At 34.8% G+C, this 50682-nt stretch overlaps 1 protein-coding gene across 1 annotated transcript; it reads left to right on the top strand.

Annotated features, from left to right (window-relative positions):
• The first annotated feature begins 22305 nt into the window (after window positions 1-22305).
• On the top strand, window positions 22306-48570 carry CCDC102B (coiled-coil domain containing 102B). Its single transcript, XM_066546178.1, has 4 exons — window positions 22306-22911; window positions 24745-24953; window positions 29520-29628; window positions 48451-48570. The coding sequence occupies exons 1-4, from the start codon at window positions 22306-22308 to the stop codon at window positions 48568-48570; spliced, it is 1044 nt and encodes a 347-aa protein (XP_066402275.1).
• Window positions 48571-50682: the final 2112 nt, after the last annotated feature.

Raw genomic sequence — 50682 nt, 5'->3', positions numbered from 1 at the left:
TAGAAATTACTTGATTTCTTTCATAGGAATGTGTTGATAAGTATGATTTATTCAAAGTCATATTTTGAGGTTTGAAAGTGGTGAACTGAAAAATCATGCAATGCAAATTGCTGTCAGTCGTCTTTTCCTTCTTTGTACTCACCTGTGCAAGTCTTTCTAATCAGTGCATTTGTGGGCAAATCTAGAACCACAGTGGCATCACACCACTGTGCAGTTAATAAAAGCATGACCTCTCCTTACACTCAGGTTACGCTGAAGAGCAGGATAATCATATCTTTTTAATTTCTTTTAGTTTTTCATATTAAAATATCAACCTAGAAGCAATTTTTTTCTTTCATTAAAAAAGAAAAATTCTTAATTTATTTTTAATTTAATTTCTTTTTAAATTCTTCTAAATTATGTTGCTGCTATTTCAACATTACATTACGTCAACATTAAATTGTAGCCATAAATATGAATTATGAACTTCTTCCATCAGATGTACCAGAAATTTGTAATGATATTTTTTATTGAGACTTTATTTGGAAACTATTTTGCTGAGTTATTTATAAAGTATGGAAAGGGTAAACATTATATAGGCATTCAGTAGAAAATAATATGTACATCACAAAAGGAGATCAATTGTTCTTGCCTTTTTACTTCTATTGCTCATCTTGAAACTGCTAGTGTAGTATTCTTGCATGTTCCATAACTTCTTTTAAAAGACTTAGAGTAGGTTGGGTTGGAAGGGACATTTAAAGGCCATCTTGTCTAACCTGCCCCTCACAATGAGAAGAGTTTTCTTCAATTAGATCAGTTGACTCAGAGCCCCACCCAAGCTGACCTTCAACGTTTCCGATGAGAAGTCATCCACTACTTCTCCAGGCACTCTATTCCAGTGTCTCATCACTCTCAATGTAAAAAAAAACCAACCAAAAACCAAAAAACCAACAACAAAAAAAACCCCACCTCTTTCTTATATCCCATCTAAATTGATTTTCCTTCAGTTTCAAACCATGACCCCTTGCCCTATCCCTACAAGCCCTTGTAACAACAACCATCAGTTGGTCAGGAGACACCCAGAATAAAATCAGGAACAGACAAAATAACTGAAGTGACTAGTCTTGATTTTTTTTTTCTTAACCAGAAAATACTGAAATTCTGGTATCATGTGGAAATAAATTCCAGTGAAGAAGAATCTTCAAATTTAGAGCCTATTTTGATAACCTGCTTTACTAATATTTCTTAGAGAAATCAGTAGTTGAGAATCAGTAGTAGTTCTGCCAAGTTGAGGCTTTTTGAAGTATACTTATGTATGATAAGCAATCCATTTTCAGGTGCTATATATTAATTTTCACTAAAGAGTGTAATGAGCAACAGAAAGTGAAGCTTATGAGAATCTTTAAGCGTGTAAGTAATTTTACCACAACTTTGCTTACCACATATTTGCTACCACAAAATGTGCTGAAAAGTATTAATAGGCCAACACATCAAGTGTAATACATAGTTGTTTCCTGTTTCACTTCCTATAAGCAAAGAAGTTCAATCAGCAGCATAGATCTTTACAAGATAAATCATCCACATTTATCTGCTATCACTGTTTGCACTTGTGGATCAAATTAACTTACACAGGCAAAGTCAGAACTGTAAACTAACAAGCTGAGTAAAGTTTTAGCCCTAAATAAGCTTCTTCCTGTTATGCTTTATCACTGTGCTGGAATAAAACTAAGACTTATTTTTTTTAAGTTGTTGCTGTTCGATGTCGCTTATAAGTTTTATGATCTGTTTTAAAGTTACTTAGGAGTGAGGTATTACATACGTAGATAGTTTTATTAATGAAATCTAGCCTGCATGTTGCCTATTCAGGTGGATTGACTCTGGCAGGACACTAGGTGCCAACCCAAGCCAATGTATCACGTCCTTTTCAACTGGACTGAGGACAGAAGATACAATGAAAGGCTCATGAGTTGAGGATGGGAAGAGATCACTCAGCAACTGCCCTCAGGGTAGAAGAGTCTCAGGGAAATTATTTTAGTTCCTTACCAACCAAATCAGAATAGGGTAATAAGAAGTGAAACTAAATTTTAAAAACACCTTCTCCCCCACCCCTCCCTTCTTCTCAGGATTAACTTTATTCTTGAATTCTTCCCCCAGGCAGCGCAGGGAGACATGAAATGGGGGCTGTGTCAGTTCGTCATGAGTTGTCTCCGCTGCTCCTTCCTTCTCAGAAGGAGGACTCTTCTCTATCTCCAATATGGGCTCCCTCCCATGGGAGACAGACCTCCATTAAGTTCTCCAAGATGAGTCCTTCTCCTGACCTGCAGTTCTTGGCAAATTGCTCCAGTGTCAGTCCTTTCTACAGGGTGCAGTCCTTCAGGAACAGGCTGCTCAAGTGTGGCTCCCCTAGGGGGTGGTCTCAAGTCCTACCAGCAACCGGTCCAGCATGGGCCCATCTCTCCACAGGGCTACAGGTCCTGCCAGAAATCTGCTCCAGTTCAGGCTTTCCACAGTGTCCCAACCGCCCTTTGCACAACCACCCACTCCAGCTCTGGGCCCCCACAGTCTAGAGATGGATCTCTGGTCTGCCATGGACCTTGGTGAGCTGCTGGGGCACAGCTTGCTCACCATGGTCTGCACCACAGGCTTCATGGGAGACTAATTTAGTGATTGGATCACCTCCCCTCCCTTCTTCTACTGACCTTGGTGTCTGCAGGGCTGTTTCTGTCACATATTCTCACTCCTCTCTTCAGGTGCAATTGCTGTTGTGCAGGGTGGGGTTTTTTCCCTTTAACCACATTATCCCAAAAGAACTACCACCATCACAGATGGTGTGATGGCTAAGGCTCAGATGTCTAAGGCTGAGCCTTAGCCAACATTGAGTCCATCTTGGCTATGGGTGAAGTTTCTGGCACCTTCTAACAGAAGCCATCCCTATAGGGCTCCCCTCCGTGCATACACTACCTAAACCTTGTGAAAGCAAAGCTTTGCTAAGATCACATGTTTAGGATATGTTAGAACTTAAAAGAAAATAGGAGGAGAATGTTATCCCTTTCTTGCATTTCTAATTTTAGAGAGATATTCTAGAAAATAATTAGCCGATGCCTTTTTCCTAGACTGTTTATCAAATGGAACCACAGTGTGTTTTTCCACACTGAGTACCCTGTGCATGAGATTTGATGGAGTCTCAGTTTTGGTCATTTTATTTAATTGATTCATCTCTCTCTGTAACAGGTTTGCTTTTTTTTTGTTATTTAAGTTTGGGATTTGCTAATGCTGCTGTAGAAATGGGATTCAAAATTATATGACTTTTTTTGCCTCTATTTTCTCCTTCTTCATGCCCTGAAGGTACCTTCTATATCAAGTTGTCTTCTATGTGTCTCCATCACCTAAGGGAGCATGTCTGAGTTGAGGCACAGTAAATGATGATCTCCTATTCTCATATATTCAAATGAAATGTGATATTTTTTGTTTCAGTTGTACGATATTGTGCGGAATAGTATGAAATAGTAAGATTAAAAAATATTTCTGTCAATAAAAAGAAACTAGCATATGTTTGTGGTTTTTTAGAATACTTGAGGAAGCCCAATTTCAAAAGGTTGCAATTTTAGTGCTTCATACCCCTCTCTATTTTCCAATTTCAATAGAAGGAATGTTCTGTTTTATTGCAATTTGTATTTGATGTGCTTTATTGTTTTTGGCTTGAATGATAATTTCTTATATCTGCTAAGGAAATTACATCAATACAGTAAATTGTAAACTTCCATGTTTTGAGAAAGACTTGCTCTAACTTTCCTCTGAGACAAATTATTTAATCCTCTTCATTGGCTCAGTGATCCTGAAAAGGATCACATCTCTTCCTTTGTGACCCCCCAAAGGGATGAGTCTTGGCATTTAAAAATTCAAAATTTGGCTTTCATGTTCTTTTAATGTTTCTCTATGGATCTTGGAAAAAGCAGGTCAGGCATGCTGCCAAAGCTTAAATGTACTCAAAGTGAAGAGAGTCTATTCCACCCTAATCAAGCACAATTGACAACTAAGGCTATACATTAATACATATGTTCTAGATTATTGATGCAGTCTACAGGCTTTTGTCATATTTTCTCAGTACAATTTTCTTACAAAAATAACAACCAGCGTTGCTTATCTTTCTCTTGATGAGCATATATGAGTGTTCTTAGTATGAACTACGAATTGTTTACATACATGGAGAGTTCTAGGAAGACAATTCAACTTCATATGTAAAGGTCATGTGTTAGCAAACTTGCATGTTGGCAAGATCTGTTCTGCAGTGACAGCATCAAGGTAAATGGTCAAATAAGACTAAAAATCAAGAACATATTTGCAAATAAAGACATAAAAATAGCACTGTAACGTCCCAATTTTACAGTAATTTTTTAATTTAAATTTGGATACATTTTTGACAATGGTATAAAATTGAGATTCCTCCAAGAATTGCTGATTACAACAGAATGCAACAGAATAGAAGCTTTACTATTTACTATGGGGTTTTTTAATAGCTTTACTATTTACTATGGGTCTATTATACATATTTCTTTTTTGTGCCTTTTTTCTTGAAGAATACAGTTTTTCCTTCCCAAAAGGTTCTTAAATGACACCACCAGGATTGCTAGTTCCTTCACATGCTGTAATGACACTTTTTCCTTTGTGCTTATTTCTTATTGAATGATGAATTCTCTGTTACATATCTTCACTTGGGAATACATTTTCAGTTGTGATCAAAGTTACTTCCCTTCCTTTCAGACAAAATAAATGTGCATCAATTTCTTTAGAAAAAACAAATTTGTTTAAATATTAGCCATGGAACAGGCTTCTTGGATGTACTCAGAGATTGTAGCAAGTGAAGAATGGTGGAAAATGAATGGGAAATCTCATGAATGGGTTGAAATGTGAGCAGTTAGAAGCTTAAATTATGATGTGTATATAACTTGATTTTTTTTTAATGTGAAGCTATTTCCCTCAGTACCGGTAATGGAATGTAGCCAGAGACTATTCTAGTGGGAGATGGGATCTATTTAGTTGCTAAAGAAGCCATGCAAGATGCATAAAGTAGCTGTTGCCTTATTTTATTGTTTGGATTTGGGTTTTGTTGGGTTGGGGGTTTTTGTGTGTGTGTGTTTGTTTCTAATTTGATGCAGACTTGTGGTTTTGTTTTGTTGTGGTGTTAGGTTTGGTTTCAGATTTTTTGCTTCAGTTTGGGGTTGTTTTGTGTAGAGTCATAGTTTTTGCCTTGGATGTTGCCGTTTTTGTCCTTTGGTTTGCTTCTTTTGTTTGTTGGGGTTGGTTTGGGTTTTTAACAGAAATATAGAGAGAAACTTTTTTCACCTATTTTACTTATGTCTTTTGGAAGACAATACCTTTTTTCTCCTGGAGGTGGAATAGATTTTTTGAGACATGGGAGAGTTGGGAGCATTTGCTAGTTCATTTCCCTAAAAAAAAAAAATTAAAAATTTGAAAGTCCTAGTGTCAGACAAGAGAAGAGTCATGCAGCTATAACTGCTAATCATGATGGAAAGACTACTGCTATAGAGCTGCTAAAAGTTTTGGGATATTAGTAGGGAAGTAGAGATATGTCCCCTAAAGCTAAAGGAAATCTGGCTTTTCTGTCTGAGATTATGACACAGGAATTGTCAGTATTCTGTACATTATGAGGGATTTTTTTAAATGGGAAATATTTGGATATTTGGCTTTTCAAAGCTATGGCAAATCACCCCATCTGTGTCTAACTGTATCAGTTTTATGCCTTGAGGACCTGCCAATTGCGTAGCCTGTTATATCAGGCTTGAGACAGTGGTGTCATGCTTTGTCATGTTGGTTACAAAAATATTGGAGTTTGTATGCCAGAAAGAAATAATTCTTACCTTAAATTGTAATATGTAACTGTAAAAAAGAGCTTTTCAAAGTTTTTGGGTGTTTTTTCCTAACTTTCTTTGCCTTGGTCTTTTCACCTCTCTGATAATCTAGAATACTGCAGTTTTTCATAATAACCTCCAAGAGCCCCTGACTAATTGCAGAGCTAATTATGAAAGTACGCGTATTTTCAAGGTTATATCATCCAGCTGAGTGAAAAACTAGTCTTATTCTAGGCTATTTAAAACTCAGGAGGGCTAGCAGGAGCAAGTAGTGGCATAAAAATCCAACCAATTTGTTTGAATACTAGGACCTGTGCTTAGTACTGTGATTCAAATAACTAATAAAAAATCCAACCAATTTGTTTGAATACTAGGACCTGTGCTTAGTACTGTGATTCAAATAACAAATAACCTCCAAGAGCCCCTGACTAATTGCAGAGCTAATTATGAAAGTACGCGTATTTTCAAGGTTATATCATCCAGCTGAGTGAAAAACTAGTCTTATTCTAGGCTATTTAAAACTCAGGAGGGCTAGCAGGAGCAAGTAGTGGCATAAAAATCCAACCAATTTGTTTGAATACTAGGACCTGTGCTTAGTACTGTGATTCAAATAACTAATTTAATATTACACAAAATATTTGGGGGACTAGGGTCAGAGTCTTCAGTTTAGAAACGGAAGGAGAAATAACATAATTTGCTCAGTGTTGTTCACTGAACAAATAATGCTTAGTGAACAACAATATGGCAAAAAGTTATGGTTTGTATAAATGACTTGTACTTAAATGAAAAATGTGGTTTTAGTTTTGATAATGCCTGACCAATGAGAATCTTCTTCAAGTTACTGTGGAGTGGCCTTAATGCTGTAAATAATCCAATTGGCCAAGTCCCAGTACAGTGCAGATGAGAAAAGGATGCAGGAAATTCTGTTGTTTACACATGTGTCTGTTACACTGAGAAGCAAGAGGAGCCCAGCAAACTCAGAAGGTAAGGGGTCTTAAGCTTGTGGGTTTAATGTTTAATTTCTATAAATCTCTCCAGAGACAAAGTATGAGTTACCATTATGCTGATGGTAAGGAGTAAAACAGTCTGAACTGCCCAGAAAAAGTACTGAAGATTAGAAAAAAGTATTTGAAATATGTGCCTAAGTTATATCTAGCTGGATTCTTCTATGTTTTTTGCTACTATCATGTAGCATTACTCCTAACATTCTATTGAACATAACTTGTTTTTCAAGTGTAGCAGAATGCTTGCTTACTATAACCAGGTAAGTTTTTAAAATTGTCTAAGTGACAGTTTGTTGAAGTTATTTCTTAGTTTTGATTAGAAATTAATATAAATGCAGAAGTTTCACAGATTATACAGTTTTACTACTGAAAACCTTTTTAAAATTACTTTGTGAAATGCATATGCAATGGCATAAACTAATGAAACTTTGGTACCTTTTTATGGGGGTGGTATTATGTACATAAGGGTCATGATAATATTATTATGAGTTTGCAGAAGCTTGTACTGCTTTTTTTTGTTGGAAAGCAATGTTTTCGTGGTGTTTCTGTTTTCATAAGTTATGCAACTCAATAATGAGTTGTATAATCCTAACTTCCTTCAGGAAATATCTGAAGATGGGATAAGAAAAAATGCATTCTTAGCTGTGTGCTCTTATTCTAATGCAATGAAATATATTTTTTGATACTATGATTTGTTGATGCTGGACAAATATATTCAGTCTGTCATCATTTTAAAGGCAAACATCAGATATAGTGTGATACACTGTGGATGATCCTTCAGCAATGAAAACCAAGGGTCAAATTCCAAAAGCAATGTTCTTAAGTTTAATAAGCAGATATAGAAAATAGTACTAATGGACTTCCTACTGACTATCCAGATAGCTGCATTTTGTTTGTATAAGTTCTCACTGATTCTTTCAAACATTTTATCAAGCAGACTCTGCTATAAATAATCCTCTAGCTAGAGTCCTAGTTTTTAGTTTAGAATTCTTGTGTTGTTAGAAAAGTTACTTTTGTGGTTTTGAATGCAGTTCTTTGCATAAAATAATGAAGATAAATAAATTTCAAAAATATATTAGGTATCATTAATAGAACTAGTCATATCTCTTCCAGAGACATCTACAAAAAATTGAAATTGAAAAATGTGAAATTATATGTCTGAGGGTGTTTTTTTGTGTATTTGCATGTAGCCAGCTTTGAACTGAGGCTGCTCTTTCACCTTAAGTATAAAATACTAATGGTAACCTCAGGTAAACCTGAAAAATAAATCACTTGAAAATGAATGCACGAAAGGAGCTGTTAATGAACAGGCTTTAATTACTGTTGTTTACTTCAACGCAGATAGATAGATATTGGACAGACAGGTAGATATTGGAATCATTTGAAGTGTACAAATTTGATATCCATGTAATCATAGATTCCTAGAAAGGTTTGGGTTGGAAGGGATCTTAAAGATCATCTAGTCCCAGTCTCACCCCCCAGTATAGAAGGTTGCTTAAGGCTCCCTCTAACCTGGCCTTGAACACTTCTGGAGATGGGACAACCACAACTTGGGGAAGCCTGTTCCAATGACTCAGCTAATCTGTTCCCTCCTATTTTCTTTTTATCCATACAATGATCTTTAATTTACGGATTAATTATAAAAATGATCCTTCCTGAAAAGCTTGATTCTCTGCTCATGCTACTTAAGTCATCCAGGTTTGATTTACACTGAGTTAAATAAGACTGGGTTTTTTACCAAGCCCATTCATATTTAATGTCAATCACATTACTGGAGGAATACCAGGGAGGAATTTTTGTGAAAGCTCCTATTGTTTTGAATATTTTTTTATATGTATTTTCAGTTGACTTAGATGTTTCTCCATAAGTTTTGTAGGTGTCCATTTTTGCAAAAGTGTGCCAGCTTCCCTTCTACCATGCTGAGTAGTCACCAATTATTCAAATAACTTATTCTCTTCTAGTGGGACTACATATTGGCCTAGAGCAAGTGGGCACTGAGACTATACATGCTTCTCTATGTGTTTAAGTGACATCTAGGATACAACAGATGATACTTAGTGATTTATTTTATTTGACCACTCTAGTACCTGTGGAATCCAGGTAAAAGTCACAATGTGGATTACTCCTTTGTTCATTTCCCTCAAGGATGATTTAGTGGAACTGGGATCATTGTGGGATAATATCTTACAGCATTAAATCACACAAAATCAAAGTCCTTGAGCTATTGAAAGACATGAGATGGTGTTAAAATACTAGACTGGTTAGGGAAAAACAAGAATAATTACATATAAATGTCCAAGTAGCAATCTTTTTGTAAGGAACATTCTAAAAAGCATTAATTATACAAGATATGGCTTCTAAAACTGTTCTGATGAAACCAAAAACATCTCTGCACAAGAGAATTGTCAATTCTGATACAATTATATCAGAGTAGTTGAACCAGCCAAAGGGATATGCTCTGACCCAGAGAAAACAAAATATTCATGAGTGTTCTTACTTGTCTGCTTATGTGGCTGGGAAAATCACTTGTTTCTAGACTCTGAGTAGTGTTTTGAAGAAAAATTGTTTTGTGTCCTAATAAGCATTGGAATGTTTTATGTCTTGGTCTGAAACAAATCATCAGATATTTGTGATAAATTTTCCCTACTCCCAGTGTTATGAAATTTCCTTTAAAAGTAGGTCATGTTTTGAATAGGAAAGCATCATAAATGACTTAAACTCTAACAAGACAATTCTTGATCTCTCATATCATAAAGCATATGGTTTTAAGATACTGTTAAGGGTTTTAAAACTCTGAAGAATTTCTCAAGAGTATAGGAAAGGATTAGAAACTTAACTTTTTCAGGGATATGCCATTACATCTTCACGCTTCATTGAAAATAAAATAAAAGAAAGAAAAGAAAATACAAAAAAAGCCACACCAGAAAAACGTCCAAAACAAAACATGACCCCCTCAACTCAGTGGGATAAAAAAGCCTGTAAATGAAAGTGAAGCTATCCAGTTCAAGGTCACTTTCCAAATGAGTAACTCAGAAGAAAATAGAATTGAAGTACAGACTCTAGAAAATAAATTTGTGATGATTTTGTCTAAATAATGAAGCTTCTCTATACATTTAAATGATCTCTTCTGTTTGGATGAACATGTTTTAGCATTGCATCTGACCTAATTCTTGTTCAGTAAAGTGCTTTTCATTATGGTTAGTCTGTCTTCAGTTTCCTTTTTTCACTTTTGAGGCTGAAAGAAACCCAGCTGACCTGACCTGTAGCCTAATCTAAAAATGTGCTAAAAATCCCACAGATCTATGAAATCCTCAGTTATGTTTGGGAGTAGTTGGGCCTCCTCAACTATATTCAATAAGAAGCTACAGTGACTCTCACAAGGAGGTGGATTTGGCTTTTGAACATAAGTAAATGAAACATGAAATCGTGGAATGCTAATACCATCAATAGCTGGGAAAGGAATTTAACCTTTGAGAATTCAACATGATACAATGGTCTTTTGTTTTAATTGTGTGCTATAAGCTTATTTGTAGCTTATTTGCAGTTATTAATATTTCATATAGTTTAAATTGTTTAACTAATACCCTGAATGAAAATTACCAGCTGAATGAGATGTTTTTAGTTTTCTTGTCGTCTTTGACTTTTAACTTACAGCTGGCTTTAATGCTTGTAAAGACTTCTAAGACCAGTTATGACTTACATACTCAAAGGCAGATCTAAGCTTGTGGATGATATATACCTTGGGTATTATTTCCCTACATATTTCCCTACAGAAGAGTCTTCCCTCTTTCTGAAAAAGTTCAGAGGAAATCCATGCAAGATACTCTTCTCTGCCACGTTAGAGGGCTGCCTGTCAGTATAAGCAAGACAGTGCATGTGTGCACTGGCTGAGCTCATAACCAGTGTGTAATAACACCCTGGCAACTCGGAGCGAGCTGAGTCTTTTGAGATTTTCTATTGTGAATGACTACTGGCTCTTTTGTAACTAAGCTGAGTGGGGTAAGAAGTTAGCTGCTTATCCTACTTGTTCCCAGTAAAGGGAATGACCCTGTTAGCACTGCAACTCATTTCAATGTAGGTTAAAAATATTTGTCGTGCTAAACACTCCCTGAAACTAATTTACTCTGCTTTCTGTGTAAACAGAGGAGGAAGACTCATGCACTCAGTTAATTTTAGTCTTAGCTGTGGAATTGCTGAAAAACAAACCAAGCAAATAAAAATACCCATACCATTTTAATATGATTAGAGTAAATTTCATTGGGCCTGCAGAACAAGATGTCTGTAGGTATTTCTGTAAATCACAGGAGGAGTTCTCTTGTATCTTTAGCTATAAGCATTAAGATAGTGCTTCAGTATAGTGAACTAGTAGTAAACAGTGTGAACCCTATTCTTCTGAAGCAATTACTTGTTTCAAGTTTGAACAGATACTATTGTTCTAAAGAAATCTCTCTATGCTATTTAGAAGATATCTATTAGACCAGAAGTTTAACTGATATGAATTATTTTGTATGAATTAACCGTTGCCTCGTTTTAAATACACTCCAAATCTGTTCTCAATTGAAGTTATTGTTAATATGCTGATTCATAATCTGTTTTTCCTAATAATAATTCAGGCAATATATTCCATGGAGATTACCCATCTTCACACAGAATCACTGAGATTAAATTAGAATTTAGGGGACATGGCTACTTGTTTAACTCAGCAGTTTACATTAGGTTTTGTAAACCTGTTTGTAAGTCATTTACTCTGAAAGGATCTAAAACTTTGAGAGTTCATACTTATCCTAACTACCTAGAAGGTTTATTTTGCCTCTTTTTTCATTAATCATATCCTCGTAAAATGTTATAATCAAATCTCAAAGGGGAGCTAGACAAGCAAACTGTCTCAAATGCCACAGCTACCAAGTTTAGTTGGGTTATGATTGGTTATGATTGAGCTTCTACTTAGCTCTTTTTGAGACCGTCTGGGAAAGTTGTTGGTGTCACACACACTCCCTTCCCTCCCTGCATAATCTGATTATACAATATGTTTTTTCAACTGTAGTGGCTGAGAATCAATACTACAGACTTGAATGTACAAAAGATATGGGTGAAATGTTATGAAAGTGTGTAACCAAACAAAACATTCTTGGGGAAATGAAGTTACTGTAAATTATATTTAAAGCAGTACTTCAGAGCTTCTTTTGGCCTTATGGGTAGTAAATGACAACATCTCTATGTACAAATATTTATGTTACCCATATTTAACCCTAAGGATTTGAATACAACTTCAAAGATGTGAAGAAAGATCAGCTTGTTGCTGTAAAAGACTTTGAAAGATATTGCAATGATATGTAATCACTTGTATTACCCAGTAGACCTAGATCAGAGTACATAATTTTGGTTCTCATCTGAAGAAATAGTATCCAAACTGTTTAAAGTTTATTAAAATTGGCAGCCAAACAAAAAAAAGAGTAATATTTGTTTAGTCTTTACATTTATTGTAATCTGTGACTACCTTCCAAACTGTCTTTTTTATGAATAATATGTTTTTAGTATGTATATATAGTATGTACACTATGTATATAATCTGTATAATATTAAACAAGATATATTGTATGCATGTGTTTAAAAAAACAATTGAAACGCTGAATAGGATTTTATTTTAAAATGGATATTTAGACATGGAGAGAAAACCGTAAAAAGAAAAAAGGAAAAAATGTACATAGGACCACAGTGAAGTGGACCACGTCCTTTTTTTGGTGCATCCTTTTTCAGAGAGAATTACAGCATTTCATTTTGAGCAAGCTTTAAGACAGCCCTGACCCCCACCAGCAACAATAATGTAAAATATGCTGTGAAAAAAATCTTGTCCTAAATTACTGCTTTTAATTGTTGACACCTTTTGTATTAGTGTAACTTAATAGAACAAATTCCCTTTACCTAGGGGTGTTTTATTCTGTGGAAAGAAGTAACCACTCAGTTTTAAAGCCTCAAGCCACATCAGCTATACTAATCCTGTGGTCAAATTCTCCTATTGGCATGGAAATTTTCACTATGTTTTACAGGAGCAATTCTCGCATTATAATACCTCATGGTTAGATGAAACATGGTATAGGCAATCACTGCAATAAAAGCATCAGTCCAAATATAAAATTTTGTGAAACTTTATGAAGAAGTAAATGTTTCCTGCAAGACACTAATTGTTGCTGTTACTGGCATGTTTATTCTGGATTGTTTCCCCCCGTGCTTAGAACTGACCTTCAGCCTGGGAAGTATCTGGGAGCGCCTGATTGTCTTGTTCACCCCTTTCCTTCATACATATGTTCTCATATTTTCAGTTTCTGTTGGCAGAATAGATATGGGAGGAAAAGCCTTTTTTCTTCTTTTCTATGTCCCTTACAGCTGGTTCCTGACAAGAGCACAGAATTGCTGCTTTTAAGGCAGATCAGTGTTGTCACAAAAGGAGCTTATTTCCTATGGCTCTTCCCTACTTACATGGTGTTTTGTGACCCATTTGGCTAATACTTACATATTCTGAGATTCACAATTTGTGATCTTAATTTTTCATTATTTACTGGATGTCATGGCAACATTGCTAAAACTGGGAGGAACAGGCTTCTAGAGCTCTTCAGAAATCACACTGCTCAGAGAATCATGTTGGGGGGACTTTAGAGATCATCCCCCTTGCTCAGAGTATCATATTTAGGAATTCTACATGGCATGCCTTTGTTTTACAAAAATTTCTGTCACACTAGAGATTTATTTTTTTCTAAAATGAGTGAGACAACTTACACCTGGAATTTTAAATCTTATTTCAAATGATTAAAATAGATTGTGAAAAAGCATAGCAAATGAGGACAAACTGGCAACGTGACTGGCATGGCCAGCCTGAGGGCCAGTTAGGGCTACTTCATGTTTTGGGTTTTTTTGAAGATATAAATTATATATATGCAATTTTACCTCACATGCCTTCAAGTGAATTATTAAAACCTTCAGGAGAAGCAAACTACTATTAATAATAGAAAGGATTCCTCCTCTGGAGTCAGAGAATTTTGGTTATCACAATGGATACTGGAATATCAAGAAGCAGTATGCTTACTCCTGTTGCATAGTGTAAAATGCTTATTTCAGCATTATGCTGATTGCTATATTTTCCTTTGGTTTCTGGATAGGCTACTAAAATAGAAAAAAGTTTAACCATTTCTGAGTCCTCCTTTCACTTACTGCTTCATCTTAAGGTTTAAGTGGTTTATTGTCTTTCAGTCACTATCTTTGCTGCCCATCCTTTACCTCTTCTCCCAGGAATTTAGCTATACATGGACAACAAATATAATGACGCACTTTCTGGGGGTACTTCAGAAACGCCTGTCTGTCACAATGTTTTGTATCATAGTAAAATGCATTCTTCCCTGAAGAACTACTATTTTCCTAAAGTTACTTTCTAGTTTTTACTTTTTTAGGCGTGATAGAGTAGCTGGCAAACTTTGTTTATGGCTTTTTTAATAGAATGCAAAGTTGAAACTTGAGTCTCTGTTTTGCCCTCCCTGTCTGTCATATTATTCCATCTCATCATCTGATGTTGATCAACTCAGAAGTGGAATCAGACTCCAGTTTTACATAGATTCTACTATGAAGGGCTTACTTATATTTGGTCCTATACCTTTCTGCTCTGGAGTTTTTTAGTGTCTCCTGATATTAAATTTATTAATTTGTTTTCAAGGCAAAGATGTCTATACTATAAAGAAACAATGAGAAAAATAGTGATATTCTGGGCTCCCAAGATTATAAATTTCATCAGACCTATAAGAAGTGCGGAACTTAGCACTTTTCTCTTTACTGTTTCTTCTAAAACCTCTCAAATACTTTTGGTTTATGTTCTTCCGTTCTATTTGCTTTTTTTTTTTTTTTGGCAAAGCATTTGAGTCTTTATCCTGTCCTTTAGGAACTTTGACAATTAAAGAACTTGGAAACTAAGATTTAGGCCTGACATTGTCTCTTGCTCTTAAAATGTTCAGGCAGATGCTATGTTATAGAAGGAAAATGAGGTTGCATAATTTCAGTCTTGCATATCAGGACATTAATGAATTGCCACTATGATTTCATTTTATCTCAAAGAGATACTTAACACATCATACTATCCAAATTGATGTCTTAAGACCATTTTTTTCAGGTATTTTTAAGATTTCCTAATTGCACAAAAAAGTGCAAAACAACAACAACAACCCCTCACTGAAACAAAACCTGACAAACCACACAACACTTCTCTTTGTGAAGTTAAAAGCAAAACTTTATATTTTGTCATTTTCATAGCATAACTGGTTTTAGTTACTGGACATGAGAAGGATATAAATCAGGTTTTAGATATAAATTAGATCTTTATTGATATTTCTATGTTAACAGGAAACTAGAGAAGTATGAGGAGGAGGGAAAAATTATCACGTAACTCCTAATAGGAAGTAAACAATTAGCATTATTTGTCTCTTCCGGCCATTTTTTGGCTGATTTTTAGTTATGACACATGTAAGGAATACAATGTTTGGAAACAACATAGCTTAAAGATTTACCATATGGTTTAATATTGCTAATATATATTTTTTATAGCCGTGGGAAAAAAATTAACAGAATCATCTTTGGATGTGCATTAAAAAGTCCTGAATGCACTATCTTTTAATTTTCATGAAGTAGGACAATCTGAGTATTATGTCATGGTCTGTTTGGATCTTTCAAATTTACAGCACAGTGTAGTTTGTAAATTAAACTTTATTTTATGAGCTTATGAGCTCATTAAAAAAAAATAAACCATTTTAAAAAAGTCCTCTGTCCCAAAGAACACCACCAAAACATAAAGACATCAAACAATGGTGGAATCATCTTTGTACAGAGTAGTCCAACACATGAACTCACTAATTCATTATTTTCCTAATTAACAAGCTCTCCTATTTATAAGTTCTCTAAATTGTATTTTTTCCATGAACAAACTAGTTACCAAGCTGTCAAAGCCAGTGCTCATTCTTTCTCCTCTCTTGAGGAGCTAATGTCTCCATACCACACTGGAAAGCACAAAGGCCCCATCAGTCAGCCTGCTGTTAGCTCTGCTACAAAAATATTGGGGATAAGCTCAGGCATTTACACTTTCCAGCTCAGAAGTGTGGTCTGTAGCACTCCCATTTGAAGATGCAGAAGTTGTTGGCTGCAGATAATATCCACCCTTAGCTCTTCCTATCCCTTGAGTTCTATGTACAGGCTGCTCATCCGTTGACCACTCACATTGGCAGTGCTCTCAGCATGTGTCAGACTTTAGGATCAGCTGTATGTTCATTATTGTCATATTTTTACTTTTTGTTTCTCTAAGGGTTTTCCAAGTCATTTTGGTTATCCTAGCTTCAGTGTCTTGCAATATCAAGAAATTTATTTGGTAGGATTTTAGTATCAATTTAATTCAGTTCATATAGCAATTTCACCCAATAGATTTTTAATATCTCTTTAACCTCCATGTCCTTTTGGCCAATGACTTTGTAGCCACCATCATAGAGATGGTCACTGTAATCAGTACAGGTTTCATTCCTTGCAGGAGTGTATACATTGTTTATGTTCAATGTATGTTCATTGTAATTAATTTTTCAGCCATAATCACAGGTTCTTGTACATAATGGAACTGCATTAAGTGAAGGGCACTTAGGTAAGAAGTAGGCTGGATTGGTTTTTAAGATACACAGCCATGAGCCATGGTAGCTTTATTTTGTCCATTTACATTTATTTGCACAGTGATTATTAGGAATGTTTATGAAATCATTGCTGTGTATTTTTTCATTGTGTACACATGCTGTAAGTATTCTGGGCCACTAGTACATGATTAGTTTCCTTACATGCCTGCAGTACCCCTTTCACCCTGTGGTCACAACCATGTAGAGCTTCATATCCAGTGTTAACTACATGTAGGTAATGTCAGGTTAACTTTGGATCTTAGTGGTTATGTAACATTATCACCCACTGTCAATATGCCCTTGTGATGCTGCAGATGGAATTCCTTCTGTATCTAGTTTAAAGGTTGGTTTATAATGGATCTGCAATACCTGAGTTGTTCCAAAATGCAGGATCTGTTATACAGAAGTTCTGGGTATATGTTCCAATTATCAGTGTTGCCATGGTGATGCAGGAGGGTCACACTTTCTGCAAGAGAAGACACTCGGGTCTTGGACATAATCCAAACCTCAGTTGTTTTCAACTTGTTCCCTTTTTCATTGTAAAAGGAGAGGCACATGGATAACCCCTGAGTTGTATGTTTAACTGCAACCTCATTATATGGACTTCAGAAGGGTTTCATTTCTATTTTAACAGGATTTTGGGCAGCTACTGATATGAATTCCTTATCTGTGGTTCTTCTTCTGGGAGTTTGTCACTTGTTTAGCCAACTTACAACTTCTCACAGACATGATTCCCATGCAGTATTAATAGATCCATTCTTGTGTATTTGCTGGTTTAGTAGTTTATTCCATTGATCTACTCTCCCACTATTTTAAGGCTGATGCAGTGGCTGGAAAATCCATTGTACAAGATTTGACCTAAACCCAGCTTGTTCTACTTTATTCTTAAAATGTTATTGATGCTAAGATTATATTTCTCTGAATAAGGGAGAAGTACCAAACCACTGGCTTAAGGCAGTTGTGAGACCAGCGATGGCTTAGGCAGGGAATATATTCTGAGCACCATTATTTCTCCTCCTGTAAGGATTTCTTTCCACCTTCCAGGTGTTTGTTGTAACACACATGAGAAGTTTCCCAGATTAGCTTACCTTCCATGAAGTTGGTAGAATGTTGGTGATGTGCTGTACCATTGTTTAAAAAAAATGACACAAACATTCAACTTGTTTCGCCAGAACTTTCACCAGTCCTTTTTTTTGACATCCTCTCTTATTGTCTGTTAAAATGAATCCTATGTCCCTGTGTGCCTAAGCCACTCCTGTAAACAGGTACTGCCTCAGAGTTTTGTGCTATATTTTTTCTAACCAAATTATCAACCTCCTACCTGCATATTGCCAGGATGTTTAGAGTTGGGAAACTAGATGCAATTTTCATGGGTATGTTTTTAGACTGAGCAATATCATTGATTGCTTTCCAGTGTGATGTTTTTTTCACCATACATTTCAATCATTTACTTGGCAATATTTTTTTATCTACCCACTGGGTGGGACCCCTAAGGGTTATTAATTAAAACCAACTTTACAACAGGAAAACAGGAACAGACACACAAAATTTGATCTCCTTTTCTTGAGTTGATCGCTTGGTAGTTAGCAGCCCTTAGTAAACAGCCAAGTTTTCAGGGAGTGAGTTAAATCACTTCCTATATTCTTCCCATAATGACCACATCACCCCCACCCATTTTCTCAAAGCCTTCTCCCTATGTCAGGGTCTGTTGATGGGTGAACTACAGCAATACCATAGAAAGTTCTGGCTTTCCAGTAGCACTTACAAAAGAACATGTTGAGTTCTATGATTCATTTTTTCCTATTCAATTTATAGATTAGACAAAAGAAAATTAACTAGTTTAATCTAAAGCAGACATTTTCTCTAAAGACGGAATACCTTAAAAATTTGGCTGACATCTTAATAATTAAGAGACATGTAAATAAAGATTAAGTCATGCAGTTAGAAAAAGGATGTTGAAATTGTATCCTCAAGCACTGCTCTAGCTACTGAACTGACTGAAAAAGCTGAGTTCAGTGAGCAGGTATTAACATGAAAAAAGTGCAATAATTCTTTTCTCTCCTGGTGATTTTGTTTAACGGTGCCACCAAGGGTGAATATACTGCTGTTTACCTAAAACAATTGGCGGCAAAAATAAATCAAGAGCTCTTCTCTTTCTTACTGGTGTTCAGGATCATTAGGTAAATAGAAAAGGTTGCAGTATAATTAAATATCTTTCAGACCCATGTTCTTTGCTGTGTTCACCAAATGTCTTTTTTTCCTCTGAGAACTATCATCACTCTGTTCTCACTCTATCATCACACCTCACTCAAATGACACAATGAATGTTGCTTCATATATTTTGTTCATGCTTATTTTAAATTATTCCATTAAGGAAAACAACTTTAAAGGGATGTTGTGTTCCTTCTTATCACTCAGCTGTTAAAAGTGGAATGATCAGAAGGCTTCACTGATCAGAAAACCTCCATTTTCACCAATTCTCTAAGTTTATTTTATCTTTCCATCCAATTATCTTTCATCTAGTAATTAGGTACACTGAGCTCCATATGCTGTGCTAGCATGTCTGTTGCTGCAAACTCAAGTAGTGACTTTAAAACTAACTCTACACAGTATTGTTTTGTCCATTTTAGACTTGTGATATTTCTGATGTTAAGAGATTTGTGTCTAACATTAGCATGGACCTTTCTTCTTTGAATTATCTTTAACGTACAAGTTAAAAATTATTCTTGATCCCCCTGGAACATATATAATATGTATAATTATATAATATTTTATAGATAAGAGTTTTCAGAGATCAATGTACATATATGATGTTTTCTATGAGGTGGTCATAAACCAGAGAAAATGATTATAATTTTTAAATACCATTATAACTACAGAGATGATTAAAGATTCAATATCAACAGATTCAATATTAAAACAGTCTTCAGTTGGACTGTTGGACTTGTTTTGATTATAGTTTCATCAGTGCAGTATTTTTGAGAACATGAAAGACTTTGATATGAACTATATATAAGATAAAATAAGTCCATCCTAATCGTCCCTCTGGAATTGTGAGATTTTTGACAGTTTCAGAACTTTTAAAATAATCAACACATTTTTTTAATTTTTAAAACTTTGCTTCCTTTCAAGCTAATGTTTTAGTCCATGTCTTTAAAAATAGAGACAAGCACAAATCTTCATAATTCATACTTTTAATAAAATTCCTGTTACCTATTTCACTTATTTCTATTGTTTTTTGGTTTTATCCTGAGTCAGCCATCCACTGAAATGGGTTGTGTTGAGATCTGTCTCTTTTAATGAAAAAATGATATTTTATTCCATCTCTTGCAATCTTAAAGAGGGTATCTAAAAAACCTGTTTTGATTAGAATTTCTGAAAAGGAGATAGGGAAATCAATACAAAGAAAAGCACCGTTTCTTTACCACTTTGGAGTGAGAGAGCACTTCTGTCTTCTGGAGGAGGAATGACTACTTTTAATTCTTAATTTTTCTGAATTTTAGGTACAGAGTTGGCATCATCTATCCATGCTGAAAAGTGCAGGCAAAGTTCAGCCTATCATAAAATGATTAGAAGCCTAAAAGACAACCAGCTTACTGTACAAGCCTACTTCAATTGTTACAGCTGTAAGTTTGGTCTGACTGGCAGTGTCCCAGCCTCAAGAACACTTGAGCCATCACAATGGAGGGAAGCAAGAATTCATGAACAATGTTTCCTTTTCAGTATCCTGTGATCTGTGATTTAAACATTTCTCCAGCTTTGGAAACCTTACTGAATGTCACATGACAACATCACCTCAAACCTGTAATGAAACATCAGCAACAGGCTATTCTGATTCATAAATAATTCTCAGGTCTTTCAAATTTTCAGTCCAAGAAAAATATTAACGTTCTTATTTCTCCATCTTTTAAGATTTGTAAACTGTGCATTCCCCATGTTCCTCTTCTTTTAATGAATATGCAAAGAAGCTAGCAAAATCCACTGAAAAAACCTACTGATCATGAAAGATGCAATAAATGTTTCTGTAGATATATACTAGTTTGGGGCAGGCACAAAAAAAGTAAGAAAATTTATTGTATTTTTTTAAAATCCAAAAGTTTCAACTATTTCATTATGTATTTATTACATTATGTAACATGTTTTTTATATATTATTATGTATTTAAATTTTACTGTGGTTTTGTTTGATTGGGGGTTTTTTTGATTAAAGCTTTAGGAAACAAAAGAATTACTACGACCCAGAAATTAAATTAACAACTGACTGCAAGAGTTTAATATTTAGTTACTTTGGCTCGACTGGGCCTCATACAAGTTTCTAGGTGGCAATATATTTGTATTTTGGATTAGGCTTATTCAAATTAAATTGCTGGAAATAGGTCAAGAAACAAGAAAGGCTCAACCTTGATGAAGCTTTGGCAGCAGCTCTGCTGCATCTGTGTAGTGTTGTTGTGGGGCTCAATGGTACTACACCAGACAGTGATAATGAAGGGAACTGGGAGTCCTTCATTGTCCTTTTCCTCCTCTCATATCTGTACTCCACTACAACAGCTCTCCATAAGCTTCTAACAAATGGCAAATAAATGACCTGATAATCATGGAAAAGTTGAAAACAGCTGGAAAACTGGAACAAAACAGGCAAAAGCTTCTATTCAGTTGAAATGAGACATAACTGAATCATACTGCCAAAACTATCTACTCTTCAGTGGTTTGTTAGCAACATGGGCCTTCTGCATTTCAAATGCAGGTGTTAGCACTAGTTGCTGTAACATATAAACATTTTTTTTACAAATGGATATCACAATACAAAAGCAATTTCTTTTTAACTTCTAACAACTTAGTCTTCTATTGAAGTAGTAAGATTCTTAAGTTCATTTATTTGTCTGAATTTTTTGTTTGCTTGCTGTGATTTACATAACCAAGATGAAAAAAACCAAGGAGATATAAGTGGCTAGTCTCTACAGACTGTCCACATCAGCATTTTCTCAGCACTGGGGTAGGGAAGCAATTTCTGAGAAACTGTTTTTCTTCTAGGCCAAATAAGTAATAAATAATCAAAAGATAAATAATGAAAAAGAATGCAGCAGGATTTACTAGCTGAGTCATACCACTGCCAGGTAGGCGGTACAGTACAGTAATAAGGATAGTGCTACACTTTCAAGAATAATATAAGAATATACTATGTGTAAATCTTCTGGAATGCAGACAGCAAAATAAAGCCCCCTATAAAAACTTGATTTTTATCTTGAAAAAAGGAAATCCAAAGGTCACAGGGGTTTTGATAATATTTTTTTTTCTTAGGTATGCAAATTATAAGGCAAGTTTTGCCTAATATGAAGTTCCACAGTTTGGGAAAGAAGGCAAGTAATTTGTGATTGTAGTTCTAGACAAATAACTTCCTCTTACTAGATATTTAAAATATATATTGATTCAATTCAGTCTTTTCTTGAAGGAAGAAAGCTTTTGTCTGTTTTCTTTTGGCTCAAACATTTTTGAGAGCACTATGATTATTTAATGACTCTTCCTTTGCAAACAAATCCTAGCCAAATAATAGATATGTCTGTTTATGCTGTACTCAAAAAGTATTAAAGAAAATATACTTGAATAGATATTTCTTGTTGATAAAGCACATTTCCAAAACATGAGCAGCATCATTAACTCTCTATTAGAACAGTAAAAACCCCAACTGTTGAAGGTTATTCATACATTATAATTAATTAAAAGCTAAATTATTGTCTGTCTTTGTCTTTTTTAGGAGTGAAATTAGATGATGAATCAAAGCATTAATTTAGACTCCATTCAGAAACAAATGGAAGAGATAGAGGTTTTTGGGACCCAACCAACACAACCTGATAAATTAGATAGATGTTGGCAACCAGGTGACCATCTGTTTCATTCAAATCTTCCATCCCAAAGTTTCTACCCAAATTCACCTCATTATGCACATATGCATACAAGTTACAGCAGTGATTGGGAAATTTTTGAAGCAGTAAAAATTCAGGAACTGGAGGAAGTCAAAGCCAGAGCTGCCCAAATGGAGAAGACCATGCGCTGGTGGTCAGATTGCACTGCTAATTGGAGGGAGAAATGGAGCAAAGTTAGAGGAGAAAGAAATAAGGCACGAGAGGAAGCAAGACAATTGAGAATCAAACTAGACAGTGTCATAAAAGAGCTAAGTGTGCTTAAAAAAATAAATCAGGATTTAGTAAGTGAGAAGGAAAACTTAGAAAATGGAACTGCTTGGAAAACGGAATGCTATTGCTCAGAAATATCCTGTATTAAAAAAGACCAAAGCCTATTAATGTTTCTGGAACCAGAACCTCCGAAAGACCTAACCAAAATCATCAAAATTACTGGGGCAGAAGACACAAAGAAGGTAAAGAATGGGAAATATTTTTTGTGGTTCATGAAGACGTGATAAAGTATGGATTTTTATGTAGAAATGGGATTTTTCAAGATTTTTGACCAAAATACTGCCTGATCCATTCACTAGCAAAACCCTTCAGCCCCCAGACCCACCCATCTAAATATTTCTAATCCAGAAAAATAAAGAAAACAATTCATACCCTTCCACACTAGATTAGACACTTAAGGAACAGAGGCAGACTGTTATATCCAATAATTTACCATATTGTTTTGATTCTCTCTCATGTTTTACGGTAACAGGTTACCTCTCTTGTCTGAATTAATCATGTTTTGTATACTTACATTCTTTCTCCCCTCCAAAAAAGCATATTAGGTTCTTGACTTCTAAAGAACCTAAAATCTAAAATCATTTAATTCTCTCTGAACTTCAGAAGTGTGGGAAGAGGTAGGCAATTCTTTTGCAAATGTTCAAGACTTTTTATTTGATAATGAAAACAATTAAATCATTATATAGAATTTAAAAATCAAGTATCAGCATTGTTTTGACAGCTCCTAGCTTTACACAAAAGATCCAGGTACATTCATCAAAAATTGAAGTATTTGTTCATGTTTAACTACCTTTAATTCTGTGCCTTGGAATGCACTATATAGTCTTCATAGACAGCACCATGTAAAAATCTTTACTTGTTTTCTGATAGATGGCAGTATTTGTAGATATAGGTAATTTTTTTTCACACATTGAAGGAAAATGTTTTTCCCTGCATTGTTGAAAGCAGGAAAGTTTTTACTTTGATTCAAGGGAAATTGCCAAGATCTTAGATCTGTATGTATTCTGTTTTGGAAATTTTACTCTCTAATGCATATTAACAGTATTATATTCCTGTGAAATCTGGGGAAAAAATAAAACAAAAAAGGTAATGTTAGTAGCAAGAATAAATTTTGCCAAAAAAGAACACCTTTCATATTTTCAGTCAGACAAATGTGCCATTAGAAGGAAATACCACAAAATATACTTTAACTATTTTTCCTTAGTATAAAATTTTTTCTACTTAAAAAATGAAAGTTTATATGTGAATGGGAAACATTTTTATTTTTCAGTGGTCTCTAGTATTTTCTGATGTAAATTTTGGGTATTATTCTAAAAACTCAAAACAACATAGTGATGTGAAAGAGGATTGTCAGTAAACTGCTAAAATGAGATTAAATTTTAAACAAATTTCCTCAGCTATGGTAAAGCAAATATATTTCTAAGGGAAACTTGTTTATAAGAGACATTCAGTCTTCCTCAAAAATGTGTATTTTACTTTTAATTTTTTTCCAATTTTGATATTAGTTTTTCTAGTGTTTTGTATGCAAAACATGTATCTTCAAAATAGATATCTATATACCTTGTTACTTATGAAAAACTTGTGTAAGCCTGCTTCAACATACTTTACATAAAAAGTTTGAGTTCCTAATGTAAAGTTTCTCAGTAAATTATTTGTATGGATAAATTGCATTGCTGGTTTTATTAGTCCCAAGATTCTGTCTTCACCAGAGTTATAGCCAAAAAAAGAGAAATTGAATATATTTCCTTTGTAAAGACATGTTTGAAGTATTTTGGATATGAAGCTTTTCATAACAGAAGCTGTGAGATATTACAAAGTTACAGTTATTTAAATATACTGACATTTTTGCACCTTCTACCCATATACAGTCCAATTGTCTAAGATGTTACCTATTTACTTTTTTTCTCCTATATTCCTTAAATGTCTAGAAGAGCCTTGGTAGGCCCTGCTAGAGCTATGTTAGGCTTTTTCCTTCACTTATGTTTTTCTCAGGTGTCATATTTTTGTTTTCTCAGGATGTAAACAAAGACCAAAGCAATGACAACAAAAAAATCACCCCAAAGCCTCCCAATTTCTTCTCCAATGGACTTCCCAGCATCTTTTTGGAGGAACCTGAAATAAGTTTGGGTACTACAGCTAAGACAAAAGAGAATGATTTAATACATGTATCAATCTTAAATTTGCATTTGGCTGAGATGAGGAAAATCCTACAGAAGGAAAGAGAGTAAGTGCAAAATATATCCTACTTTTGGAATTCTCATAGAGGGGTTGAAGACAGTTTTTAAAATAGATATGGTGATGTTGGCATTTAGAGCTCATATCTTCTAAACTTTATTCATTGCTATTTGCAAGGCTTTAATAAGAATTTAGAGAAACATTTCAGCAAAGTGTGAACCATTGTTTTCTTTGGCTTGTCTGTCATTTAAATAAAAGGTGTCCCATACAAATATGCAATTTGGTATTGATGCAGTGATATTTAATGTATGTTATAACCAGTTATTGGAGTGCTTTGTGCACAATAACAAATTTTCATATACTCTACCAGCAGACTTTGAAAGAGTCCAACTGTAGAATGGCAAAGGCTGTTTTTGAATTCAAAATATATGAATCAGCTGCAAAATTCTGTTAACCTCTTCACTTGTAGCAAAGTCTGTGTTAAAAACCAGTAACAAAGAGGGAGTTACAGATTTATTGTACACTTATGTAGCATATCAAATTTGCCTGACATAAATACTAAATGTATATTTTGGTGGCCTAAAAGAAGTTTTATGCTGTATAAATGATCCAAATTGAGAAAGATTGAATCTCACCAGAAAGACTTTCCAAGGAAACATGGAGCATGTGATGTATGATGATGTAGTAGCAGACTTCAGGCTGTAATTACAGGGGATGGTAATTTCAAAATCAGTTGAAGTTAATTAGAAAATTAAAAGGAAGAAAATGCCCTGTGTATTGCAAATACAGTCAACACTTTCAGTTCAGAGAGTATTCAATGGTAAACTGTGCTGAAGAATTTCCTTCCTGTCAGTTTATTTCACATTTCCTGTCTTTTTATTTAATGACTGTCATGTACATAGTACAGGTCTGAGGTAAAAAATCCTTTCAATTCCTAACTAATATTTAATGTGCTTTTTTATATGAATTAAATAGTTGTAGAAAGCATACAATAATTCTCTAGTTGAATCATATAGCAGAAGATGGCCGTGCTCTCTCTCCTTGAAAGGTATTTCATTTGCCTGTGAAAGCAAATATATGTGTGAGTTAGGAGACTGATGCCTCACATACCCATTTTCCTGGGGTAGAAATATTTAGGGGCCTGGGTACTTCATCAGCAATGAAGTATGCATACATATATAATAACTTTCTTTTAGAAAATGGATAATATTTCCACTCACTTTTAGTCACTTCTCAGGCAAAACTTTAATATGTTTTGGTTTGTCTGTTTGTTCACATGCCTCTCTAACCAATTTTTAGCTGTACTTCACAAAGACAGATTTTTTCATTTATTCCTTTTTTCATGTGTTTATTTTTTCATTTTTTTCATTTATGAATAATTTCATATTCATTTATTTTATACTGCAGTATAAGACAATAAATTTACTGGCACACAGTTAGAACCAGGGCGCGTTTATAACATGCAACATGTGGCAGTGCCAACCTCAGGCAGCAAAAATGCTCACCGAGCTGTGATTCCACATAACAGCAGGGATTGGTACAACAACTCCTTCTCCAGGGGGGCAACATTTCCTGCCTGCAGAGATGTTATGCAAGCAGAAGATTTGTAACTTCTAAGTATGAAGCAACTATATTTGGCAATGCAGACAGTCAATAGCTAGGAATAATGTTACTAGGATAAGTATTCTAATAGCCACCAGTCTCTTGAGATAGCTGATGAATCTGTATTAAGCAGGCTGTCACCTGCTAGCTCAGAAAGGGTTGGTCTCCACCACTCTGTAGAATTGGCTGATTTTGCCATATTTCCAACTTCAGATTTCCAGTTTTCTCTCTTAGGTTTTGTTCTTGCTCATGTCAGTATTTTTACTCCTGTATTCTGGAGTTGCTAGTAATGACTATCTCAACAATCTCACCCCGTTTGCATTTTTATTCCCCTTATCTTGTGTGGCTCTAGCTTAAGTATTTTCTCACAGCTTCTTTCTCACAACTTAGCAATTTTCTCAGTGAACTCGAGCCAAGAACACACAGCTGTGTTGCATCAAAAGCAAACAGATAATAGACAGCTTGAACCCTAAGGCCAGAGGTTACTTTAGCAGTCAGTATGATCTTACTCATACAGCAGAGGACTTCTCAGCAGTTCCCTTGTTTATATGCAGCACCCTGAACTCTGACTGCATTTTTCTAGAGTCAAGTTAGCTTATGCAAATCCAGTGTTTGAATTTCCCTCTAAGTTACCTAACTAGTAACCTTCTTGGTTTCCCAACTCTCTCTGTAAGATATTTCGCTTTTTCACCCTGAGAAGACTTCTGCTTTTTGCATTCTGCTTAGAGCTATCATCAGTAATGTTGACATAACCTTATGCACACAGATCAGGCTTTGCAAAGGACAAAAGGAAAGAAGGTCTAAAAGAAATAAAAGTAAAGAGATGAAAATTTATGTTTTGACATTCAAAAAATATCTTGCCTTGGGTTTGCAGTGTAAAATTACACACCAACATTCTCTACTAGGTACTAATGGCTCACATCAATTACACATTTGAGGTCCATTAGCATGAATGGAAATTACAAACCTTATAAGTGGCTCAGCATTTTGCATAATCATTTGCTTAAAATAGATATCTTTTGTCATCAAGATTGTAATTTTGGATCAGTGTTCTCATCTAAATTGTCTTCTAGTTTTAAGATAGTAATTTGTTCTGTTTGAACTTAAAAGTGTTTATTTCCTCTAAAACCAAAAGCCCACAAACTAGTTGACTGCTAGTTGATAATATCAAAGAAGAACTTCTTAAGACTGGCTGGGTAATGCAGACAATGGATACAAAAGGCTCTGACTAAGCAACAAAAAAATCCTCTTTTTTCCTACGAGGATCACTGAACACTGGCACTGGTTTCCCAGGAAGGTTGCTGAGTCTGCGTCCTTGGAGAGATTCAAAAGGCATCTGGACATGGTCCTGAGCAATCAGTTCTAGGCAACCCTGCTTGAGCAGGGGGTTTGCACCAGATGGCCTCCTTGGGGTCACTCTCAACCTCAACTATTTTCTGTAATTCTGTGATTTAATTAGATAATGAGTTAAAATGTCTCCTTACAAGATCCATGAAACATGCTCTGAACTTGATTCTAGTAAGTAAGTTGCTTCTGATGTCTGCTATATTCTTTCTTCCACTCTTTGTTTTCTTTATTTAAATAGTAATCTTTATGTACTCAGAATAATTTCTTTCAATTAGTGGTATCAGAGGGAAGTGATCTCACTTAATTACTGTAACACAAAACAAAACTAGTGTCTTCTAAATAAGCAAAACATACTGTACATTCCTGTTTTACTTTTCAGAATAGACCATTTCTGAGGACTTTTACTGCATTCAATACAGTCAATAGGCAATTATTCAAAGTATTAGAATGCCATCTTTCATGCTTTCTTTTTCCACTGTATTAAATGTCCCACTAAGAATACTCTTAGTTCCCCAATGAAGTCATGATATCATTCCAATGAAATATCCCATCACTTTGAAAGCAAAACGGTTGAGTTGAAAGGCATGAAATACATATTGCTCCATTTTGCTTTGTGAGTAATGGTGTTTATTTTCTTACTGTAATGTTATGGGATTTCTAGGTCCTTGCTAACATAAGCTGTGCTATATACTAAATCTAGGCAGAAAAAGGAGATCCCTGATTCAAGAGCATTAGGTTTAGGTATAAAAGAGGAGAGAAGGAGATATTTCACTATAGTGGATTGCTTCATTAGAGTAGCTGACATTGCTTCCAGGACGTGAGTCAGTCCAGTCAGAGGCAACTCTTGTTATCTCTGTGCAAGCCTGCAGTCTGCTGCATAGAAATGTCCCAGACAAATTCCACCAATACACTTTGCTTTAATATGTGAATATTTAAACCAAATATTCTCAAAATATAGTTCTAGTAAGCCTGGCAATAACATCTTTGTTAAAAATGTTGAAAAATTATGTTAGCCTCCATTAAAATAGAATATTACTACTGTGGCACACAACAGTTTCTTTAATTGCCAAGTATTAGAATTTTCTTTTCAACTATTTCATATTTTTCACATTGTACAGGCGTAGTACTTCTACACTAAATATTACATTTTCCTAAAATTCTTCTAGCAGTTTCTTCCAGGAGCTATTATTTTTTAAAACATGAAATATACATCTTTTAATATTATTTTTTTTACACTTAACATAAATCATCTTTTGTTTCTGGTCTTTATAGTGTATATTTCCCCCTGTGTGTTTAATCTGCTGTTTGTACTAAATACAAGTGATGTAATATGTTTTCTTTGAGGATCTTCACTAATGTGAAGAAACTTGTGATAAATTAGGTGGCCTGAACCACTAACTGAAGTAAAATTTTCTTCAGTTTATCCCAAAATTTTATTTCATTTAAAGTTTCAATACTGTACTACTGGATTTCTGTTTTCTCTTTAACTATTATTTTTATTAATATTTTGGACTAATTATGCAATGATAATAAAAGTTTCTAGAAAAGCCAAGATATAACATTGACAAAGGCAGCATGACTCAAGCTATGAGAAGGAAATTCAAAGTAATTTTTGTTCTGTCAGCCTCAAAATTGTACAATGCTAAATTTTAAAATACTTTTTTAGAATGAATGTATTTCTGGAGAAAGAAATGGAAAAGATGGAAAATGAATTATTTTTTTGGAAATGGAAATATGAAGAACTGAGACAAACCAAGCTGGAAATCCTGAAACAGGTATGTTAGTAGTAAATTATTATCACATGGAGTTAGAAAGAAAATTTAGACTTCCAATTTCCTGTGTTGTAGCTGAGTAAAATTGCATCCAGGGTTTATGAATGTGATAAATCCACCATTTATCAATGATTATTCTGTGTAGCCAGGTGGGAGGGACCTGGTGGGGGTGTGTGGATGCTGCCACGGCAGCACAGGTGCTGGGGAGCTGTGAGAATGGCACCGGGATGGCTCCACAGGCTTCCAGAAAGGACCAGGCAGAGGTGGCAGGTTCCATGCCCCTTCCCATGTGTGGTGAGGCTGGTGGTCCCAATGTACAGCAATGTGTGATCAGGGTCCAGTGTGCCCTGTGTTCAGAGAGAAAGGGCCCATGTGGGATAAGGGAATGTTCAGGAAAGCCCTGCCACCCTTCCTGAGAGGCTGGAGAAATAGAGCAGTAGAGGTGTAGAAATTGCCTGAAAAAATGTGTTGTCCCCATCAACCTGGACAAGGAAGTAAGGCTGGGCAGGATTAGAGAAGGCAAAGAGGAGATTAACAAGATCTTCATAGGGATCCAGAGATAAAAAAGTCTGAACCACATGGGAGGGGCAGCCAGAGGCTGTGAGTTTCACAGTGAATTGAGTCCCACAGTAGGAGGGCTGGAAAGGTATGTTCTCTAGCAACTGTAGGATTGCTCTTTTTCCAGATCTGCAGTTCAAAAGTGAAGTAAGAGAAGAGAGCAATAACTTGTGAGGCACCAGAGCCAGCCTTAACACACACCATGCATTAACATCAGAAGGAAGCAGCAAGTGGCAGTAGTAGGAGGCTTGCTCCTGTGAGGATAGAAACCCCTGTGCTCCCCACTTGCTTTTTGGAGGTTTATGTGGCTTGCTGTGGGCTAGGATCCAGAAAATTGCAGAGAGATTGCCAAGGTCTGTCCAGTCCATAGACTGCTATGCTGCTACTCATCCCGATGGGCACCAGCTAGGAGCATATTGGGAATGATCACAGAGCTCTGGGTTGAGGTCATGGGGACCTGAACTAGGAAAGGAAGCAATGAGAGATTACAGACCACAGTGAAATAAAGAGGTGGTCAGCTGGAAAACATAGGGCATAGGTTGATAGGAGCATGAAAGACTTCAGGAATGATAAAACAATGTGAAGGGACACTCGCCTCAAATGTTGATTAAAAAATGCACACATCCTAGGAAACAAGCAGGGAGAATTAGAGCTGTATGTGGTTACAGAACTACAATGTTGGAATGATTCAAATGCTGTGCCAAGTCCATGCAGCTGGAGTACTGTGAAGGACTTCTAGAAACACTGGCAAGGAAGGGCTGAGGGAATGGAAGTTGCCCTCAGATCTAAAAGCAGCTCAGCTCTTTTGAGGTCTCCAGAAGGATGGGGGACAATCAGACTTGTGAATTTAGGATCAGAGGGCAGGCCAGTGAGGGTGTCATTGTGGTAGGAGTTTGTTACAGACCACCTAATTAGGAAACAAAAAAGTGTTTAAAGAACACAGATCTCAGAGTTGTAAATCCCAGTTCTCGTGGGTGACTACAGCTGCTAGAAAGTTAGAATAGCTGGTGCAATCACAAAGATTTCAGTGGGGTTTCAGGAATAAATTCTTGCTGAAGGCCAAAAAGTGGTGATGAATAGCTGGATCTGCTGTTGACTAATATGAAGGAAACTAGCTGGTTATGAGATGATGAATAATTTCCTCCTCTGTGGTAGCTTTGAAATAGCAGTGTCAGTCACCCTAAAAGAAGAAAGGCAAGAAGCAGAGTACAGACTCTGAACCTAAGGAGAGCAGGATATTGCCTTAGTCAGGGAACTGCTGGGAAGGCTCCCATGGGGGGCAACTCTGATAGGTAAGCAAAGGAGTCAACCCAACATGTCAGGCCTTGGAGTACGACCAAGTTTTGTCCTAATACTCAGGAGAACAGGTAGATGCACCAGGAGACTGATTTGGCTGAGCAGGGCACTCATGGCGGAGGTCTGACGCCAGAAAGCAATGTACTTTTACATTGAAGGAGTAATTTAAGAACATTGCCTGGTTGTGTTGAATTTGTGTTAGGAAATACATGTTCATTTCAATCTGTGTCCATGATTAGAAGAATAAAAAATATTTGTATTGCAGTTTTCAGGTTTTAGCTTTCAGGACAATGGATAGAGGACCTCTTTGGTCCAACAAAACTCAAGATGTATGCTTGTACAGCTAAACATAGATGGTGAATTTAAATTGTCCTATGAATTTAACATCTCCGATTTTGAATAATGGAGGGAATTTAATTAGTTTTCTTTCATGTTCTGGAAAGAATTGCTAGCAGTCTATTAAATCTCAAGTTCCAGTTAATAGGTGATGCATATGCAACGCAGCAGCAAACCAATATCTATCTTTCATATTTGAGTTCCTTTAAATTTTAGTTCTTTATTTTCTGTTTGCTCATTAAGTAGGATTTTAGCTTGTTATATTTGTGCCAAACAGAGGAACTCTAGGTTTAGTTAATAGTTTTGCTTAAGAAATTTAATCTTCATGAAATGCTTTATGACACTGTCATCAGGAATAGAACAACAGGAAGTAAAAATTTTCTGAGAATTCAGTGGAGATAGAGAACAATATTTATGCATTTGCATGTCTACATATATGTGTTTCTGTTTTTTTTCTTGAGAACATGCTCAATTGCTTTAATTACTAACAGGAGGTAATATTTTAAGCTTTCTTTTCAGCTTCTGACATTTATGACATAAATCTCATTTTTAAATTGCAGAAAAAAACACTGATCTGGATGAATCTGACTAATCTGAATGAAATTATTTATGTCAGTGGAGGGGGTTTCTGTAAGTGGAAACTCTACTGAAATAAACCAAACCTTGTATGTTGACAACATAGATGTGAATATTACTCACTATATATTACTGTTGAGAAATGGATGCTGGAACAACAGATAAGAATTTTGACAGTGAAAAATTTGAAAGTGGAAAAAAGCAAAGTGCAGACATCTACTAGGCTAAGCATGGAATCTGATTCCAAGATAAATTTCCAATATTAAATCACAAAGGAATTTCTAGACTAAAAGCAGTTCAATCATTACATCTGGATTATTTTCATGTCCTTGACTAAATTAATCTGCTATTTCCTTTGGTAGATTGCCTAACAGTCCCACTGTGAATGTGAAAAAAAAGTGCTTGGTTTGCAAGTGACAGTGCCACTGCAAATTAAACCATTTTTAGGAGTGGATAGCTCTTCTAGCCTTTTGGAAGTTGGAGAGATTTTGGGGAATGTTAGAAACTTCACAGCTGTCAAGACTTGATTATTAGCGCTCCCAGTAACTAATCACTTTCTTTAGTTACTTTCATTAAAAGACAAGTATTTACTCATCTTGGAATAAACTAAATATGGAAAGCCTTGGTGATCTTGATGATTGTCGTTTTAACATATTATCCATTCAGCATCAATTTGGAAGTTGCAAATAAGTTTTCAGTATATTGAGCTCATTAAAAAAAGTAGTAAAGTGACAATCTATGATCATAGTAACCATGAGCATTATAGGCAGCTTTGTGTGACACTAGCATTGATCTTGACTTGTTTGGGGTCGTAAATTAGACCATTTTAACAGGTACAATAGAAAGTTGCGTTTGGTGTTGTAACTGATAATTTCTTTGTTCTAAGAATTCTGTTCATCCATTAAAAGATATAAAACACTTTGATATTTTAAAAACAAGAAAGAAATTACTCAGTATAAAATTACACTAATTGTTGTATTTGCATGAGTATCTACAGAAAGGCAAAAATTGTTTGAAAGGCTGTTGAGTAAATAAAGAGTATTGACATTAGATATACTTGGGTTTAAAGTAAACTTTGTTGGAAAGAGTAGGGAATCTTTAAGTTCTCTGAAGAACATGGAAATTTTTACATCCATAATTTTGCTTGTTGAAATGTCCCCAGGAATGGAGTATCCAATTTTTTCAGATACAGTTTAGTTTTCAGCTCAATTAACCATCAGTCTGAGAAACACAAAAATTATGTATGAGTTTGATTAGTTAGGTCTGTGGACTCTGGAAAACAAAGCAAATCCTTGGTGTGTTGCTGTGATTTGTAAACACAGAATTGGAGTCAGCAAGCCTGTTGAAGTTTTAGGTTATAGAATGATCATTTTATCTTATGTACATTACAACATTCTTGTTTATACTCATTGCAAATCTTCCTCAAAATTTTATATCCATCCTTATAAATCCTGAATGATGTGCTTTTCTGGTCATTTAAGAGTTAAATAAGATGGAATATTTACAAAACTATCCTGAAAAAAGTGGAAAAATGCATGTACTACTATAGTCCACTGGTGTGCACTGTAGACTTACAAATGCCACTATAGGCAGTGCAGGTCTGTGTTTAAAAGAATTTTCAGTTAGCTGAAGTACAGAATGTACTCTTCCTCTATATTAATTAGTGCTTTGGTAGTTAATGGGGGAAATTCATATCCCTCTTTGTCGGATATGAGGTAAAAAATACACTAATTGGTAGTTAAATCTTCTTGGAACATCAGTGATAAAAAAAGTATACCTAGATAAAAAGGAACACAAGCTAAACGAACATTTTGTATATTTGGCAGAGACATTTCTGTTCTTCCTCTTTTTTTTTTTTTGTTTACAATTGAAAGTAAGTCACCAGTTATTGATTTTGTGATAGAGCCAAAAAAAAAACCACCTTTAAACATTTTTTAAAACAAATGTTTTCTGTTCTCTCTTTCAGTATATAGATGTTTTACACTATATTACAACAATCTATGTATTGCTACTTAGGAGCATTACTTTCTTTAAGAGATTGTGAATGTTCTCCTACTTGTTGTTCCCAGGTGAAGGAAGCTCCACTGATATAAGTGAAGCTTCTGGATAAATCACATCTTCTCCTATCACTGTAAACATTTAAATGCTCTTTAAAGTGCAACGGCCTATTTGGAGGCTCAGGTTGAAAACAGGTAGATCTTGGTAAAGACTCTGAATGATTTCTATCTTCTCCAGAAATCTTTATTCTGAAGTTACCTTATAGTGTGAAGGTGCTACACAGCTGTTTACCTGAAATTGCTTTTTTCATTCACTTAGTACATTTATGAAATAGAAAAGCGATACTCTTATAATCTTAGAGAAAATTTAGATACATATAGTAAGATCATCCATTCTGCCACATACTCTTCACCTGACTCAAAAAATGCCTTCTGACTGTTCCTTGAATCCTGCAGAAAGAATAGTAATTATCAGACATAAACCTGAATGGCTGTACTGGCTCCTGTGAATTACTCTGTTTAATTTCTTACCTAAGATGCCCAGAAATGTTGAGTACTTTGCATGGCTATCATAGGAAAACAATTCTGTACAAAAAAATTTTATAGTGCTTTTATAGAGACTAGACAGTAGTCTATTTTAGCATGCTAAAGGAGTTTTTATAAAGTTTGATATCAGAAGCCTCAAGGCTGAGATTTAAAATATCACTAGGCAATTTTCTGTAAACAACATCTGAATTATTTGAGAATGCAAATTATTTCATAGAATGGAATCTTGGTGCAGTTAATTTTCCTGTAATAAAATCTCATTATTTTTAGACTAGGTCTAGAATTTTGAGTGTTCCTGTGTAAATTATAATAAATGACAGGTGGTCAGACAGTAAGGACAGAATTCTGTATTGTTGCTTCAGCAGCAATTCTTGCAAGGAGTTAACTATTCTTTACACTCTTTTTATATATCAGGTCCCCGTTCATATTTAGTTTTATCTCTGGAAATGACATACTTAATGTTCTTATTGTCCAGCATAAAGTATAATTTGTCATACTGTGTAAAATTAAGGTTCCATTTGATGTTTATTTTTCCACAAATCTAATTTGGAAAGTGCAGGATAAGCCTTTAGTTTCATTGACATTTTTGCTCATACTGGCTTCTGACAAGATATTTAAACTCCATTGAGTCATACTTGCCAATATTTTCTCTGTCTTCATTACACAATTTGCATTGAAAACACCAAGCAAGACAAGAATTATTTATTGTTTATTTTTTATTTAAGGACAAGTGAGAGATGAAAAGTTATTTCTGTGAGAAAGCATGTTGAGAAGGAACGTGTGCATGCTGAAACATATTTCTGCACACAGATTTTCTGTGAAAGGAGCACCATGCCTAAATGGCACCATTTGAGGAGGTTTGTTTAGCCTGTTCTGCCACTGGCAGAAAGTAGAACTTGGTGGTGAAACGAGGAATACGAGGGAGGAATGTGCAAATGCACACACTCATAGATGTGTGTGTATTTGTGTGTTTGTGTACATGAAGCGATCTTGGTCTTTGGGATGAGTCAAGGTGCTCCTTCCCAGAGCAGGGGAGTTGAATCCTGATGATCTTTGAGGTTCCTTCCAATTCAGGTCATTGTATGATTCTATGATTGCATCTTTAATTAAAATAATTTTTCATAGTTCAGATTGAAAGGCCCAAAATCATGACAAAGTTGCTTCTTAATCATGTATTAATGTGGTCCGTTCGCCATATGGCTCTCTATATCAGAAATGAATTCTTTGCAGTGTATAGTTAAAAAAAAAAAAAAGCTTTTTAATATCTAATTTCTAAAATATGTTTAACTGTCCTCAATTTAACTTTTGGTATTGTATTTTAGCATTCATTTAGTTGTTAAAGTAAATATTTCTGCTAGTCTTACTTGTCATTCATCCACATAAAATCGGCTTGGGCTGAATTTACTTGAAAACAGTAACAAACCACTGAAGAATTAAATGTAACAACAGGTAGAATGTTGAAAATTCATGACATTAAAGGTATTTAATTAAAGATAGAAGCATTTTGCAGTTAGTGATTCAGTTCCTTTTTTTTATTCTTATCTGGAAAAAGGGAGCAATGTGCCACTTAAAAATTAACAATCTAATTTGGGAGGAGGTTTGACTGGAAAAACAGCTTTAGATAATTTTCTTCCATTTTGAAGCAAAACTTTGATACTGGTGAAATACTGCATATTTCTTCAAGTAACAGCATGAGTGATACCTTGAAGTCAATGAGAAATCTGCTGGTGTCAATGTACTTTGATCTGTTCCTAAACTATGTAGTAACAGGTGATTAGGAATTGTCACAAAAGATTCTTCACTTGTAACACTTGTAACTTCAAATTACCAGTATGATGTTCTATTTTGGGTATGCCTCAGATAAAACAGAAGACATGTACTCTGTAAGCAGTAGAACCATTGCTACAGGCACTTTCCACCAGACCACTGCTCTACAGAAATTATTTTATGTAATTGCTTATCTAGATCAAACAACTAAAGCTGTATATTTCAGGTTCATACTCTGAAAGGAGAGCTGTATGGAGAAATGACCTATGATATATTTATCTGAACTCTAAGCAGCACAACACTTTTAAATTTCCTTGAACAAGTAATTTCCTCTATTTCTTGAATCCTATTGAACTTACAGATCAGAAGAGAAAACAAGCTTGAATACTGGTTTAATCTGTCCTTTTTAGCATATGTTGTTAATGTTTAAGGAAAAAGCTTGCTGCATCAGAACATGGCAACTTTTGGAATCTGTTGTATTATAGTGCAATTTATCTGTGCTTTAATTAACATTGGTATAATATCTTGTACTCATCAAAGAACCTTGATGCCATTTTGATTTTCGTGAATTTTTCACATTATGTCAAATCAGACTTGCAAATTTTAATTAAATATGTTGGTATGGATGCTTTTCCTACAGGAAAGTAATGATTGCAAATTCTAGTGTGGTTTCACACTATTTAGTATTCTAGTAGTCTGACATGTATTTATTTGTAGAGACCTACAGTTACAGAAAACATCCTATTCCCAGCATCCCTTGACCATTAATCTGAAAAGTCAACAGTTCTCATCTGTAAGATAAGGGAACTTGTGTAGTCCCTAAGTTAAATGTAGAGACTTTGACTGTTGCTGTCATTTTGATGGTTTTTGTTATGATTCATTACCAGTTGCATTAAAAAATGTACTGTAAGTTTAGTTAGTATCTTATTTTCCAATATATGAATTAACATTCCTATTATATCTTTAATATTATTAATTTGATAGTATTGTATTACCAATTAAAATTGAGTTGAACAGTGTTCTGATCTGCAACATGTAATACCCACACAGTTTAGGAACTTCTTGAGACTGAGGAGAATTTGAACTTGTTTTGAATGCTTCCTAATTATGCTGACCATTATTGATTTTTCTGTTTCCTTACAGTTCCTTATTTAGCTATACATTTTTCTCAATTCAACAATATAAAGTGAGGATGGAAAGTTGGCTAAGAAATTTGTTGTAAGCAAAAGAGTTATTGACCTTCTGTACAGCAAATAAAACTTCACAAACAAACAAATAAACAAATATATTACCCATTGCATTATTTACTCTTTTTTTCCAGATGATTTTCTACGTGTATGCATTCATCTTCTTATGACCAATCCCTGTATTTTTTGAGGAAGGGTTGTCATTTTCCTTTTACAGTACTTATTAGAATGACTTATGGCATATTCTAGTTCCTAAATTAATTACTAATAATAACTACATAAACATACAGCAGTAGATAACTATTTGAAGTAAAAGAAGGCAAGCTTTTATAATCTGGATTGCAATTAAATTTCTAGGCTGTTTATTTTATAAATAAAATATAAAATCATTTTTATTTTTAAAAATACCAAATATAAAAATTATTTTCTGTAAATGATATATAAATTGTTATTGCTTGGAAAGTTAAGAATGAAAATTTAATTTGTCTGGTCATTTCTTTCCATAGAATAGGAGCTCATTTTTGATTCCATTAGGTATGTACATGTAGTTCTACTCACAGGCATACAAATCTATTTTTTATCTTGCTGTTAAAAAGAGGTTTTGCATTAGTCAGTCTCAGGTCTCCCAGGGCTTAGTCTGTGTTTCTTATTTTAGGAAGAAGCTTGTTGTATTAGGTTTGACTAGGAAAAACAGCCAAAAATCCACATACATCCATGGTCCCCTCCCCCTGATAAGAACACTAGTAACAGAAGTAAGCTAAATGCAGATTAAAAAAATCTTAAAACAGGAAACTTCAATCTTCAGCAATACTTGGATGAAAAGAGAATTAAGCAAAGTTTAATAAAAAATTTCAGGTGTTATTTAAAAAAAACAGAACAAAAAACCCACCAAGATTCTCATCAGGGGCCTATTTTACTTTCCTTTAAAATATAAACCAGAATGTCTGGAATTGAGCTTTTTAGCACAGAGTAAGGAATCATTCCGCCCTCCTCTCCCTCTCATGAAACTAAGATGTCAGTGAGGAAAATTAAGGGGTGAAGGTTCCTGCTTTGCTTCAAATTTTTTGATTAAGAATTCCCAAAACCTCTACCTCTGAGATTTCAAATTACATTCAGAAAAATATTAATGTAATCCTATGCCTAAAACAATCTTTGCCATTTACTTAGAATTTTTAACATAATTTGTTTATTCTATTACCACTGCCACCCCTTCTGTGTTTTATCATAATCCAATCAACTATGAGAAAAGCAGGCTAATGCTTGTAAACAAATCTAGCCCTTCATTGTAAATGTCAAGAGCTCAAGTTTTACCTTGTTTCTTAGTGAAACATAAATATTAAAGTGTGTTTTTATTATTTTACTTTTGTTTTTTTAATTGACTTGAGCTGCAGGTATTGGATCAATTGATTATTACTTAATATGGGATGCTTGTTTATTCCCTGGAATAGAAATTTGACCTCACTGTGCATAGTAGCAAAAGGAAATACTTGTTTGTACATTGGAATTCTCACTCTCCACGTGAGTGATGGCTTGTCAAGTTTTGAGTTTTGGTTGGCATGTGTCCCTTATAAATTTCAAGCAGAATTCTCCAAGGGATTAGCTGAAATGTGAATTATTTCCTTGAATGAGATCAGAGAACATTTTAAACTCACCTAAACCACTGTATAATGTTTGTATAGATTAATCTTGGTTAGAACTCTAATTACTATGTTCATCTCTAGTCAAAAAAGGAAAAATAGTTTGAGAATTTAGTCGTGTTGATCCCATCTCAAATATCATTTTCATTTAGGAATACAGCAAACAGCATCTTGTACATGCAATTTTTATGTAAGGTCATGATTATCTAAGCACCAATATTTTGCTAAACACAACAACAACAACCACAACAAGATAATTGAAGAGCCTGCAGTAGAAGGTATGCTGCAAAAAGATGCCCAGTGCATTCAAATTACTTTAGATTTATTTTCTGTTTCTAATTATGGGTAGTACAGAAACCACTTGAATATGACTGGTTTTTTCATTATTAAAAACAAAAAAATAGCCTTCAAGTCACATGCTACTTAAAGGATGCCTAACATTAAAGTTATGAGTAAATAGTAATTGAATTATGTTGGAACCAATTATTCAACTTTTGTTTCTGCAGTCAGGAATTACTCTGAAAACTGCTCTCATCAGATTTGTACAGGAAAGAGTGAAAAATGTTTGACTTATAGGCAATTTCCAGAAACTGAGAAAACTTTTGGAAGTGGTTAGTATGAAGTAGGCTAGAAAGGAGCCCAAATAAAAAACTGATACTGGATAGTCTGAAAGACCATGACGAAAGAGAACATTTGGTAATTTTGTAGAGTCAAATTACTGAAGTAAGCTATTGAAGCATCTTTTTTGTGCAGCTAAGTTATATTTGATATAGATGTTGGTACATGTTATACCATGAGCATTACTTTTGAAATACAGCAAGCCATAGAAGTAGGAGGGGAATATAGCTGAACAGCAGCTAAAATGAGAAATACAGAGCAGGAGAAGTTGTGAGTGATGCTGACAGAAATTCTGGAGGTGAGGTTCTTTGCCCTAGACAGAGACGGAAGTTTCTCTTAGATTTAAGCAAAAGAGAATGCATAGAGGTGCTGTTGGAATGGGACTAAATTGGGGTGTTCAGGGCACCCAAGGGGTCTGTGCTGAGGGTCTTTGTGGTGTGAGCTAGAGGTGAGGGTCTTAGTCCCAGACAGATGGAAAATAAAGTCCTTCCACTGTTGCCCATATTATAATAGAGGTATAAGGTCTACATGAAATTATCTATGGCTTGGCTATATTAAAAATAAGAGAATATGAGTATTTGTTACTGAACAGTAAAAGTTTTAAAGGAAGAATGATTTGATGGACAATTTATTATTGGTAATTTAATTGGATTTTTCTTTTTTCAGTAAGTAAATAGCTCTCACTTACTGCATTCATCTTACGATGGAAGAGAGGAGAATTTCAGGGAAATTCTGGAAAATTCCCAGTATCTTGATAGATAGGATATTTGCAACTGAGAGATAATCTTAAACCGGCTAAAGACAAAAAGAATAAACAGGCACTATTTATTATGGCAAATTTTTCAAAATGCTGGAGGAGCAGATTACAGATTACATATCTTTTTACCTAAATTAGAAATCTAGGTTTCATTTTTCTTGCAGGGGCATTTTTTCTAAGATGCAGCAAACAAGATTCTGGTGGTGAAGGGGCAGTTACTTCAATGGTTCCTGATGCAGCAGCAGCAGATAACCACAAATATCTGAGAGGGTTCCCATGAGCTCCTCAATGATCTCTGAGAGGATGCTTGGAAAGTCAGGACAAGACTTAAGCCAGAGCACTTTCAACTTCAACCTGCACAATGTACTCACAGGGATTTTACCTAGGCTACTCAGAAATTCAGTCAATATCAATATAATTGACAAAATTGAGGAATGGTTCTTACTCAAATATTTTATTTTGAGGTAGGCAAATATATGCCCTGCTACCTTTTGGACAATATGAGGGCTTCTCAATCAGAAATGGTGGTAAAATATTGATATATTCATATTAGAAAATGTGAGACAAAGCTGCATCAATAATAAACACTGAGATGAGGCTTATACTCTGTTGTAATTTGAAAGGTAGATGACGATATTGATGTTTAGTTTTTATTATTTTTACTGTTTTCACATATTAAATTTGCATATAGAAGATGCATTACTTCTCATCAAGTACATCAAGTGTACATTTTCCAGTGAAAAATGAAGAAATCTTTTTTTTCCTGTGTTTCTCTCAGCTGAAACACTCTTTACTCATAACAAAACTAACAGGTATTTGTATGGACTGGTATGATAGGGTATATGTATGGAGGTTTGCATTTTGAACTACAGATTTTTTAATTCGGCTCTGCAAGATAATAATAAAGTATATGGCTCATTTTTCATGTGCATTAGTGACTTGGCTGGTCAGGACACGTGGATGCATTTAATATATCACCTGACTTTAAAAAAAATAAACAGCATTTTTGTATTTTCTTGTTTTTTAAACAATGGGTGAAAGTCCCTTAGTTTCCAAGACAGCCTACAAATGGTTTAACATTTGGTTTATATATCAGTAGAACACTGAGAATAGAACAGCACAAAATGTATCAGAAAAAATAATCACACTCTTCTTTGCTTTAAATACTCATGCAAATATTCATGTTTTTCTGGCAAGTCTGCAAGAATGTCTACTTGACAAAATTGTCCTTACATGTTATAAATATCAGATTCTTTATTTATAGCATGTGTTTTTATATCTTCATTATAACAGTCCATTCTAGTTTTAAATTTTTTCCGATATAATTTTGAAATTGTTTTTGACACATGAAAATGTTGACTAAATAAGCAGCACTGTACCTCTTGGTAGACACTGATTGTTTGGACATTCCTCTAGTCTCAATCTTCTTATGAAGATTACAATGAGGAAGGTTAGCATACCCTGCTTGAACAGGGATGCTGGCCCAGATGGCCCACCAGGGTCTTTCCTACCTTATCCATTCCGTGATACTGAAAGAAACTTCCAGTATTTGTTCAGTCATTGTTTAGTTTTTCCACACGAAAAATGTAAGTATTTCTTGTTTAAAATGAGATCAAAATGCAGAAACTCTTCATAATTTTAAAGTAGAAATAAGTGCATGATGTGTTACTGATCTCAAATGTTTAGGTAGGTAAAGGTAGTTCCTCAGTAGTATTCAATTATTTACAAATAATAGGTCAAAGTAGAATTTTAGATAGGCATTATGGATAATTTTCTATGGTAGACATTGATAGAAAATTTGTTTTCCTTGAACAAATAGTAGATTCTCTTGGAGAGGCGGTGTTAATTTTAGCATAATACACAGTCTATATGAAATTGAACTCACAAGAAACTGATGAAAGCAGTGCCAAATTCAGATAGAAAGAAAGATCTGTAAGTTCAAAGGTAATTTTCTCCACCTGACCATGTTCCTATTCTTGAACTTATATTTATGTCTCTCTTCATATATTATTTCTGATTGTTGTGAATTTTCATGCTTAAACCTTTTTATATATCTATGGACAACTTCTATTCCTGCATAAATCACTTCTTTTAAACTAGTCATACGCACAAAAGAGTTTTCTCTGTGTGCAGACAAGGGGAGAGGAAAAAAAATACTGGTAAATCAGCAACTTTCCATTTAATGTCAGCATAGTGCAATGATATCAGCTTGCAGCAGACTTAAGCATTTGAGTAGAACCAGGAGGAAGAAACATTTGATTACTAAATCGGCTGGTGCTAGGCATTGTTATGAATACAAGCATTCATTAAAAAGTTCCATTTCTTGCAGGGCTTGGTGTCTCAAGATATTGTCAGGCACAATAACATTTATTAAGCTTTCAGTATAGTTGCTGATGGACTAAATGGTGTTCTTGGCAGACTTGCATACAATAGGAAAAAAAACAGAGTAAAATTTTTTTACTGCATTGAAGCATTTGTCAAATAAAATGGTAGCAAACATTTGTCTTCCTTTTCCTGTGGAAAGAGTGCTATGGATTCTAGTAGTCTTTGATTGCACGTTTCAGGTGAAAAAAAGAAAAGAATTCTAGAAAATGCCAGACATACTGGAAATAATCATTGCAAAACTGCCCATTGTCACGCATGCTTAGTAATAATTTTGCTTGCCAGCAAACATCACACCTGCATACAGCAGTCCTGATCTTGGAAGCAGGAAACCTGATGAGTTTTCTTTAAGACCTTAGGAACTTTGGCAGTTTTCCTCATGTTCTTACAGACTTCTAGGAGTAGAAATCTCAAAATAAAATTAAAAAAAAATAGATAATCAGTTTTAAAAACGAAAAAAACAGACTTCCTCCCCTTTACCCCAACAAAATAGGGGTTATTTTGCAAGTAGCAAAGATTCTTGGAATTGTTTTCTATCCAGTTGCACATAATTGTCTTGCTACGTGAAATCCATCTTCCTCTTACACCTTTCTCAAAGAGAAGTGAGAAGTGGAGTGGAACCATGGTGTATCTTCCAAGTTCTGTAGATACAGCTGAACTAAAACTGGAAGTGATTTAAGATAACCAGATTCATCAGCATAACTATTTTCTTCTCTTGTGTAACTCTTCGATGATGCTTCTGGCTGTATGAGTTTTTTCTTGATCCTGCAACCCAGAAGTTTTTTCTCCCAGTTGTGCTGAGAGACTCTCTTTAAGCACTTGATACCATTTCTTTTAAACCATTGATAAAATATCTTCTGACCCTGTACAACTATGTTACAAATTGTAATGACGTTTCACAATGAATTCAATGAAGGAATGTGATGCTTTTGCTTGATGTTTGCTTGATCTTTAAGCAGAGCTTGCTTTCAACTCATTTGATCCAATCAACCTAGATGCCATATTTAAAGATGCATGTTTGCATTCCTTCTAGCAGCTGAAGCACATTCCATACTTTGGAAGTTGATGACATCTCATAAATTACCACTGGGAAAAGGGCAGATTCTCTGTCCTTGCATTTCTTATCAATGTACAATAATTTAAAAGATGGTTGGTAAAAGTGCACAATTTTTGAGTTCTCGGCTCTGAAAAGACTGTTGGATATGACATTTTTTGAGAGACAGTATTCCTGTCTGAGTTACAGAAAAGAAAAATTTGCTTCTCGTGCTGAGTTTTCTGAATAACTACGGGGAAGAAATCTGTAAGAATCAAATTCACTTGTGGCTTTATGAAGATTTATGGTTATTTCAATAGGTTTTCTTTATTAGGAGGGTGTCACAGTCCTTAATTCATAATCAACCCATGGGTTATTGAATTTTCTGTGTAATATACCTCTTGCTTAAATTCTGTAGAATAATTTGTAGCATAGATGAATGGAAATTTTCTCCATGCACAATAAAATGAGGATATCAAGAATCCTGAAAATATGTGTTCATTTATCTTGCTTTGCAACATGAAAAAAAGCCCTGCATTGTCATTTTAAAGAAAAAAAAGCATATTGATTTTAAATTCTGATTTTTGATCTGCACAGACTGAAGCAGATATTTTACATTTGCACTTGAGTGAGGCTGCCCGAGGTCACTATTTTAAACAGGAGTTCTTCCTTCTCTGGGTCACAAGTCTGTAGGCCTCATTCAGCTTGCCTGTAGGCTCTGAGTATAAAGACAGATAGCACTAGAAGCTAATGATTTTCTGTGGTTGTGTAAGATTCAGATTGGAAATTTAAAAAAGAAAAAATAAAACTCTTCTATTCTCAGTCAAATCAGTTTTTATTTGAGATATGCAGATTATCTTTCATAGAATGTGCTTTTGGTAAAGAAAATTACAGTTTTGTAGAATAAAAATTTTACAGGGAGAATTTCTGGTTAGATTGGCAGTTTTTTATTTCTGACATCATTGTCAAATCAGATCAGATCAAAACTACAGGTTTTTTTTTAACATAATGCTTGTGTTCTGTCCAACTCTATTTTAAAAGCTTCTTTTAAAAAGCTGAAGATCATAGTTCTCTAAATACATTTTTTGACCTTTTCCAAGCTTTATAGAAAGCTAACAAATCTTTGCACAAAAAAAAAAACAAAAAAGAAGGGTTCATGGAATTTCTTCTGTTTACTGTCTGAAATTGTGTTGACTGCTAGATTTCATCTTCATCATCTTTCTTTTTGCATTCATTGCACCTTAATTGTTGCCCTTCATCCTACTCTATATTTTCTTAACTAAGGGGAAGGAGAAAAATCTTGTTTCAATAAAACTTTTGGAACCTCAACCACTGTTATATTGCCTTAAACTAAACAAGAGCATTAAGATTTTCCTTCTAATGAACTGTACAAGGTGGAGTTCCTTTTTCTGTGTCTGGTTTTTTCAGGGTTCTGCCTTTCATGTTATTCATGAAATGGTGTAGGTTAGCTCTAAGATGTAATTATCCAGTTTCAAAAGGTCAGTACTCTGTACTTCATTTCCACCATTCACCTTTGCAATTATCCACTTCATTGACACTACCTTGACCTCATTCTATGCTTCCACCATTATTCTGGTCTTCCTATTAAAAAGTAAAATTCAGTGCAAGTCTGTACAGATATTTTATAGAGAGAAAATATTGACATTTTAAGGGAAAATTAAAGATCCGAAGGTTTTTTCACACGTTGCAAATTTTTTCTTAAGCTTTCCCTTTTCTTTATAAATCAGAATTTGTAGTTTCACACAAGAGCATAATATAGAATGGAATATCCCTGTGGCTGCTCTGGGTTAGCTGTCCACTCCCAGCTTCTTGTGCAGCCTGAGCCTCCTTGCTCACAGGGCAGTATAGGAAGCTGAAAATGCCTTGACTTAGTGTAAGCACTGCTCAGCAACAATGAAAATTTCCCTCTGTTATCAACATTATTCCCATACTAAATTCAGAACATAGCACTGTACCAGCTACTAGGAAGAAAATTAACTCCTATCCCAGCTGAAATCAGGACTGTTAAATATGTAAATTTATCACAGTTATATCTTGGCTGCAATGAATTAAAATTTTACAGACATAGGTAAATAAATTTATCTTTGATATCAGATCTTCGTGTGATAGTCATCCTCTGCTTAATTTTTTGATTAAATTCAATCTTGGATGGTTTTGTGATTTCTCTCTATTTGATGTCTGACAAAAATGAATTTGTATTGATTAGTGTCAACACTGTGAAAATGTGAAATTTCAGGCTTAGAATTTCAGCTCTGTATTTTGGCAGGTGTTTGCAAGAAGACAGGGTTTCTCATGTTCTGGAATTTTCATGGATACTTGTAATAATAAATATGCCTGCATTTTTATTTAAGAAAAAATATGGGGCATGTGTTTATAGTCCAGTAGAAAGTATTCAAACAACTTGCATAACTTTGGTGGGGAAAAAATAATATTTGCTGCTAAATAGGGGTATCTGATTCCTTAACTTCCAACTATTGTACAGAAATTCAGTGGATAGATTTTAAAGACCTCATTGGGAATATGTGAGCATCAAACATTTACTTGTGTGTTGGAGTTAGCAACTTGTAGTCTATCACTCTGGACCCACACAAATACTTTGATGACCTGTGCCCAAAACTGCAGACAGTGCTCAAGGCGAGGCAACACCAATACAGAGCAGAGTGGAACAATCATTTTTACTGTCTTCTGATAATCTGAATGAGCTTCTTTAACTTTATTTGATTTCCAATTGTTTTTCTTTACTCAGAAATAAGGTGGGAACAGACAAGTTTGCAATTTGATTTAGCTAGAGAATGACATTGTCACTATTCATAGGATCAGAATTATGCTGTAACAGCTCATTCTCTTTGCTCTACATTCGGAATCTTTTCATTATTTGCCAGAAATTGATTTTAGAATAAAAGTAACCAATAGAACTGGAAAAGCACACCTCTATGGCACTTTCTAAAGCCTTGTTGGCACAGATATCCTGTTTCTTCAATGAAGAAGTGTCTTACAATGTTTTCAGTCACCATTTTTATCAAACCATTGATTTTAGTTTTCACAGAACTGAAAATTGTAAAAAGCTCTTAAAGTTTTGACCTTTTATTTAACATAGTCACAATTCTCTTCTTTTTTCACCTCAATCAAAAGAACTGGAACCTTTTATTTTCACAATTTTTAATCTATGTTAGTTTCTTTTAATCTCCTGTTAAGAACCAGTTAATAATAACTTGTTAACAGTAAGTACTTGTCAATAATAATTCTTCTGAAAAAATTTCCATTAGTACTTGATAAGTACCTGTTTTTTGTTATAAACATAAACTCACTTTACAATATTTTCATTTGAAGTCTGAGAAGTATTTATTGCAGCCTTGACAAAAACCTCTATGTAGTTGTCTCTGAAGAATATATCAGGTCTTTGATAATTAATCTATGTGACTTAGAAATGTTGTCTTTTTGTTGATATATTTAATTTGTCCTATATAAGGATTTGATGAAAAAATTCATTAAGTTATCCTAAAATAACTTTACAGCATTGGCCATAAAAGATAATATTTCACTTAAGACTATTAATCATGACCACAAGAAAGAGATTAACATGAAAACTTAAAAATCTTTCCTCTGATTATGAGGATAACTGTATGTAGCACTGAAGGTATACTTTAGAACTTCTTCAGTTTAATAAACATTTATTACAATCCTTCTAAATTGTAAACAGAAGAAAACATGCTGATTTTAGAGAATAAAAAGTGAACTTTGACATTGTCAAGCCAAAATCAATCTCAGTTTTATTTAAAACACTTTATTATTATTTCAATACTATTTTTCCAGAAATAGCAGGAAAAGAATAGGATTTTGTTACCAGTTACTGTATAAAAAATTATCTATGCTTTACTTTTTTGAAGGTACATTTGATGAGCAATTGACTGTCTTGGTCATTTTCAAATTAAAATATTTAACTTTATGACACACGGAAGACTTACACCTTGGGCTGATTTCTAAGGTGCCGACCTTACTCTGAGTTGAAGCCATTTGCCTCACCCAGTGAAAACCAGGGGGTTTTAATCAGATTATTCCTCTTTCTTTTTCTTTCTTTTTCGGTTATTCTTCCTCCTACCCTCAACCTTCCCAGATGGAAAGAATGCAGTGTGAGAATGCCTCTGAATGGGGAAAGAGAGAGCAACTAGAAGAAGAAAAACAAAGTTTGGAAGAAGAGACCAGAAAACTCAAAATGCAGGTAAAAGAAATTTAGGAACTTCTGGAGATGAAAAAAAAATAAAGCAACACTAACTAAATTGAGTTGTGATCACTAAAATACACCAAGTAGGCTTTTGGTAAATATCAGCTTATTTTTACTTAGTTTAGTATTATTACTTAGTTGGATAATTTGGGGAGCATTCACACCCAAAATTACTATTTCAAAATGTCAAAAAGTGTCCATAAAGCAAAGATTATACCAGAGAAAGCAGCCCTTACTGCATCCCAGACTTGAGCAATTGGACCTCAGTGGCTTAGAATTTCTGTAGGGTACAGAAACAGAAAATATTTTCTGTTCATTTTTAAAAGGTGCAGGGAGAAATGACAAGTATAACAAGACTAGGAAGCAAAAGTGAAGACTGGGAGGAACAGAAGAGATTAAGTGAGCTTTGCAAGCCACAGAGTTCTGATGAAGGTCAAAGCAAAAAAATAACTGTGAGACAAATCATTTCCCTGTCTTGTTGAGCATCAAATCTCTTCTTAGGAGAGGGAGAACTGAAAGAAGCGCCTATTCCCTATTTTTTTGTGCCTCCAAAGATCTGTTCATTTATTGTCCTGCTGAAAATGGCTTGATAATTTATTCAAAGACCCTTAGCTGAGCATATTTCCTTTATTTTATGGATCTTAATGCTGATAACTAAATAGTAATCCAGAAGGCTCCCACTTTCATTGAGACTCTGAAAGTTCAGAAAAGAGAAAGCAAAAAGGCCCTCAAACTCACCAATCAATCACTAAATGTATGTATCCGATGCTATGAAGTGTGTAGTGAGAAACAGCATCTTTTTTTTATTTGCCTGAATAACAAATCATTTCATCTAATTTATGTGCATTTGCTGCTGAATAATGACAGCTAAGTAACTAGATCTAAGGTTTAGTAACTAGGTAATTTCTCTTGGGAAAGACTGAGAGAGAGGTTTTATACTTGGTAGCTGTTAAATGTAATCATAGGATTTTTCTGTTTCCATCATGACTGAGTAATAGCAAATGGAAGCTCATGCATATAAGCCTACCTTTCTAACATATATTACATAACATACAACGGGTTTTAGCTTTTCTTTAATATTATTTATTTTATGATAACATATCATACCATATCACATCAGTATTTTCTTGATTTATTTGTAATGCGAGTAACTTGAGGTTGGAGATATGGCCAGAAAGAGGCTCATCTGCTTAGGCATATTACTATATTTCAAATCTCTGTTTCTTGTATGTCTGTGATGGCTTGTTTATGTGTTTGGTTTTGTTTTAAAAAACAGTTAATTGCATAGACAATTATTAGATATCTGTGATCAACTCTCTCTGCTAGTATCAGCTCTCTCCATTAGTAAAGCACCCCTATGTCTGATTTACAACAACTGCAAAACATGGAATCACTGGAAAGTCAGACTGGAATGAACCTCATGAGATCTTCAGTCCTACCTCCTGCTCAAAGCAAGACCAGCTCCGAAGTCAGATTGAGTTATGCAAGGTTTTGTCTAGTGAGGTCTCAAAAACATCCAGGTCTGCATGACCTACTCTGGGCAGTGGGTTTGTGATGGCTTGACCCCAGCTGGCAGTGAAGCTCCCACCCAGCCTCATTCACTCCCCAGCAGTGTCTTGGGGGACAGAATTGGAGGGGCAAAATTGAGAAAAAAACTTGCGGATTGAGATAGAGACTGATTAATAACTGGGAAGGGGGAAAAGGGAAAAGAAAGGAAAAAAAACCAAGTGATGAAGAAGGGACCAACACCACCACCTAGCCAGTCTCTAAGCAACAGCTGCTTTGGAAAAAACATCACCATGTCATTGCAAGGGACTCTTCCTTCCCAGGTGTAAGACTTCATCACTGCTAAATTTCACAAGGTTCTTGTTGGCCCCCTTCAACTTAACAACAGAACTTCTTGATTGCACCTACAGGCAAGGATATTGCCCCTGCCACCCCAACCTCAGAGGGACACAGCAAGACCTTGATAGGAGCATTTTACCTCCAGAGCTGTGAATTGAGCATGTGATGTGTTCAGGCTCCATTTAGGCTGGGAACCATGCCCTTCATCATCCCCAAGGCTGAGGTCTCTTGCATTCTTCAGCAGCGTTTCCAGCCAAATCTCCTAGCCAGAGTCTGGCA

This window comes from Molothrus aeneus, chromosome 1, assembly GCF_037042795.1.
Source record: "Molothrus aeneus isolate 106 chromosome 1, BPBGC_Maene_1.0, whole genome shotgun sequence".
Lineage (NCBI taxonomy): Eukaryota > Metazoa > Chordata > Aves > Passeriformes > Icteridae > Molothrus > Molothrus aeneus.
This window is presented reverse-complemented; position numbering and strand designations above follow the sequence as displayed.

What these genes read in the sequence shown, in the direction of transcription:
- CCDC102B (XM_066546178.1), top strand. Translation starts at nt 22,306, where the DNA reads ATGAATCAAAGCATTAATTTAGACTCCATTCAGAAACAAATGGAAGAG. An exon ending in GGGCAGAAGACACAAAGAAG is followed by an intron (nt 22,912 to 24,744) that starts GTAAAGAATGGG and finishes TTGTTTTCTCAG; the next exon opens with GATGTAAACAAAGACCAAAG. An exon ending in ATCCTACAGAAGGAAAGAGA is followed by an intron (nt 24,954 to 29,519) that starts GTAAGTGCAAAA and finishes ATACTTTTTTAG; the next exon opens with AATGAATGTATTTCTGGAGA.